Below are 72089 nucleotides of genomic sequence, written 5' to 3'. Positions count from 1 at the left end.
ATAATGCTCCTTCAGATGTTGTAACAGTACTTCTTTGTGGATATCTACAATTTCTACTTGGAAATTATATCTTTGAGAAAAGTTTCAAAAATAGCCATGTAAAAAGTAGTTTCTTAATTTGTTGCAGCGTCTTATTTAAAATGATCTCAACAGTCCTAATTGTCTTTAAATATTACTGTTCTTTATAATAAAACTTCAAAAATGATGACAAACTTGCTTCACTGCACCACATGTAACTCCATTTCTTTTTTAATCGAGAAAAATAACATTTAAGTTCATTTCATTTGCAGTGATATTTTTCTTGAACAAATCTCAAACAGAACAGGAAGTAAGCAAAATAACTTTGTCCATACCTTTCTTATTAATACAGACACCGAATCAGATGAGACCAAATGCTAGCCTTTCAGAGGGAAATGTACCATTAGCAAATTGCTATAGTATTTTATCAGCTCACACTAAAAGATACGTATGAGTTATTACCTATTAAAATACTCAAACCACATGCCAATGCCAAGGGTGTTTTGATGGGGCTGTGTGTTGGTGTATGCTTAGTACGTCCAACTAAACACTTTCCCTGGGATTCATTTTTTAGATATTTATTTTTAGAAGACTTGAAATCGAGCTCAGATTTGATACATTAACTGGTAAGTAGATGTTTCCAGAGAATAGCCTAAGTCACACTTAGTCACAAAAGGGTTTTACACAGAATATAACACAGTTAGTCTATCGCATGGTTAAATTTCAAATGCAAAGTGGAAGCAGTATCATGCTCTTATTAAAGAAATAAAAAGAGCATTTTATTGTTACCTGTACCATTCCAAAAACACTTTACTCAAAACTGTAAGCAGAGTCTGCATTGATGAATTTTGCACTTACATTTTGGAACGCAATGCACTCTCAGTGCTCATAAGCTTAAATGGTTGGTCTGAAGACATGAAAATAGTGATTTAAATAAACTGTTAAACTAATTTTTACGATGATTAAAGCTGATGGGGGAAGCACTGCTGCACCATAATTAATTAATTAAAAAAAATTAATTTTTTAATTTTCTGTGTTCTTTGATGTTGGGCCTCAGTGTATACAAGAAAAGTACTACTTATCCCACTACAACTCAGAAACTACTATTCAAAGACTCTGGTTCTCAAATTTGAATAAATTATTTCAAAGACAATGAGAGCTATATGTATTACTTTGTAACATTAGATTATTGCATTGAACTTGAAAACAAGGTCTGCTTACATGTGTGTAACATTGAAACAATTTATAATATTAATTTGCAAGAACATTCATTGGTGTATCAAAATGATAGGTGGCATTAATGAGAACCGTGTTCTCTGAAAATGCCGCTACACAAAGAGCAGTGTCAGTACCAGAAATATAACTCCTCTTAAAAAAATTTTACGTTGCAGTTCGCTTAAGTGTAATTACTTCTTGCTACACCTGTACAAATACATGACACAATGAAAACAGTGAAACTGTATATGCAGGTGTCTCAATGAAACGGGTTGGACAGACCTATAAGGTTTGCAAGGTCATTTATTCAGATTAACTTAAGATCTACTGTTTCACATTCTGACATAATTGCATATGACTTCTTGAAATGATTGTGATGCTCACTGTTGAAATCCATATGTTTTAGAGTAGCCTTTGGAATCAGTTATTTTTTGCTGATGATTACTGATGTGTTATCTCCTGGGTGCTCATACACGTAACTCAGTATGATCCTTAGATATGCAGTTGAAGAACCCAGTAAGTGGATCAAGTGATGGTTTAAATAAGAGCATCTTCTCTATAACCTTTGCTGTGCAGGCAGAATCATCCACTTTAATTGATTGTAGATAAATATTTTTCCTTTTTATATTATCATTGTGCTGAGTGGACTGTCATGAACCGTTTTTCACTGGAGCTTTTTTTGCCTTTGCAGTAACCACAGTGGGGGCTTACTGGAAAAAGGAATATTGTTAAATTGTTTATTTTTTATTCTCCCCATGCTGAAAGCAGGGAAAAAGTCCAGACCTTGTCTGTGCAAATATCTCCAGGGAGGATATATTTAAACTGTATATCCTGGTTGCAGGGCAGAAAAGATCACTGAAAAAAATGATTAAAAGGCACTCTACAGTTACATCTCGAGCTCACGAAACAGAAATGTTTGAATGCTGTGCATTTGTTAATATGTTGAACAAAATTATATTTATTAATGTAATATAGATAATGTTTGGACGTGCAAGTACTTTGATTATACATTTACTGTACATTCAAATTACATAGTGGCTTTTGATGTTCACATCTTTGGGCATGGGTACAGTGACACAAAGTATGACCCAAATCACATTAAGGCAACATGATTCAACACAGTTCCAGAAATGCCTCAGGTTTTTGTTCTACCCAGCTACTTAATCACCTGATTGTACTCATCAGTGCCATGATTGATTCAATACAACTTCCTTCCTCAGGTTTGGAGAGCGTTAGTGTTTCAAGGCGTGCTGGAAAACCCTGCTAGTAATTTGCAAATTAATTTCCATGTGGGTTTGTGTTATGTAACCGCTAAAAATCTGAGGCAGAAACATGAGAGCAGAACTCCTGATATTGTCTCCAAACGCAGCCCTTAATGTGGGTGTATTGCCATGGTGAAGGCCAGCTTTCCTTCCCACAGGACAAGTCCTTTGGGTTTTTCAGTGGGAGGATCTTGAAAGTGTGTTTCCTGGCCCAGGGCCTATGTGCCTTTCCTGTGAAAGATCCACTGCTCCCTCTCTTGTGAATAACACCTCCATCGTGGTTAGGGGATCCCCTCACTGCAGTAGTGTTCCATGGCCTTCCATCCTCGAACATCCCCACCGGCTGCTTCCATGGAAATTATTATTCCTTGCTTTATACCAGAACCCAGCTGTAGCAACGCATAACACTCATCTCCTTTGCTATCCATAAACTTCTCTTGTTAATTACTTTTTATTACTTGGGATTATAAATCATTACCACTCAAGATGATTGGCTGTGGTTGACCTAGGGCACTGCTGTTCCTGGGCCGGAAGTTCAAAGTGAGGATATTAAAACATAACATGCTTGATGCAATGGAGAGATGAAGAACCCTGTTCCTCACCACCAACACCTGTTAAAATTTAATCAGCTCAGTAAAAGTTTGAACAATTCTGCTTGTCAGAATTTCCATATCTACGTCAGAAATGTCAAAAAGGTTTTTTATAATGGATGAAAAGTTCTCTGCTTGTTTATAATGGTGCAACAGTAACATCATCTGTTGCACCATCTTTTTGGCCTACACAGCTTTACTGTGTAGAGAGAGCAAGTTTTACATGCATGGGGAGGTGCTGTCACACCGCAAAACAGCTCCTGTGATGTGGAACTTCAGGTTAAAAAATTAGCACAACGACCATGTAGTCATGGCCATGGGTTCATGTCCCTGGCGAGACTCCACTGCATTTTGCAAGGTATTTCACCTGCTCTGCTGTGTGGCAAAGGAGACTGAAATGGAGACTTGCTTAGAGAGTAACCACCAAAAATCTAAAATATATAAAATATATATAAAATATATCTAATTTTCTCATTTTTATTGTAATGTTGATATTTCTTAAAATTGTCATTGTAATTGAGTGCAGGTCTTCTCATATCATCCAATCCCTATATTGTGTTGTGAAGCTGACTGCAATCATTTTTTCGCAAGACAAGGTGTGGGCCAAAAGCTTACACACAGAAAAATCTGCCAAGGCATGCAACGAGTTCACTAATGTGTTGGTCTCCCTCTACTGCTGGGAGAACGATGGAGCAGTCGCAAGGTATATTGTGCTGCCTCTGAAAATTTTTATGCTTTATCAAAATAAGCCAATGTATATATTATGTAATATTAATTTCAATATAATAATGCAATAGTGAATGAAATCAAGCAAACAAAGCTGTATATTTCATTCCACCAATGACGGAAACTTGGACTGATACTTTTAATTTGTATGCATCTTACAGCTAGCTATCTCCTTCAATGCACACACATTCAAAGTTGGCACAGTAAGACACAAACCACTGTACACAAAGGGTAGACTATATCTCAGCCATAGCTAGTCTGTGTTTATGCATTTTCTTTTTTTTTTTTTAAGAGTTTTAAAGAGTAACAACAGGACAGAAGGAGAACTACAGCAATATAGTCTGGGCTTCAAATGAGGATTAGATTACATAAAATAAGTTAGGATACCAAAATTAGATTATTCCCACAAGTTCAGGCACTTTGATGGGCATTCGCTATAGTAAAGGTGATGAAAATATACTGCATGTAAATCTGAGATTTTCGATTAAGTTATCTTTAAACTTTGGTTACATTTGGCACTTCTGAGATGTATTATATCCATATACTTGCATGTGTGTGTGTTTCCTAGCTAAGGAAAGGTGGCCAAAAGCTTATACAGAGATGAATCTGTCAAGGTCTGTAAGGAATCAAGTGAGCCAAAGGGTTGGTCTCCCTCTACAGATGGGAAAAAGATGGACCCGCCGCAGGATATTTTGTGCTGCCTCCGCAAATGTTTATGCTCTATCAAAAATAATTCCATATAAGACATTGATATAAAAATATAAGAAACTGATACAAAAGATTACTTTTTATATAATAATGCAATAATTTATGCAAGCAAACAAGCAAAGGTGTCTGACCCCTTCAGCCAATGCCCCCTCCTTCTCCCTACCTCCAGCAACACTGTTACTGTAATTTATAAACATGGACTCTGGAGCGTATCCCTGCCAACATCCCTCAGCTCCAGGGTCCTTGTTTACTCTAAACAAAGAGGAGCTTAATATCACGTGTCTGTGGCTCTCCTCGCTGTCCTCTCTGCTTCCTGGCCTTCAGGCTCCATGGAATATTCCCTCTGTTGAGTCCAGCTGTACATCTCAGATGTTGGAAATGTAGCGAGAGGACTCCCTCTCTGACTGCGATTTTCCAAGATGGGGTTTCGCTAAAGACTGTATTAGCAACAAGGACGCAAACCTCCGATTAACAATTCGTCAAGTTGGGGCCTTGGCTGCCAGACTCTTGTCAGCCGTTGTGCCTGTACCACAGGGGCCAGTGGAGACATGAGGTCCTGACAGTCCTGACAGGGCTCTGGCTCGCAGATCCACTGTTGCTGGGCTTGTGATGAACACCAAAAGCAGTAAATTACTAAGAGAGGGATGCTACCCCCCCCCCCCCCCCCCCCCACACACACACACACACACACAGGAAAATAGACCTTCCCCAAAGTCACAGAGATAGGCTTTGCTTTTTATTTGAGTATTTACCACAGCCTAGCATCATTTTTTAAATCTCCCCCAATCTGATGTGGAAAAACTCAATCCACTTCCCCGATGAGGCCGGCAGCTGATATCCTAGGAATGGCAGTGATGATGGAGCTTTCCGTGGGCGGATAAATGATTACCATCTCTAAGGTTCTGGTGAATCCACCAGCTACACCTGCCTATTTAATCAAGTTGTTTTCAGCAGTGAAATGCTGCTGTGCAAGGGAGATGACAGGGTGCATTCAACAGGCAAAATGTAACGTGGGGACAGACCCTCTGGATATAATGTTTCATTTTGTTCCTTCCATAGCTGCATCTGGGGGATTTCAGAGGGCATTAGGCTCCTGGTCAAGGGTACATAGTAACCCATTAACCCTAAACACACTAATTAAACCCTCTCTGCTGTCCAGACAGATGTACCAAATCCATCTCCCAGCTTCTAGTCTCTAGTCTTCACTTCCCATCAGCACCCAGTGTAATTCTACATGTCTTTCCAGGTGTGGAGTGCACCAAGCAGGTGTGAGTCTCATTTGGATGATAAAGATGCCATAAATCTACAACTACTCAAGTGCAGATGCAAGCCAGAGCTAGACAAAAGATATCTTGAATGGGAGAGACCGTTGTAGGCAGCTCTGTACGCATTTTCTGATGATAAATGCATGTCAGATTTTACATTATAAAACGTGAAAAGTGAAAATGTGACTGTGATTGCAATAACTTATAAAACAACAGATTATTTCCAACAGAACAGATTTTTTTGTGTGTATATTCACTGTACTCTGTAACAATCCCATTGTGAGGGGTATGAATAAAATAGTTTTTTGTTATTAATTGATTGATTAGTTATTTGATTAAATAATCAATGGATTGAATTACAACATAGGCAAACTATAGCAGTAAACACTGTAGAATGTACGTAATGGTACATTGTGCTTTGGATATTACTCCTCATTTCAGGCTTCCATTAGTTGTTAGTAATGACAGGGTAAACAGTTGCAAGGATGTATGGTAAATTACATCAGCTTGGTGTACTTCACACCTGGGAATTACAGAGGGAGCAGGACAGCACAACTGCTCCTCTGTCACAACAGAGGCACAGCTGCCTTTTTCCAAAATAATTTCCAATGGTGAAAGGGTATTGTATGATGTTACTTAAATTAGTCTCAATGATAGAACATTTTACACAGTCATTCAGATTGTGTAGTGGCTACATGATTATAATACCTTCATAATGCTTTTTATGGTTTGTAGTAACAATCCATGAATGTTCAGGACAGCTTACAAACCCACATCAGTGTAAAGTCAAATGGAAATAAAAGTTTTCAAGGATCATGTTGGAAATTTTGGAAGATGGTTTGGGATAATACTGCAGATCTGGGAGAAGCCAGTGGTGTCCTGAAAAGACATGACATGATGTATGATGATGATGTTTATGAGTATTTGGTTGTACTGATTGACATTATATTAGCCATGGTTTAGAACCATGAACATTCCACACTGCTCAATTTAACATGATAAATACAAACTTTAGTAGTAAGAAATGTCTAGAGGATTTTATACAAATGAACTTTTTATGCTTTTTCCCTTTATGCAGCCCTGTTTAGAAGGGCCAATTGCTCGTTAGGCTTGTCTCACCATGACGACCTCTGCATTCATGTAAGACCACTGAAGCGAGACGAATGCAAGTCTTCCAATACAGCCGCATGCAGCCAACAGCTCTACAAATCACAAGTACACCATAGTGAAGTGGGCGCCAAATGGAGGATAGGCTCTACTCCACCAACATCATCCAAGAAAGAGGCTAATGGTGAGACGGGGAAACCCTGGCCGACCTACTCATCCCCCATCCCCTGCGGAACAAAGCCAATTCGTTCCACTGCTGTGGGCTCCCGGTCATTCGCCTGGCAGACGACATGGCCAGTTTCGAACCCATGGGGCTCAAATACAAAAAAATATAAAACTTTTAAAACTTTATAAAACAGCTTTTTCGAGCAAACTTTTTTCTTTGATATGTAGTTAGTATGTAGTTAAATGAAAGTTTGGGTGACAGGCAATTTTTAACCATGCTCACTAATGCTTAGTTTCCCCCACTGTGCTTCTTCCCCTGATACTTTCCCCCATTGAGATCACCCTCCCCTCTAAGCATATTTCTCAGTATACCATGTCACATTCACATAATATATATGATATATGCATTTTTAATTTTGAATGTGAATACTTTAGTACTGCCTTTGGTAACAAAATTTATTTATTTTATTTATTTTACATTTATTTATTTGTTTTTATAGTTGACAGTTTTTCACATCAGTTGGTCAATCCTTAGTATCTAAATTGGTTCCTTCTTGTTGAAGAATGTCAATGAATGAGATGTCCATCCCTATCTTATACCAAATGTCAAAAACTGCATTCTAATAACAACTGAGTATAACACAAAATGTTACCCAGAAAACGTTGACACAAGTAGATTTTTTTCTGGCAGGAAGGGACAGTTTCCCTGTTAGAGGGCTATAGAATATGCTGGTTTGATCTACAGTACCTCTGCTGCTCTGTCTACCCCAGTTATAAAAACGTTATTGAACAGGAATGAAATCTCTCCATAAGCAATAAGATTTTCAAAATAAAAGCTAACTCTTGAACAACACAGGACATTGGCCTTCAAGTGTCTAAGGTGCCCACCTTGAAATGAATACAGTTACATAACCTGAATGGAATTTAAGGGAATAGTCATGTGTAGTACACAACACATATTTTATCTAGTTTGTGCAGAACATTTTTGAATGGAGTAGCCCAGAGGCTGAATGTAGGTGACTAGGATTACCCCCATGCCACACCCCAACCTAACCTGTCACACACTTAGATTTATTTTAGTGTAAACCATATTTCATGAAATTATTGGAAATGCACCATGAAGATCATTCAATTACATCTGACAAATGATCTTTTCTATGTTCTGGATGAAATCTGGATCCTTTCACTTTCACTGCACCTTTAACAAACCAGATTTTAATCAGCATTCAGCAAATTTGCAGCACTAATGAAAAAAAGCGTAGATGAAACTTATTACCATGAATTATTAACAGCGGCTCAACACTTTTGTTCCCACTTCAAGGTATAGGCAGTACAGAAACTTGCATCTGGGGGGATAATTGTTTGGACGTAATTCTAATTTTCCTCTGGGGTCTGCCAACCCATGCAACCTCTGGAAATCAGCCCTGCCTCAACAAAATTTTCATACTCCATTTATTACCATCTTCATCAAGGTTCTTTCCAGATTTAGACAGCCACCAACTGTTTAACACCCCCCCCCCCCCCCAAAAAAAAAAAACAGACAGACACACACACACACACACACCATCACCGCCTCCACTGGAGTTGCTGACAACCTTTCTCCAAGCAGACAGGGTTCAAATTTAAGACGATGGCGATGATGAACTTAAGGCGATGATGAACCATGAAATAGATGTCACGAACAAGATAACAACACAAATTGTACATAATTTGCATTCAGATGGGAAATCTCACAGCACCACTTCTGCAACTTCATGTACTTCACAAGCACAAGAACAGTGTCATTTGGATACAGTCACATGGGATTACTGCTGTTCTGCCTTTCTGGCTTTTGAGTTCTATTTCTAACAAAAGGGAAATGAATCCAGTAAATAGTTCAGAGCGAAACTGGGGCCAACACAAATGATAATGATTAGCTCTGTGTGTGCAGCATGGACACAATATGAAGCAAATCTGCAAGTTTGGGGAGGCTAAGCCAGGGCACAATTTTCCACAAATGTCTGTTCTGTGGCAACACTGATTGGTTGAGCAAAGCAAAAATGTAACATCAGTGTTGCTCAGTGCTCACTTTCTGTTCCAGACAAAGACGCTGATGTGTCTTCAGTCACCTTAGCCTGAAGCGTCACACACATGAAAAGGTTCATTTTCCAATGACCATGCAGTTTATTCCACTGCTGGCACAGAGTCTGTGTGAAATGACCTTTCATATCAACAACAAAAGGTAAGCAAATAAACACTGTGACCGTCCAGTGATGCTGCATGGAAAGGGTGCTTTTTTGGCTTTCTCCATGTAGACACCCTCTGTTCATTTCCAGGAACCCCCACACTGTCTCTATACCCTGGGAGTACAAAAACACAAACTCCACAAAACTTGGACACCACAGATGAATGTCATTGCTACTATTTTCCTTCAGCTCTAAAAAAAGGGTTGTCTCTCTTTGTTTTTTTTTTTAATTTTATGAACGCTCCTTATCTGCGTCTCTTTTCCACCCCGTGGTAATTGAGAGTGGCGGCCGGCCAGTAAACGTCTGAGGGATCTGGGAATGGGACGGAGAGAGGGCAGGCTCTCGCACGCTGGAGAAACATCTGCAGAACTCAGCCTTCACAGACTCAGCTTCTCTCTGCCTGCTTCGCTCAGTCATGCCCAACAAGCTCCAATGAAAGGGGGAAGAGGTTCCTGCTCCACGTACTCTGCTTCAGGTGAGTGTGGAGAAAGCAATTATTTTACTGCTCTGATCTTCTTTTGGGGAAAAAAATGATGTTTTGCACTATTTTAGTGTTGCAGAATTTGATTTGGGCTTTGGTCAGGCAGGCTCCACATATGTTGCATACTTGAGCATTTGATGCATGTTTTGCATAATAAGCCAATGCATCTGGTCTCATCCTTCATGAGAATGTGGTAAAGCATTGTTGAATGTTACTTATAAAGCTGTTGTTGGGTGATACTTGTTGCCTGGCTGAATTTATGAACTCTCCAAAAACACAGTAATGGTACAGATCTGAATCCTAGTGTGAGCAGGTCATGGATGTATTGTTGCAATGTTTTTGGCACACATTATATCCTTTATCTCTGTATTTTTATTGCACTAAGCCACGTTTAGAAAAACCGAGCTGTTCGCTGTAACGTGCTACTCCGTTTAGATCACTGACCCTGCATATCATACAGCTTGTAGATTCCCAGAAGCCATGCATAGGCAGCAGCACACTGAAGACATTAGGAGCAGTTATCAGTCCCCTGTCTGTGCCGCTGTCACATGCATGGAATGAATGGAATTACCGCACTGTGCTCTGTCAAAGGCTCTGCGCTGGTCATAAAAGGACATCCACTTCTTAAACTGTCTGGAGGTGAAACGATCAGTGCAGAGCACGAGACCCCCATTCAGGGGACCTCCAGAAACGCTGGGTCTACGTTTGCGCAGATGTGACGGATGTTTTAGCTGACGTTGCTTGGAGGAAAAAAAAAAAAAACCTTGAGAGTTTGTGATCTAAATGAAACAAAAAAAATCTGTGTTTTGAATTAAGAATGGGGATATGTAGACAATACAGCAGAACACTTTCTGCTAAAGCTCTTCTCATGCAGCCATTCCTCTCCCTGAAAGTGCTGCAGTGGGCAGTGATATCGTCAATTCATGGTTTTGATTATTTGAACCCAAGTCAATGGGGGGACTGATATAATGTTTTGGCCTTTCCTATGATGCCTGAGGAACTTGGCTGTAATTAATTTTCCCCTCGTCTTGGCAAACTAATTGAACATGCTTACCAGCAGTTGTTGATTTAGGAATGGAATAACCTCTTTCATTGCAACTGAAGATTTAAAGCAGCAAAGAGTAACGGTGGACTAACATGGTGGTGCCTGGAATATGAGCAAGGGTGCTAATTAGGAAAGAATAGGGTCCATTGCCTGTTCTGATGAATAATACAGCACTGCTGCGTGTAGATAAACATTATTTGCATGATATATGTGCTTCAATGTTACAATAACATACACTCGTCTTTCTCCAGAATTGGCCTAATTCAGGGTATGCAATTTGTGTTTGGCTGGCATGCATCTGAAGCATAAACTATAACTAACCTTCCTTATAAAAGTTAACTGATGTGAATCTCATTCATTGTTTCCTCCTGATTCATGCACAAATTGCATAAGGAGGAGTTACGCTCTGCTTTGTTATGTTAGATTTCATTCTCAAAATTGTTTGACAGTTGATGTTTTACAAGAACAATGATGTAATATTTCTGGCAAAATGAGCCAGTTGAGCAAATCTTTGCTCGGGGGATATTATTCATAAGACCATTTCTGACAAGTTTATTTATCCCTTTTTGTTTTTAAGAATGGTGGACCACAGAAATGAGACTGAAACCATGATGTGACATCGTTGACATGCTTGGTGGATCATAATGAATATATGAAGTGATCAAATATGACAAAACTTATTTGAAAATGACTACTGCATTCAAGTCAAGAGCACAACAAACAGAAATAATCTATGCTTAAAAACAACTCAAAATCAAGGCCAATAAAAGAAACATTTAAACAGAAAAATCCCTTTAAGGTACTATTGGAACTTTATCAATATGATCTCCATTCAAGCTGCTTTATAAGGATATGACTAGTCGTTAAACCTTTTTCTGGAAAACTATGATAAATCAGATATTCAACAATGGCTTCCTGACTCCCACTTGCAGCTGGATGACATCCACAAAGTCTGAAAATAAATCTTAAATAACTATGGCTACAAACAAGATGAATAACCCCCAGTGAAATTCCAAAGGGATTTTATTGTCATGTTTTAGATAAACATTTAGGTGATGCATTTTGCTAAATTTTGGCATGATATTCTTTCCAGAGAATGTTTTAAGGCAGTGCATACCAGCCACGTTACCATCCTTTCCCTCCCTTCATCTTGACCTGTAGGTGGAGGCCTATAAAATGTCTGCGGTGCCCTAATAATTTCAGAGGTCAGCAATAGGGTCACCGTGCGAAGAGATGCCATATGTCCAGAAAGGCGCTGCAATGCAAATGTGTTCTGTGTAAATGGTTGCGTTGAGGCGTGGTTCTGTTCATCTGAAGTCCATACATAGAGAGAATCACCTTCTCATGGTCTTCTAAGGCTAAAGGACAGTGCTGCTTTCGAATGTTGAGAATTGTCGGATCGGATTCAGGTCTTATGGGCTTTTTTTTGGACCAGTGTTGCAGCGCTTCGTCATGAGTACATGTGTTTGGTTGCCGTCCAGGGCCTGGAATTTCACTGTCTGACGGCGCAAATGGATTCCATGTGCGATGGGCCGGGATGTAGAAATATCCAATTTGGGGAAGACGAGAGAGAGAGAGAGAGGGGAAGCCGCGCCGACTGGCCTGAGCAGATGGGGGTGTTTTCCAGCTACCTCCTCCAGCCCTCCGGGCCAAGTGTGAGAGTGCTGGAGCGAGTAGCCAGCTCTACCATGGCAGATTGGCGCCTCTTAGCTCTAGGCCGCAGACCTGGGGTCGGCAAGTGGAAAAACACGGTCATGTTATGGCCAAGACAAGGCTCACAGAAGTGAGGGGAGTGAGAGGGTTGAATGTACATGCATGTACACGTTTATCCGGATTGGGTTATTCTTTGAGGGATCCCCACCACTCGACACTATCAGATGGCCAGAGAGGTCCAAAACACCCCCTCCCCCCTTCCCTCTTCCACAGCACATATTTGTTCCCGTTTATTACGCCGCGTCTTTTTACAACGTCTGCGCTCCCTCGGTTTCACTTGCTGGAAAACTGCAATAAAATACACTGTTTCCTACGGCAGCAAGACTTAAACAAAGTAGGTATTTGAAAATAAATGCTGAATTCTTGATGGGGAGGGTTTAGACAGAAGAATTTGGTCAAAGTGGACGCTCTTCAGATGATAGGGGTACTAAGATGTCTACATAGATCACATAGTGGAAATCGGAGGCACAGACTGGATCTGATGACTTTGGGGTCCTCACTGAATGCATTGTTCTGTTGTTCTTCAGCTTAATTTCTGCAAGAGTGAAGCAATTTAACTGTGTACAACTGCATAATGAATTTAGCTTAACTCCATGTTTACTGAGGCATAAAAGGCATTTTGGCTCCAAAATTGCCCCCAGAATAACATATTCGCCAATCATCAATGGAAACCATTTCAATCACTTAATTTGCTGAAAATGAATTACCCAAACTTCAAACACCCATCTCAGTCACTTGTATTTTTGTGCCACATCATAAATGACAGATTAGATTGCAGATGGATTGCATAAATTCTAAATGAAAAAAGGCTTCACCACCACACAATAGAAGGGAATGCTGAGGATAGCAATTTTAATGCCAAGTGCACCAGATGCTTTGGTGTACACCGGTCAGGTTTATCAATTATGCTGGTGTGACATGTTCAGATGGGTTCAACTCTGAGTGGCCAAAGGCTCTAGGCCAGCCGTGCAGCATTAGTATAATTGAAGGAGACATCTCTATGGTTGGTTTATGGTTGGGCATCACTGTGACAGTTTTTGTGCAGTGAGGCAACAGCGCCATGATGTTGTCATCAGAGTCAAACACACACATTCTGCCTTGGTCTTTAGACAGATATTCCAACAGCTACACCCATGAGCTACCTTCATTGGTGTGCCACAGTTCAATCTATTCTAGCACAATGTGGAGAGTGTACCATCCATATGCACTGTGCAAGTGGACTGGTTGGAGGTGTGACAGTATTGGTTACAATGTAGTATGGATAATCACAGTTAGTCATTAATGGCTCTTTGACTTTACAATGCAATGAAGAGAAGGTTCCCACCATGCACATTGCACCCTACTTTGTGTCAAATAATGCCCTATTGCACAGTCACATATAGCAGAAATTTGTGAGAATTTTCTGGCCCATAATGCGTTTGTAATGGGCTGATCCTTATCCACATCCATATGAGATGTATATGTATACATATATCTACATCAACAGAGCACCAATTGGGTTGGAACATGTGGAGCTGACACCTGATTGTGATCATGACTATACTTATGACTATGCTTACCGAGCTGCATGCAGAGGCGTAAAAGCACATTTTCATGCAAATGGAATGCACACAACTGATTGAACTCATTCAATAAAAAAAGCCCAACGTGTCCCACAAGTATGTGCAATCCCTTTTTTCCACACATGCAAAATCTGCATGGGATGCAGCCATGTGACTTGCACGTGTCTCATTTGTATTTTTTTATTTCCAGGTGGAACTGGACCTTGGCGGTGCGGCATCATGGGCCACAGGAGGAGGTCCTTGCGTCTAGCCTTGCAGTCCTTATCCCTCATGCTCCTGCATGCGTTCTGCACAGCACAAGAGGAGGACACCAGAGTAAGTAAGTAAGAATGCTGCCCTCATAACCACAGTGTAACATGTGTTACCTGTCTTCACACCCAGACATGTTGTGTCTGCCGTTTTATAGCCTTTTTATAGCCAAACATTAGTCTTCAGGTAAGCTGCGATGATTTATGAAGTTACCCCACCTGAAATGTGACACAAATTCTTACTGTTCTTTCAGTACTACTGTATATATTTCAGAAAGCATAAGTACATTACATTCTATTAGTGTCATTTAGCAGATGCTCTTATCCAGAGCAACTTACATATGTTACAATTTTTACATATTACCCATTTATACAGCTGGATATTTACTGAGGCAATTGTGGGTTATGTACCTTGCCCAAGGGTACAGCAGCAGTACCCCAGAAGGGAATCAAACCAGCAACCTTTTGGTCACAAGCACTGTACCTTATCACAATGCTACACTGTGAGCAAAATTTTTAGTAACCAAAAGGGAATCACAGGACTTATTTCAGAATAAAAGGCATCTATGAAATATATGTTACAAAAACAAATTGGTTATACAGTGAATATTCAGCTATGTCTGAATGTTCCTTTGAAGCTCTTCATTGTTCGAAATCTGGCACCCTTTAACCTTGCAAGCTGCACAGTTATAAAGTACAAATTGCACTTTCACTGAAAGCAGTAAAATAAGACTTTTTTCTTTTCCTCCCCTGCAGGCTGCAGAACTGCTCCAAGTGATTTAGTTTTCATTCTAGATGGTTCTTGGAGTGTGGCAGACACAAACTTTGAAATAGTAAAACGGTGGCTGGTGAACATCACCACGAGCTTCAACATCGGTCAGAAGTTCACCCAGGTGGGTGTGGTGCAGTACAGCGATGACCCCATCCTGCATATTCCACTGGGGACATACTACTCAAGCACAGAACTAATTGAGGCCATGGAGGCCATCGAGTACATGGGAGGAAACACCAGGACTGGGAAGGCTATTCAGTTCGCCAGCGAAAGGCTTTTTGCCACCTCTGAGCGTGCCCGGAATGGCGTGTCGAAAATCGCTGTGGTCGTTACAGATGGGAAGTCGCAGGACGAGGTGGCAGCAGCAGCCGAGGAAGCGCGGAAAAGGGGCATCATTTTCTTTGCCATTGGGGTGGGGGCTGAAACGGAGGAGGCAGAGCTGAGAGCCATTGCCAACAAGCCCTATTCCACTTACGTATTCTATGTGGAGGACTACAAAGCCATCACCAAAATCCGTGAGGTTATTCGGCAGAAGCTGTGTGAAGGTAAATCCCTTCTTATGAGGATGGATTGTTAGAGGGGTGTTCATGTCTGATTTTTTTTTCTTTCCTGGAGCATATACTTATGCCTCCCATTCCTATATTGTGCAGCAATAAATTACAGTATTTCACACCTTTTAGGCTTCTAACTGGGAACAGGTGCTACGACTGGCTCACCTCTTTTTACCTTTATGCTCTGGGACAGGCAGATTCATGTAGGCTCTTCGGTTTGAACTGCACACATAATTTGGTGATGATCACATGACAGCAGGTATCAGTGGTTGATTTATTTCCCATAACATTAAAGCACTGCCCGCTCTTTGCACACTCACATGGTCAGCAGTATATAACATCAATCACATCCCAGTTTCAAAAATGCTTGAGTCATCCCCCTCTCTTTTTCTTTTTTTGAACCTCAATTCTATGCATAAATGTGAACCTGAGGACACTCTAAGATTACTTAAAAATGTCTTCAGTTGTTGCTAGGAATACCCAGTTTTTTCAAGAGATGTCATAATTACATTGTCATAATATAATCCTTATAACCTTCCTTTCATTCATGAAAAGTCCCAAGAGTGTGTGAACTTTAGTGTTTATTGACCTACATAGAACATTACAAGTGTATTACTAGTGTAATTCAAAACTACTCTAGGTTAATCATTACATTATTAATTCAGGAAAAATATTTGAATGAACCAAAGCAGAGGCTTAGTCAGCACATTTGTCACCAAACTCATTTATTTGTCACCCCCTGTTACATAAACATATGTGTTGAACTTATATCTTACCCATAGTGCTTCACCCTTTATGTGTTACACAGAGTTACTGTGCCTCGCCCATCTTCTCCTGTCTCCCACTGGCAGCTTTATTAGCCCTAGTTGGCATTGGTTGCCCCCCTATTCTTAGATTATGTCTGGTAGATATACAAACAGGACACAGACTGCTAGATTTAATGCCCCACAAGCTTGTACAACTAAAATGTTCACGATAATATTTGAGTATGTTTTACTATAGTGCTTTTCTGAATGATGTGTTTCTGCAAGATGTATTCAGTTAAGGAGGGTCATGCTATAAATACAGATCATGAAGATTCAGTATATTTTGCTCAAATTTCTATCTCTGTAATTCTGTAGGTCCTTTTTAGTCCACTGCTAGAATTTTGTAATTCAGGTGTTAGGCTGTTAGATTGTATGTTAATGGCTGAGCTGAAAGGAGGCATATAAAGTATTTCCCAAATCAATTTTGTATTGCACCACTATAATTATCAACAAACTCTTAGAGGACCAGTAAAAACAAAATAAGAAACTGTTGGAACACAGTCTTCAGGTTGGACAATCTGATTTCCAGTGTAGGCTGTTGGGGCTCGGTAGGAGTACGTAAACAATTCAAAATAAGATCTCTTTTAATTAGTTCTGCCTGTGCAGGAGGAAGAGGATACGTGTCATAGGGGCAAAGGTTACATTTTGTCAGATTTTCGCAATGGGAGGGATGTTCCTAAAAACAGACGGCATACTTGTGAAATGTCCAGTGTTCCATGCCAAGGTTTTTTACTACAGATTCTTTACTTCAGTTTTGCAGCCAGCAGAAATAAATACTTGAGTTCTTGAAATATTTAACCCTAAGTAACCCTACCTAGTGACCATAAACCATACATTGAAAACAAAAAAGGTATCATTTTTAAGATAAAAGATTTTATTTTTGAAAAAATAATAAAAGACAGGCACAGTGAGACACAGCTATGATTATTGCAGGCATAAAGATACTGTATGTCTTAAAGGTGCTACAAACCACTTATTTCAAGAAACTGCAAATCAACAACAGAAACAACATATTACAATTTGTGGGATAAAACCCACCCCTTCAACAGAAAAAACTATACTATAATGATTGCACACTTACACAAACTTGTACAATGATAAAATAAACACATGGAGAAGAACTCCATGTCTACATGGTGTAATGTGGAAGCATGATATGTTTTCCTATGCATTTCACACTGCAAAACCCTTAAAAAGTCCTTTCTCTCTCTTTCTTTCCCCCTCTCTTTCTATCACTATAGAAACTGTTTGCCCAACAAAAATCACGGTGGATGCTCGTGATGAGAAAGGCTTTGATATTCTGGCGCATTTGGACTTTGCCAAAAAAGCCAAAAAAACACATGGGACATTTTATGGTACCAGAGCTTATCAGGTGACATCACGTGTTGACTTAAGTGAAAGTACAAGGTAAGACCCACGAAAACCCAGACCCTGACAGACTGGCCTGGTCACAGGGTGCATGTGTCAGCTCTACCACGTAACCATGCTTGTGAATTCAGTGACTGAATGTGGTTTTGTAGGTACTTGTTCCCTGACGGGCTTCCCCCCTCTTACGTATTTGTGGCTACCCTGAAGTACAAAGGGTCAGTAACAATGGAGAAGTGGGACCTGTGGAGGATACAGACCAAAGATGGGAATCCTCAAATGGCTGTCACATTGAATGGAATTGACCGAACAGTCATGTTTACAACGACCAGCAGGGAGCCCAGTGGCACCCAGACAGTTGTCTTTACTAAGCCTCCAGCGAAGGTAACTGCTGAATATTATCCATATATTTATAAGTTCAGGGGTCACAAAAACTAATTATTGAATGTACTGCTACTGAAAATTTTCATTTTTTCATTCATTTATAAATCACAGTTCAAATGCAGACTGAAGCCTGGGAAGTGCCTGACAATGAGCTAGATCACAACATCAAACCTCACGAAGGATATGGGGTGATAAGATACCAGAAGCTAGGACACACCTGGGTTGTAGGACCCAGTATATAGTCTGTAAATGCATGCAAGATACCCTGGGATTTAAAAGGATTAAACACTAATCCTCAACAACCTGAGCCAGTATTCCTCATTCATCCAAAATCTTTCCAATAGCATAATGTAATAAAATTCGTTTGTATAGAAGACTCCAGCTGCTGCAAGAACTGAGAGTCAAATACAGGTTATTATTTTCTGCTTTCCCTGCACTTCAAAGTTTAATCCACTATCTTTTCCAGGCACATTATTTTTCATCTCACATAAATCTCAGAAATCACATCTCTGTGCGCAGGACAAACATCTTTCACCTGGTGAACTCATCTCCGCATTGTTGTCCTAACTGGCCAGGAGCTTTGAAAATGGAAACTGGAGAGTGTTTGAGACCTCATACTGCTGCATTTCATAGACAGGAAAACACATGGGAGATTTAACTTTGATTAATGTTCATAGCATTATACTGACACACCAATCACAGGATAGCACTCCTCATGTTCCCCATAATTCATCAGTACAGTAAGACTTCCATTCACATGATTCAAGTAAATGAAGAGGCAAATATTTGCATGAGGAAAAAAAACACATAAACTGGACTCTTTTGTAAAAAATACTTTCAAAGTGAGTGAAAAAGGGACCTTTTATTCATTCACATATATCTAGGCACTTTAATATGGCCATTCTGGGAATATAAACTCCACTAAAAGCCCAGGGTGGGTGAGGTGTGATTTAAATTTGATCACTCTTGTTACAGTTGGCCACTTAGTACGCAGTGTGACTAGGGTATGGTTGCACCATGTTTGGTAGGAGTGTTTATGGATTTATTCATTTATGGCTTAATGAAAACAACCTAACTGATTCAGGAAGAAGGGGGAGGGGTGCACAGTTGGCAAATGTATTCCAAGTCCTACTGTACTCCCCCATCACCTCATCTGAGCAAAAAAAACATACTCATACAAGGCACTGAGGAAGGTATACTTGAATTCTCCCAATGGCTTCCTGACATACCATGCACCAACACACCAGATTCCTTACATTTTATCCACCATATGGATAAAAAATTGGTCAAATATGAAAAAATGAAAACTGACCTTTATAGACGGTTACTCGGGTGTTCTCAGTCGCTCATAAATTCTTCCAGATAGTCTCCATGCATGGTTCTCTGTTGAAACACAATAGTATCGAGAGAAGGGAAATGTTTGTATGCATGTCTGAAATGAGGAAAAAAGAGGGCATTAATCACTGTGATTTTATGAGCAACAACATCATAATCTCCATACAACAACTAAAAAAGCGCATTGAAAACATAGCTTGCATTAGTATTGTGGCTTTTTAATTTGTTGAATGCATGGGGATGAAATGTTTGGCATTGGCATCCAGGAGACATTTCTGAAAGTTACATATGTAATGTAACGTAATATAATGTAATGTAAAAACCTGGAAGGTGTTATTTGTGACCTTACCAATGTAGGTTATATCAAAGCATGTGTCATGCACTCTTGTCACATACTCATGACTCTTAATTTATGTTTTTTTGTTCATCAAAGAAACTCTTTGATGAGCAATGGCACCAGCTGCGCCTTCTGGTCACAGAGGAAGATGTCACGCTTTATGTTGATGATCTTGAGATTGAAACTTTGGGTTTGGAACCTCCAATCGGCATCTTCATTAATGGAAAGACACAAGTTGGAAAGTATGTCAGCAAAGAAACAACTGTACCAGTAAGTCTGTGATGTTGGAGAGGAAAAATTCTATTTGATCCATTACCCCTGCACATATTTTTGTTATGCATTGAAAAATATGCTATTGACAAAAGCTCATAGTGCCTGTATGCATGCTGTCAGAGAAAGGTGAACCTTTAAACTACTGCTGATATACTGTAAGTTATACACAAACTGATATTCTCAATCCTTCCTGCTGTGTTTCGGTTTTCTGTGACCTTTCTTTCATTCCCTAGACTTACAAAGAGTGTTTCTCTACCCACCCATCTCATTTAGTTTTAATTTAGTTTCACTGTGCCAAAAAATAGGACACTAAACATGCTCCACTGTAGAGCGGGCCAAGGGCCTGAACATGTTAGACTAGAACTCAGACCTGAAACTATTGTTGCCATTTCAGTGATGTACTATTCAGTGATGTACTATGCAACAAATAAATGGGAATTTGTGACAGAATAAAAACTGGAGAACAGATGGTTAGTTGGGATGCTTTTATCAGGAAGTTACAGGATATATCAATAACTATTTCAAGATGACATTTTTGACTTTACAAGGAACAAAGAATGCAACTAACAAAGTTATGGTGGTATATAAAGAGTTTTAACACTGGAAAATCAAGTTGACAGAATAACATGAAAATGCAGATGATATAAACTGAGCTTTTTTCAAGCATGTCAAATCATTAGCCTATAAAACATATAAAGGACATTATTTGTTGCCGTGATCTAAACATCTGTGCAACAGAAATATTCACAAAGATCACAGTGTATTTACAAGGCACAAAAAGCACTGGAATGTGGAGCAAGGAGTGAGCCAGCAAGGTTAATTTTCCAGCTGCTTACTGTAGAAAGTTTAGTAATATGCACATAGCCCAGCTAATAAAGAACAGATTTGTGGTGCTTATGGGTAATAATAACTATCGTTATTTAGCTGTATATTATCCTGATGTTTAATAATTGCCCTACTCATGCATTGTAACTATGAAAGTGTATAGGACACTTACATTCATATATAATGGACCTAATCATTCATTCTTGTCAAAACATAAACACAGCCCATGTGAACTGAGATTTGGTTCACAATGAGGGATTTTTTTTTTTTTTTAGCAATTAATCATTTAGACAGGATGTAACAAGTTCAAGTCTTGCATGGTTATTACTGTTACACTCTAGTGAATTTGATGCTTCACCCAAATTGCTTAATTTTATATCACTGCAGGTAGTAATTGCTTTGAGATGCAAAGGCATGAAGTGATTAGTGTTTGTTGAAAACAAAACCAATAACCAATAAAATCATTTTCCAAGAAACAGAACAACTTAGTACAAAATTCATGCAACCCACATTATACATTAACGACTGAATGGTGTACTCTCTCAGTAATAATCTGTAATCTTGACACATTACAACAACAACAGGATGCTAAACCAGAACAGTTACAAAGTAACAGGTTAACTAATAGTTTTTATCTTTTTCAATTATATGCAAGTAAGAAGGAATTAACTGTGATATTCTTATATGTTGTCACAAAGGTGATGTTACCTGGGAGAAACATAAAAATATACTCTGGAGTCCCTTGTCCTTTATACACATTTCAATGTGAATATATCACTCTATTTAAGTTTCTAGTTACATCACAGTTTCACAGTGAATAATGTTTATTTGCAGCCTTATAATTTGTTCATGTCTTGGATGCAAATATGCTTTTAATAAAATGAATATGATTGAACAATTGTATTTTCTCACCACGTACATACTTCCAGACCAATACTTCCAAATTTCGTCTGACAGGTCACAATTTAACCCTTAATCATTCTATTTTCACTGGTCAATGACTGCATGTTCAAAACTTTGGATATACCACTACCATCATGCCTAAAACTGCAATCTCTCTCACAGTTTGAGATCCAGAAACTCAGGATCTACTGTGATCCCGAACAGAATAACCGTGAAACTGCCTGTGAAATCCCTGGAGCTGTGAGTACCGAAAGCCATCAGGTTCATTCAGATTCATGTCAAATTGTAATAAAGCCTGCCTTTCTCTCTGTTGACAACATATTCCTTTTTTATCAATCTCTAACCAAGATTCTATGCTGTAATGCCACGGTTCCCAATAGTATGTGGGCACTTTAATCATACCTTCATTTTGGGATCTGCTAAAATAGGTAAAATAGTTCCCTTTCTATGTCTTTTTGTTCTTTTTTGTTATGCATTTGAGCATATGATCCAGGGCAAAAAAAAACAAACAAACAACCTTCCATTCTGCTAATGTGGCTTAAGACATTCTTGTCACTTGTGCCTGTGTGAGTCCTGCCATGCCTTGTGAAGGTGGAGCAGAGGAATGCTTTCACCTTCACTTCACGCACACTGCCGTTTATGTTGATTTTCCAGCCGGACAATAACTTCAAGAGGACACTGTGAAACGGGGGCCAGACGCTGACTTGGCTTGCGGTTGCATTTCACTACTAATGCACACAGCCAGACAGACAGCTTTGAATCCAGGGTTTCTGGTTGTCCCTTTAGTGGAGGGAAGGGGGGAGGGGAGAAGGGGGGCTGCTAGAGAGTGGCCTTGACACTCATGGCTGAGGTGTCCAGAGCTTTCTTTGCATGTCATGTAGCACTTCATTAAGATTTTTTCCTGTGTAATACTCTTCACGCAATGGTTTGTGCTTGGTGCTTGCCAAGCTTGTGTATGACATAATTCCACTCCTTTTGTTTCCAGGATGGGGAGGTATGTATTTTGGCAGATGGCTATGCTCATTCTCAAAGCAACCTCTCATTTCTTTTGCATTTTGCAAGGTAAGACTGCATTTCATTTTAAGGTTTCTGAAAACACCCAGCAAGAAGCTGTTGATCAAGTCAGCTGGTTTTAAATAACACAGCCTGATTATACAGGCATATGACATGAAACCTTCACAGTACAAGGAGGACTAAACATACAAATATGCTTAGAAAGCTGATGTTACCAAAAACAGCAACAGTACTATCAAAATACATTGTAATCGAAACCTTTACACAAAAGACATTTTTTTTTATTTAAAAGCTACTTAAAATTGAGATCCTCCTCAATTTTTTAGTTGTTTAATATCTTCTTCAACTGCTCTTCCCTCCATCAAGTGGCAATTCACAACACCTGTGCAAATTCTGCAGCTAGCTAGCTCCCCCTGTACCCAATGGGCTGGCTGCTGTTCTCCTGTGTGCGTCTGCTCTTTCAGCACTACTTCAGTGTGCGCGCTGCCAAATGAGTGAATGATAAAGGCTGTCAGGAGACAAGAGAGGAATGCATTCTCTTGGCTTTGTGTATCTCTGAGCTGCTCAGGCCATTTCCAGCACATAAGCTGAAAAGAGTAGGGGTTCTTTAAGGGTTCAAGGTGAAGGGGAATGCCTCTGCAGTACTGTTGAGACATAGTGTAAGTGGTGTCTGTCTGCTACAGTGCTCCAATGGACCTGGCGATTTTGACCCCACTCCTGAGCCCTGTGCATGTCCCCCCGGGCCACCAGGCACGCCGGGCGTAAAGGTAAGCCAATGAGGCTGTTTATTATAAACAGTGGGTGGGGCCTTGGCTATAAGTGGAAAAAACGGAAGCTGTGACAGGCACTTTTCCAGTGACTGAATGCTTAGGTGGACAAACATCTCAATGTTCTTAAAACTTGGTTACTACAGAATGAATAATGACTACAAGTGTACAGTAGTAGACACATTATTCTCATCTGCTAATAAAATAGGTGCTGTATTACCGGATTAAGTTTTGGCTCTTGTCAAAGGTCAGAAAAGTCAGTCTTGAATAACTTGAAGGAAATCTGATGTGGAGTTGGAAAACATCTCACAAATACAGACAACTTCACCATGGGCAAAAAACTCATTAATGCATTAAATGGTGCTGTCAGTTTATGTTTATAAGGTCAAACGTACGCATGAGAATAAACTGCTGTTTTCAAACAGCCAACTGCAGTGAATACATTCTGTCACTATTCCAAAAAACACTGCAAGCATGGCTGCTGCCCAGATGTATGTTTTTTTTGAACTGATACACTTCTGGAAAGCTCCAGAATGTTTTGTATTAAGCACAGATTTAACCTAACTTGGTGAGCTAGATTGTTTTATAAGTCTTCAAATGTTGCCTTGAAGTCTAATGATTAAAAAAAAAAAAAACAGAAGAAAAATAGTCGCCACTGAAATGACTTCCACACACAGTTCAACTATAAAAAAACTTGAAGGGTTCTGTGGTGGCTGATCCAATCACTTTCCTGGAGAGTAAATCGACTAACCCTCAAACGGCTGTCCAGAAAGCTTGTCTCTACAGCCAGCCCATAATACTTCACCCTTACTGCCAAGAATTTGTAAAAATAAATAAATAATAAAAAAGGTGGCTCACATGAGATGAAGCACTGCACTCTGCAAGAAGAAAAAAACATTTTATGAAATGAACTTTTTGTGAACTTTTTTGCTATATCACCTGCACCTTTTAACACAACCTTGCACTGGCATGTTTCCTTCAGTGGGTACAAGTAAAGTATGACCTTGTAAAATGCATATTATAGTTTTTCTTACTATATGTGAATCTTTTTTTTCATATGAACATTTTTTATGCTTTGATTTACACACTTGCACTACACAAAGGACTGGAATGTTGTCAAGGCGCAAATCAATTTTGACTAAAAAAGAGGTGCAGCTCAAATTCAAATCAATATGCACTCTGGGTTAGATGTTACAAATTTTCCTTCAGGATTGCTCCAGCTTGGAAAAACTATTTCCAAACTGAAAAGGAAAAGTTTTGCTTCCAATTTAGCGATATGTGAATTTAACTTCCATTAATAGTAAGTATTATCTATCCTGATCCTGAAGATGATTACTTGCTAAAAATGACATAGAAATGTATTTTTACACAAAGATATATAAATAATATGCAAATACATGAGGTAATACATGAATCAAATTGGCCTTCATAAGTATTTAGAGCAAAAAATAATGAACCATTCATATGTTGCAATGAATTTATTCACTAAATGTTTCTAACTTTGCATGTACCTGTCCTTGCGCATTGCTTAACTACAAAGGTATATCCTCTCATGAAATATACTGTCATGTACCTTGTTTTATATCTTTTCTCTAGCAGGCCTGACCTTAGTTGTTTAGAAAAGTGGCATGCCAAATAGTGAGCTCAGACTGGGAGACAGTGAAGGTGGACTTGTGGAGAGCAGCATTTAACAGTGTTCTGTTTAATGTTCAAAGGGGGAGCAGGGAAAAGCTGGAGACCCAGGTCTATCTGGTCCTGCTGGTGCTGAGGGTAAGCCTGTGAGTACTACATAGTTTAATATACAAACATCCACACACACACACACACACACACACACACACACAGATAAAGCATTTCATTTTTGCGCCTTGAGAGAGGCTAAACACCCACACTGCTGTCAGTGGCATCTATGACAAAGCACTGTACATGACAACCGCCACAAAATCAGTGTGCATCCTTTACGCCAAAAGAATTTAGCGTTCCTACTACCCCATGACAGCCATGTCATAAAATATGCCCCCAATATGTCATAAATGGACACAAGACACGCATTAAACACTAGAGAATGCTAAAAATCTTAGCCCATCCAAAAATGATGGGTCTTTTTTGTAAGATTTCAAAATATTCCTATACTCTCTAAGCCAAAGGAACAATTTATCTGTTCAAATGTTGAGCAACTGGCACCAGACTGTTTAAAATAATGGCTGTGGTTCCCTAAAGAGCATCAATAGGAAGGGTTTATTGTTCCTAGTAGTGTGATAACATATGCCTTTACTCTGCTGGAGTTCAGCTGGAGATCATTTGACTTTTTACTATTAGCTAGAGCAGAGTCAAATATGATATATGACATGCAGATCTGTCTCAACCCTATTGACAAATTACATCAACTTAGGTGACAACTCTTGTATCAATGAAATGATTAAACTTAACATTCAACATTCTCATATATATCAAACAGCAGCTATAAAACACATGCCCAATCTTAATGAAGTACACTAAGGATACATAACCGGTCAAGGGAGTAAGGCAATTAATCTGCTGCTCAATTTGTTCATTGGACTTGATTCACTAGTCATTTAGCATAATGCATGTCTATGAATGAATTATCAGAATATTAACATCAGAATATTAAAATGACATGGGGAGGCTAAAAATATTCTCCTTCAGGGAGCATGTGATTCCACTGTGGCTTGAAAAACACCCAGTTGGGCAAGTTTAAAGGAGTCACATCTGTACTGTACAACAATCTGCCAAACTGTAGTCAGAAGTCTTTATGTACCATAGAAAATAGTTTGTGAACTGTGAAATCGCTCAGACTTTGACATACCAAATGTTCGCGTCCCATGTGTTATTTGGGCTTATTAGTCTGGTGGCTAGACTGGAACACTACAGCAATGAACACTGCAAGCCATTTGGGCATTATGCCAACTTACAAGGCTTTGACACCAGTCATCTGTGACAGTGCAGCTCATCCTCGGGACAGAGGGGTAGAAATAATTCTGATTTTTAATGGATTAAAAATCCTATTTGATCATTTTTTTAGGTCAAAATGTCAAAACTTTTTGCTTCAACATAAACCAATTTTTGACCAATTTTACTGTGATATATTAACAGAGAGCAGAATGTTTCCTTTTTGATGATGATAAAACACACCACTTGTAGGGAAAGGATCTTTAACTAGGGGTGTCGAGACTTTGCGCTGTAAAGAATAAATTATTTGGAAATCTCTTAAATGTGGTATGGGGACAGATGGCCATTGTTTTCATTCAAGTACTATATGTCTTCTCTAGAGGACTATAACAAGATGAAGCATGAAGGAATAATAAACTGATTTTGTAGACATTAGTAGACTCAGAGTTTGGCATTCTTTGTCCTTTTTTAAAAAATGAGTCACCTTTCACAGAGAGAAACTGCTGAGTGTGCAAGTGGAAAAGGACTTTTGTAAATACACACAAAGGAGCACTGAAATTCTATAAATGTGCACACAGAGAAACCACCTGGATACCAGATCTGCTAATTGGGACTGCTTTTCAACCTTACTGATTGATGATGATGAGATGATTTTCCTGAATAAATTTTGTCTTATAAATAAAACAGTATTCGCTGACAACTGAAGATATGTAGATCTGTTCCAATCAGGCCACTGAATAATAACATATTTCTCCTTCTCAGGTTTTGTACAGGCAGGAATGATTGAACCATCAAACGGCTTTTAATGTTGATTTAGTGAAATAAATATTAAAAATTTTCATTTTTGTAAATTTGATGGTTGGATAGGTTTAAAGTAACTAATCTAGCTTACATTTTTCACATGCTTTCCATTTACACAGTTGGATATTTACTGAAGCAAAAAAGTTAATTGCTTTGCTCCAAGATCACAACAGCAGTGCCCCACATCAGATTTGAAACTGAAATCTGATTAAAGTATCTACATAAATACATCTACATTTGGTCACTTAGCAGATGCTCTTGGCCAGAGACAGGGCAAATGATATTGTCACATGAACAACAGCACATGCAGAAAATGTCAGAGCATATCTGAACGTGTCATTCTGTGACACAGTTTGCTACAATAATAAAACATTTCAACAACTTGTGTCAATGTGTAATAATATCATAATAGTAAAAACTTGGAATATATAGGAAAAGGCTAGAAGTGCTATAAGTAGGTGTTGGCACCAAGATGCAGTCTTGAAGAGGTATGAGTACAAGCCCACTTCCCTCACCACCTTACCATACTGCTTCCCATACTCAGATGTGGATTTAAACAAAATCAGCGTGGGGACTTTCATTAACAAGCTGGCATTGGACCTCACACTTATTCAACTATATTAAATGGAAGGATTGTCGTTTCGACTTAATAGATTGTTACTTCTTGTTTTCTGTTATGCTCAGAAAAAGTTGTTCAGTTGATTCTTGCATTCTGTGTCCATGGTCACAAAACAAAAACTGTCCTTTTCAAATTTATTGTTATTATTTCTGACGCAAAAATAAGAGATGTCCATACAGAACGCTCATTGTTGGGTTTACTGCAACCTCAAATGTAGTCCATACAAAGAGCAACCATTGTTTGTGACACCCAGTCCTTTTTTGTCTTTGATTCAGTTTTTATATTCATGCCAAATGCCTCAATGTCTGACCTGACGTCCACTTTTGAACCCTGGGTGTCCTTGCATTTTCCACATTTAGGCTAGGGAATTGGGAACGCGCTTGGTAGTAATGCAGAGCTTGTAGGCGTCACAGTCAGAGCTTGTTAAGCATCTCACATTAATTTCTAAGGTCAAGACTTTCTGAGACAGCCTTTTGTATATACAGAGAAGTATTCTTCACACAAATTGTGTGGCCTTTAAACTTTGGCAAATGGATGTGGAGACTGCCCTCTCTCCCCTGTGTGATAAACTAAACACGACAGTGTGCCGTTCAGAAACGTCAAGTGTACTATTGTTTTAAAAGATCAGAGATATAAAAAGCAGAGGGTTAAGATTACTGCAATTTATAAATATGAATAAAAAAAGAAAAAAAAATCATCTTCCTCCACAAGACTGGGCAGCTGTGGATTGCACAAATCTTCTGTCCTGTTCTAAAGAAAGTGGGCATTTCTATTGCATCTGGCTTTTTCTTTTATAGCACAAACACATTTATGTCACAGCAAATTATGTGGCAAGTAAATATCATAACTTTCCCACTAAAAAGCTCTAGTGGTTTCATTTTATGGTGTCATAAAATGTCATAATTATATTGAAGATAATTATCTTAATGCAGAGTTAACAATCTTAGCACCACACCCCTCTCTTTTTGCACAGTGAATTTGTTGGCATTCTGGTGCTCAATATAAACATCTGTTTTTTGCATGCTTATCACTTAACATTATGTATGAGAAAAAGTGTGTTGCATGGGAAATGTTGCCAGTGGCTTAAGCAGTATGTATATTTTTCTTAGCAACACACTTTAATAAACTTGATAGAGTTCTGGTATCATATAAAACATCTTCATGCACAGGTAGATCTGTGTGTATTTCTGTTTTACAACATATAATCCTAAAAATTACCTTAAACAAGCTATCCCAACAAACATTACAAACTGTGGATCACATTCTATGGAAATTAATCAGAAGGAAACACAGATGGGACAATGCATAACCTTGATGCACTGCATGGCCACACATCCATGATAAAAATAGATTTCAATGTATTTTCAGACAAATGCTCGATTGATTATTAGCTAGGGCTAACTCTGAGGACATATAACGGTCCTTATCTGGGGCTTGTGCTTAAGTTTTCCATCACAGCTGCAAAGCAGGAGCACTAGGACTAATTGATTAATACATTTCATATGTTCTCTTGACATACTAAATCATGAAGTGGACAGTACTTGGCAATGCTGGCTCTGCAACTTATGAACATAAAAGTACAGTCTTTAAATGAGATCTGAAAGCAATGGAAAAATGGCTTCACTATGTCTACTGTTGCATGGGAATTTAAGAATAAAATAAGTTGTCTGTGGTTTAAGTAACTTGATTTTCTGCAAGAGGATAAACGACAAGAAATAAGATTATAAATGAAACTATGGTAGTAGCAATGCAGGTGAGATCTGGTATGGGTCACGGTTACAGATTTGTAATCTACTCTTCATTTTGGGTATTCACAAAAGATTTGCTTTCAACACTACTTCTTAAAAAAGTAAAACATATGTGGACAATATGACTTAAGCATACAAGTAATGCCCCAATTCTAAACATTCTTCTAGAGACAAAAACTGTGGTCAGGTGTTTTTTTACGTGGCTGTCTGTGTATTAAAAATTGGATTTATTCCAGAGATTCCTTATTAGGAACAACTGTAAATCAAACTGTCAGCTGACTGTGACTTCACCCTGTGGGTAATTGTGTGATAGTTCAGCATTTTCAAGGGCATAGAAGTACATGTCCATACTATTGGAGTTACAGTCAAGGTATCACCTCTGTGACCTTTAATAGGACAACATTTATACTTCTTTGCTAAGTAAGCTTTGAAGCAGTCATTTCGCTTTCACTTACAAAGTAATGAAAATACCTTTGTCGTACCAATATATATCTTTTAGAGAATAAATAGGATTTTCTAAAAATATTAACAGCCACTTAAAAGAACCTGCTCTGTCTCTTGCCTTAGTATCTTTACCTATGGATAAATTGGTTTACTTGTTTGTTTATGTATTCCACTTTAGGGTCTCCAAGGTATGAGAGGGAATCCAGGACTCCCAGGCCCACCTGGCCCACAGGTAATGCAGCCAGATTGAATACAGCCCTGAATTTTCATTTTAGTAATTGGCTGTTACCTGCAATTACTATTTACTTTGTCTCTCTGTCCTACAAGGGCCCGCGCGGGGAAATCGGGTACCCAGGAGAAAAAGGAGGGACTGGTGATTCGGTAGGAAGGCTGAAAAGTAAATTAATTTGAGGTGTAATAAATATGTAACACATTTATTACGCCTGCAAATGCTCACAAAAATGTAAATTGCCAAAATGTAATCAAATACTCGGTAGCTAATAACATTTCACATTCAGTTAGCATATACTGTTATTAACACCACTGTACTGCATTTTTCAGTACTGCATTATACACTACATGTACCATACAATACCATCCATTATTCTGGATTTTGACTTACTGCCAATTTTTTTATTCATTCACACAGTTTAAAGATTCTATACAGATACAGATTCTATGCAGGGCAAGTTTAAACCAGTCAGTATTTTTGAATGCAAGTAACACTGTAGCTGTGTGTGGACAGCAGGTTGATCTGTTTCATAGTATTTGCACTCCATTGTAACTACAGTTTTAACATTAACATCGAACAGCCAAACACAGTCTTCACAGTTACTACATAATACAGTATATTGATGAAAGACAATGAAAATATGCTAAATTTTATTATTAAACAACACAGTATGAAATATCTCAGTTTTTCAATAAATAATTATGCACAATTCACTACCGCTGCAAATGAATACATTCAATGGCAGTGGCTGTTTGAGTGATAAAATTCATTTCCTCCCTTCTCAGGGTGAGAGGGGTCTTCCAGGATTGCCCGGGCCTTCAGGGCAGCCAGGTGAAAAGGTATGGCCAGGATCAACATCTTTTGGTCTTTGTAACTTAATTTGACTGGATCAGTTAACACTTCCTCATTTATGTCTCCAAATGACATTTTTTCTCATGAAGAGTCTCATCAATGAAACAATTTATGTAAACTTCTAATCACACGGGGGGACCTTAACTGTGGGTAAATTGGCAAGTCGTTTTCACATCATGAAATGACAATTGACTAAATATTTTTCATTTCCTGTTGTTGCACTAATATGTGTCTTTTTCAGTATCTCTGCAAAAATAAATCAAACTTGAGGTAGGGAGTGTGTAATAAAAGCTTAAGGCTGTTGATGTTGAAAATCCAAGGCAGATTTGGACTGTCATGCCACTGCATGCTTGTGGCTTGCTTTTGAACAGAGAAAAGCAACAGAGCTCATCCAGGGGTAATCCAGTAAGATTGGTGCACTGTGGGCAGTAAATCGAAGGGAATTATCTGATTTCCTTTGAAAAGCGAGCAGAAACAGTGCTGATCTTGCTTTTGTATCTTCAACATGAGTGTATTCTAATCCTAATTATCATGGGCCTGGCAAAGAAAATGACAAAATCATAAAATCATCATGTGGAAATACAGTCTACAGTCTTCATTTGATGAGCAGACGGTATTCAGTAACTGAAGTATACATGATGAAATATGATCATGATAAAAACTTATTAATGCTATAAATTTATTAAACTCTTGTTGTTGTACTTCTCATTGTTATTGATGTTGTGATTCCACCTCCAGCCATTTTACAGCAAACAAAAGTAAAGGCACTGTGCAGCATGTAAATTGGCACTCTGGTAGGCCCAGAGCACTTTCAAGTGCAGTACTGGATTCTCTCATCAGCATCAAAACAATTACAAAAACAAGTACTTTTCAAATAGTTGGTATGATGCAAGTCTGTCCAGTGGAAGTAACCCTATTCCTAATATCATTTTCTGGATTCTTATTGAGAGGAACAATCGGTTGTACCTGGCATTTTGTAATTGTATATCCTGAATGAGACTGGACATTATTATCAACATGACTTAAAGCACCCTAAGAAGACAGAGACATTCATGAGATGAGCCATGCACTTCCTTAAATATTTTGCAGGTTTTATGGATGTCATGTCAGTAACTGAAGGAGCTATACTGATTATATATTCAGTATACTAAGCTAATTTAAAACTTTGTGTAAACTATGATGTAATAATTGTTGTAAATAATTCAGGGTTCCACTGGTCCACGAGGGGAGCAAGGATTACGTGGTGAAGATGGACATGTGGTAAGACATTAATGCAAAACCATTGTGAGTAGAGTATAACATGTAACATGTATTGTGTAACATAGGCAGTGTGTCAGACAGTTACTTACAAAAATGGACTTTCAACAGTTAACTCCATTATTAATTCTGAATGCAAGTATGGAAATGAGTGAAACGTCCCTTGTCTTCTAGAGTGCAGCAAGTTCAATTATTGATTGTACACACACACACATATACACACATATATATACATAATATAACTATAATGCAGCTTATGAACATCTACAGCTTATGAGCAGACTGGAGATGAGTATATGAAGTGTTGTTTTAGGCTAGCGAATGTGATTCCTGAAATATGATGCTTTGCTTTCAGGGAGAAAAAGGAAGCAGAGGACCTGCTGGGACACCTGGCTATCCAGGAGCCCCTGTACGTATGGCACTCCCACAAGTTTCCTGGGGATCGCTGGTGATGCGGATGGAAAACCTCTCTTACGCTCCCTCTTTTTTCCACTCAGGGACAACCTGGCATGGATGGGAAGGATGGAGTGCCAGGAAGAAACGGCCAAAAGGTTTGTACGGAGCTTGATCAATGTTTCAGAGCGTATGAGCCAATGTGTTAAGTAACACAGAGCTAGACGTCTGTTGAAAACGTAGGCCTTGAGGATGACTTGACAAATACCAGGTTGAAAAGGCGACCCGAGGATGAGCTGCAGGAATGTATTCCCTCTTTCTGGCAGTCTCCCAGCAGTGGAAATATATTCCTGCAGCTAACCCACATGGCGCTCCGTTAGTAGGCTAGCACCATTGTTTCCTCTTCTTCCTTTTCATTTCAGCTACAATGTCTGTTTCCAGACCTTCTCTGACAGCTGGTCCTCATTATTCAATGGACCGTTCATCACCATCAAGGTGGTTGCCTGCATTATAAATCCTGGATTATACGCTCCGTTTTGTATCTCCTTACTAATGTTCACATTTGTTTCCCCTCTCCTCTCTGAGAAACGTTTGGAGCTTAGGTGAGGAAAAAGTAGAGTTCCAGTGCCTGCACCCAACCTCTTGAATCGGCCAGTTGTTAATCATGCTGGCAGGCCGATATGAATGCAGAGCTTATATTAAACACAGATAACATATGTATCCATGTAATTCCATATGCTCTGTCTTCAGCAATAGAGTTAAGAGGTCACAAAACAATCATGTCTTGTTGTATGCTGTATACAAATATGTATGCATAATATATGCACATGCACACACACACACGTTGTGTGTATTCTAAAGGGTACAGCTGATGAACATAGCAAGTCATCTTCAAACTGGAATTGGCTGTATCATGAAATGGAGGTTACATATACTTCACTGCAACACTTCATGGACCAACTTTGCATAGATCTAACCTTCATTCTGACCTAGGCATGGACTTAATCACATTAAAAATGAAATAAAATTATCCCTGTAATTATCAAAAGAGGAAGATAAGACACTCTAATTTGAATATATACAGATCTATGAAATGGATCATTAATTATGTCATCATTAATCCATATTTTTTTAATCTCTCATACTTTCCCCCCTCATCAGAGATATGTGTTGTATCCAAACTCTGCATTAAGCCTTTAAACAAAATTTCACATTTTGGTATGAGTGGGAGAGGGCACTGAAAACATCTTCTTGTTGTTTTTTATCTAAACAGTTTTCAAGGTTTGAGCATTTTTTAGGAAATATAAAACAGAAGTTTAAAATTTAAAAAGACAACAGAATCAAAATTACCTCAATGTCTATTTGTTGGTCAGAACTGTCCACCACTCATTGTTATCCTACTTTCAACCTCACTATTGCTCCAACACTCATGATATTACACATATGCCTGTGATGCCATTTTTTAAAAAAATGATCTTTCATAACTGAAAACAGACCACATTATACAGTATGTGCAAGGTTGTTTTCTGAGTGGATTATTTATTGCTAATATTGACTTATCCTCTATACCTTACATCAATAGTCTGACCATTTGAAAATAATCTTGCATTTCCTTTGCAGAAACATTTCTGCAAACATTTTCATGTGATTTCAGATCTTGGGCTGTGACAAGAAGTGAAGAATTGGCTTGGCCAAGCACGCCATGCTTAAATTCATGAAGATATGGTGCAGAGTAGACTATCCATCGATTGTACACCTGTATTAATATTTCTTGTCTGCATTCTCCACCACATGTGTCTCTGCAGGGAGAAGCTGGAAAGCCCGGTATCCCTGGCTCAGATGGCCGAGAGGGACATCCTGTGAGTGATGAACATTTCCACATTTCTGTAAAATTAAGGGTGATTTAGAAAATCCAAATTGTCCTCATACTCACAGTTAGAGACCTCTCTTCAATTCAATGTAGACTGTGGAACATTTTAAACTTATGAACACGCTTAATCCTGTAAAAGGTACCAGGTGTCGGTAAAATGTTTGATATGGTGAGGATGGTTGGTCTAATACTAGGCTTGCTTCACCACAACTGCACTCACACAAGAGTGAAAAGGATGAAGTGAGCCAAATGCAATCTTCAGCCACTATCACATGCAGCCAACAGCTATTTTTTTGCACTACAAATCACACAGCACACTCAAGTGATGTGGGAGTTCTAAGCAACTGAGCAACTTGGAGGCACCTGATGCATTGCAGTGTATCTGAGAGCAGTGAGATCAGAATGCTTTGGCTGATCTACGCCAGAGAATGTAGCTAGTTTGTTCTGCTGCTGTGGGATCCTGGTCATTGTTAGCTAATGACACAGCTTGACACTCTGTATAGTCCAATTTGTGTTCAAAGTGAATGACTTGCTGACTGGGTAGATAACATGCTGGAATTGTGAAACTTACTGTTCTTATCAGGCAAGGGAGTTCCTAGCCTGCTCAAAACTAATCAAGGAATTTTGGGAGAGGCACTGGGAGCAGAAAACCATGCAGCTGGGTCTAAAAGCTGCTCTACATGGAGGGAGGGAGGGGAGAGTTTAAGCACTGCATCATTGCCATGGAAGCATTTCATGGGTGCTTCCTCACTCAAAGGCACACTATCAGCTCACTGTAAGTAAGGTCAGACAACTGCATGAATCACACTCTTGTTTCTGACAGATTAAATATTTTGGGGGGGGGGGGGAGGAGGGTGGATCTCCCTGGCTCATCACATAATTACCCCATTTTGCATAATTATCATTCATGAGGTTTCTGAAGTAAAACAGACAATTGCTGAGATGATATGTTGATTTTGTGATATCGGGGCCAGGAACTGAACTGAAAGAAAGAAATGACAGCAGCAGATATCAGCAGATGTTCTCTCTATTTACTCTCAGCTGAAAACAAAAGCCAACTGACGGAACTGTAATTTAGACACTTGGCAAGATGTCTTCACTTTGAGGACTACCTCAGAACAATTCTATCAGTGAAATATTACACAAGTGACGCCTTTGTTTCATTTGAGTTCACACAGAATCAGAACATTTAGTTTCTACAACATTGTGAAGTGAAAATATATGTAGTAGAACTAGAGATCTAAAGCTATAACTGGAAAGCTGCTTTATGTCTAGTGGTCTGTGTCATCTCTAGATTCAAGAAACAGAGTAGTCCTTAAGTAAAATCAAGTAGCTTTTCTCTGATTTGCCACTTCCTAATTACTCTCATATGCTTCTGCAGATGGAACAAGTCTCCGTGTATCAAATGTCTTGCTTCTCAAAAAGTTAATATTGATTCCAAGTTGTTTTTTGAGCAGCGAAACCAAATTTTAAATTAGCTGACTACCACTAGGAATTAATTCCAGCGGACCTCAGAGTCCAAGTGAAAGTGTTACCTTGCTGTTTTTATTACAAAGGGTGCCTTTCACAAAAAAACAAAAAACAAAAACAAAACAAAAAAAACATCAAGCTTATATTTTTCTTATATTTAATATTCCTGTGGCATATGTGAAAATGAATTGATCCGACAAATCCACTGATGTGGCAAGACTATTTTATTACTAAAGATTGTTAATAATGATGTGATTCTGGTTCTTTGATCATGGTTGTTTTCGGTAGAACAGCTTTCAGTCTACTCCAAGCATATGAAGGTCTATAAAACTGTATTAGGAGTTATTTTGCAACATGTTTCCATGCTCCTTTACTATCCCCTCAAGACAGAAACCATGCGATTTGCCAAACATCTGTACCCAATTATCATGAAAAAAGTGACAGAGTACCTACAGTATCTCCAGGTAGTTAAGCTAAATATGCTTAACAAATTACGCAGTGTTTATTTACTCAAATGTTTTGCAAAGAAATGGATTTTCAATGTTGTTTGATTTGCATGTCCAAGAGAGATGTGGAATTGTAACAACTTTTCCCATTGGTCCATATAAACAACAAACAGTCATACCTCAATGATGCACGGTGCAAAATTATAGTTTTTTAGGGACCTACAATCAATTTTGGGGTAGGTAAGTTTATGATGAAGGTAAAATTTGATTAAGTCTTTTATTTCCTATGTACAGTTACGTTGACAAATGTGTAAATTCCTTACAGAGCAAAATACCTGATAAGACATTTCTGTCCGCAATATTGTGCTAGTAGTATGCAAATTACATAAACATAATAACATGTAAACAGCAGGACCCTAAATTACTTGTTCAATATTGGAAAAAACATCCACAGGGAGTTCAGGATTCTGCTGTTCTCTTGAGCCAGTGAATGTAATCTCAACACAAAATAGAAAAATACATGGCGCACTTGTCCCACTACTTCTCGCCAGTTATCTGAGTATTCTTATCAGGTTTTTTTTTATACATTTGGGAAAGAAAATATGCCCTTATTTGATGCTTCCCTTTAATATCTGAATGTTTCATTTAGAAGGCGTGTGGTGTACATATGGTCCAGGGTGAACGGGAACCCAATAATGATCGTGCAATGATCCTGACAGGCGCTGTTTATCAATCTTTCTGTGTGTCTAAACCCACATATTTTTCCATTCTTTTTTCTTCTGGGATTACCGAAAAACTATATTATTCACAGCTATCCCATTTCATTGTGAACTCTGCACTTATGAGACAACAGGGGGCAGTCATTTTGTATGTAGGTTGCAGTTCATTCCCTGCTCATGAAGCTGTAAGAAATACAGAAAAATAATGTAGTCAGCTGGATTTGATGGTTTTTTTGTAAGATGGCGCTTGCCAAGAATGCTCCCATTTACCAGAGAGAGTCGTCTTTGATTTCATCACTGCGCATCGTAATTCACATTTCCCACGGGAATGCTGCTTCCATCCTCTCTCCTTTGGTTCCTGTGCATTGCATGATTTAAATCTGCCTTTCATTTTATGCTGTCATCTCTTTGAAATGGGGAGAGTGGAAATATTTTAGCATCATTTACAGTTATTTTGGTGTCAGGCTCAAACACATAAAAAACACACTTGTTGCACCTTTTCTGTCAAGGTGTCATGCAAAGGAATTTGATCAAAGATCAAGATGTTGCTCAAAAATAAAACATAACGGATGGCTATATCAATTTCATGGCATATATCGACACATGCACAGTAATGATATCTCTATAACAGTAGAGACTGTAGCCCTGATTCTGAATGAAAACACCCATTCAGTCTAATCGTAGATATAATTTCATGAGCATATTTCAAAACTTCATTTTGTGCGCTATGACTACAGCTTCATGGTGCAACTTCAGAAATGTTCACAATAGCCAAATAAAAGCCTACTGTGAGGCAAAGTAAGATTGGGGGATTTAGGGAATCTTTTATTAAGTTTAATCAGACAAACTAAGGTTGCGGTAAACTTGAATTCTATCTAATACTGAAACCTACAGTGGACGTTTCTAACATTTGTTCTGCAATAGTAGCTGTTACCTGAGGGATCCAGAGTTCTGGGAATTTTACTGATGGCAACTTACTTTATTGGCAATTATATTTTAGCTAGCTAGTTAGGTTTTCAACACTTTGGCAGGACTTATCCAATCAGTTCATATATTTTAGTTTTACACTGCACATTCTGGGTGTACTGTGTTAAAAAATAATGTTCTAACATTGTTGCCATCTGTTGTACATCCTAAGCAAAATACAAAACAAAAAACATACCATTGTATTGTAGTAACAGGAAAGGTCAAGTTAATGTGGGCATCTGGGGACCTTTAACAAACAAAACATCAATATACATCTTTCATCATGAAAATGACTCAAGGTGGCGCATTCTCACCGCACTAAAAATTAGCAATAGGTCAGGAAAAATGACTTGTCTGAGCAACCAAGTCCAGGGAATTCAGGTAATTTAATCCAGTGTGAACAATGCTCCAGTTTTTGTTTAACAAGTCCAGGACAAGCCCCACCCTCAGTTAATTTAAACCATTTGTGGGAGACAGTAGGGGGTGATAATAACAGGGTTAGTCTATGTGTTGTGGTTTGGATGCAGGTCCTGCCACTTGGGGGCGGGAGTAGGGCAGGAGAACACCTGGGGGTTGGGGGAGGGTGGGAGTGGTGGAAGAAGAGTTAAGAGAAAGTATTTCCCAACCCTGGTCCTGGGAACACACTGTCTATACTGGTTTTTGTTCCAGGTCAACTCACATTTAATTGGATTTGATTAGGCTGCTAATCTGGATTTTACGACACATAACAAGTATCTGGTGTTAGTTTTTTTGCTACAGATATGGGTCAGAATTGTGTTTTGTAATAGAGGGACAAAATACCTCAGTCAGTTTATATTCATCTGAGCCTCTTAAGCAATTAGTGATCCACACTGATATTCATCTTCATTGATGTTTGTTTGACAGCCATGGAGGCTAGAAGAGTTGATTAAACAACTAATTAAGCTTAATAGAATGATCAACAGAAAAAGATGTTGAACAGACAACCACCTCCTTATCAGAACAAATACACCTCCAACCGCAATTTTTTTTCACAAATAAATTATAGCTAAGATACACCAAGATAAAATGGAAAAACATTATAAAGGGCATTGATAGGGAAAGCACTTGAGGACAATCAATACAATGAGAGACACTGTGCTGTTTAATTACTGGATCAATGAAAACCAGGCAGACATAATAACTAATTAGCTAACTGGCATATTAGGTTTTGCATATAAAAAGTAACCTCAAGGTCCGCCACTTTGTAATATTTTTAAGAGGCAAACAAAAAACACACTTGCTAACATCACTTGCTGATTTAAGAGCACAGCACATTGCAGTTGTATTGAAAAGTTCCCTTATACAGGTACATTTAGATTTCACTTCTTTGCTAAGAGAAAGATGCCTCCTGAATATGTTTTCTATCATGACCTCTTAGAATAGAAGAAGAATAGGCTTCCTTCATGACTTGGCATGTTCTCTGACTTCACTTGGAGGCACCACTGACTGCTCCGATTACAATGCTGGAAAACTGTTCTGTACTTCTGCAGATTTGTTTAAACTGCACTGTAGAGATTGTATTATCCTTTTAAACATTTTGCCGACCAACTATTTTGAGACTGACTTTTAAACAAATTGATCTAAGTAAGGCAACAGATGCCAGGAAAGGAATACCAATATAATAGTGTGAATTATTTAGATGTATCTTGGTACTTTAGAAATATTTGGACAAAGTAAGGGAACTTTAAACGTGTTAAGAAGAAGAGTACCAATGTAATGTGTATCTTTGATTCAAGAAAATATTTTCAACAGATTGTCAAATATGCATACAAATATAAACCAAAGTGCAAAAAGGAAACACACATTGCTTTGGGACTCCTTATAAGCATTTAAAAATGACAGACTTTGGCAAGTGCACAGTAATTTACAGCTAGCCTTAACTTAGACAGAAAAAACAGATGTTACACCATCATAAATTATCAAAGACATTTTTTATAGATATTCAGCATTACGAATTGCAGTAGTCTTTGAGTCTTTCCACTGTTTTTTTTTCTGTATTCCTGACAAGGCCTGAAAACATTCATAAATTTGACACATGCTGCCTACCACAATGTCCTCCCTTTGTGACAGACAGGAACTGCTTTTATGAATGTGTTCATGGAGCAAGTCCCAAAGTTTCTGAAACATCGGTTAATGTTCCTGTTAGCATTAACACGTCTAGCTTTTTTGTCTCAGTGCTCTGTGGTCTATTGCACAGCTTTCTATTTTTCCAAGGAGACTTTGGAGTTTGTACATATGTGAAACTGTTATTTCACTGCTGGGAAACATTGTACTGATTTCCCATCAAGATACAAAATTTTTCCAGGTGTAAACTGATACGCAAGTCTAAATCAATGCCACAACCACATAGTACTGAAGTGAATTTATGATGTGTGCATTTTGTGATTGCTTTTGTGTTCAGCAGTACTGAATCCACAATAGTGGTCCACCTTCACAGCCATCGTTTTTTTAATCTGTATTGTTACAAATGATATCATAATTAATACAAACCTCTGTCAAATCCAGTATCTTATTTGGGCAGACTGATCCAGCTTCATATGAATGTCACTAATTACACAGCGACATATTTAAGGGTTTATCAGAATGTTGTGTCTGTAGACCCCAAAATCAGAAATGTTTGTTTCTACTTTAATGTGTGGTCACAAACAATACTGCCAATATTATACAATAGTGTTATACATCATTGGTATCATGATAATGATACTTGGTGAAAACCTAGCTCTGACTGTGTAACTTTGCAGAAATCAGGTTAACATTTCCCGGGGACTTTCTAAAAAAATGACATCACTTTGAATTCAAAGCCAATAGACTATTAATTATTCCATAGCATCTTTTGTTGTCATTCAACTTGGTGGAAACTGGCAAGTGATCTTCATTGTGATGAGGAACAGAGATTTCAGCCACCCCCGTGGTGAAGACAAAACAGAGTTTTAGGTCTGGTTTAGATTAGGTCCAGTAGATGTATTAAAGTACAACATGCCAAGGGTTTCTGGGGTGGCGTTCCTTAAAGGAAGAAGACACAACCAGTTATTGGAGAGCCTGTTGTTTTAACTCAATATAACCTTTCTTCAGCTCTTTTGCAGAATTACTTTCGCTTAAGACAAAGATACGGTTTTAATATGTTTCTGATTACTTATATGAATGCAGCACCCTCTATCTCTAGCTGATATTGGTGTTGAAAAAAAGGAAAGTAAATGTTTTCCTCAGAACACATTGCATGTGCGCTCATTTTGTATCTCGTATGGCTGGTAGCTGGTAGCAGCATAATGTATTTAAATTAGCACTGTCATCAGAACTAAGGATACATACAGGAACATGGAGAAGATGTAGATAATAAGGCATTGATGTGATTGTTTGACTGACTGATAGCAATAGTCACAGAGGCCCAGAGACTATAGTGTTTATTACATGAATTGGTTTTGTGGATATTGGTTTTTTGCCATTTCAATCACAGAATACAGAAATTGGGAATGCATATATAGTGGCATTGCTGTAATTTAACTGTTGGTTATTTATGCAATATTGTGGACTTATTGTAGGTTGTTTGGCATCTGACAGATGTGACAGTCCTCTAAACAGGGTGGCACATATGTAAAGGTACTGCAGCAGTTTAAGTGCAGGTATTCAGGTTATGTAACAAGCTCAGTCTTGTGAGGGGACAAGATAAAAAAAATCATGTCTGGAGCATACTTTTTGGTGGTAGGACATTATACAGCATATATCTTATACCTTGACAGTTTTTGGCATTTGACACTTGTAGATGGGGTTTGCTGACAAACTGATTGAACAGCTGTGACAGAAATTCTATAATCTTAAGGAATTTAAGAGACATAAAGATATAGGTCTAGACCAGTTGTGTGTGACCAGAAACAGAACTTTGACAACTAACAGTGCTGTGTTGATTAGTGACAGCATGTACTCTGATTCAGCAGTTAGCTGCTGGAGGTACTGTAATGTTATAATGTGGCAGGGAAATTACAAAAAAAGCAGAGAGGATTGACCATTCCTTGTGTGCTCAAATGACGTTGTCTCTGAGTGCTGTATGTTCAAATAATGTTAAATTGTATAGAAGTCAGTGTTTGTAAGGATTCTGCTCTGAGAGTCATTGTGGTTACCCTGAAAAAGCCCAGATTCGTAGTACTGTACAGGTATGAGGTATTCTCTGCCAACCTCAGTGAAATATTTTTTCCTAGAGTCAGCAGCACTTCAGCACTGGGTGAGACTCTTGAAATGCAAACCGCCTTGTTGGCACACATACAGGTTGAGACATGCCTTTTGTTGCCATGATCACTTCCTCAATATGATTAAGATCTACATAAGTCTAAACTAAAGTCAAACATAATACGGATCATGCTGAAGAACACAGAGTGAAAATATATATTTAAAATGGTTGAATGGCAATCAGGCATTATTTGCAACCTACCAATGAAAACAAAGCCCATAAACTCCCTGGTTGTGGCTGATCAATGCTCTATGCAGTCTGAACAGTATGTGAACCAGAATTAAGCTCCTTTTCCAGTTTGTTGCACAGTAGACAGAACAAGATAATTCTAAAGAAAGACCCTACTCTGCATTGCAGAGGTATGTGGTTTGCATTTAACAACATCCTGTGAAACCGATTAAACTGCTCTGCTGATGAAGCTAACAGAGCTCAGTGGAGAGACATTTCATGTGTGATTAATCCAGATCTCCAAGAGAAAACAGAACTGTACATCTCTGAACCAGGGATGTATGGTCCATGACAGCGGAAGCAAGGCAAGACTAACACAGCTTTCCATCGATGTGAGCCCAGAGCACATATATAACATTGTCCTTCAGGACCGAACAGTTTCCCATACACAGTGGTACCATACACCTTCTGTGCAGAACTGCATTCTCTCTGCAATGATGACATGTGCACTCCAGTTACTGGGGATATAACCACACAGCAGATAGAGCCGCATTTTGATGTTTACATCATTTTAGCAAGGTGGCCATGACATTCAGTGCTGAGATCGCTTCAGCATTTGTGTTTGCGGTCTTTAGCACAAGGCCAAAAGCAGTTTCGCTCCCTTATCCACGTCTAAGCTGCTGAAATTCTTGTGGACTTATGTGTCAAGACTAGTGGTAAAGCTAGGGAATATGTTGCTGAAATGCTTTGGAGTCTTAAAGCAATTTCACACCCAGATTCCTGTCGGGGTTGTTGAAATGCCTGGGGACTTATGCATCTGGGTGATTGCTGGTTCAGTGGCTTCCTTGGCTCTGAGTCTGGGGGACAGGTTTGCACCTGGTCTTGGACCAAAACCCCTAACCCCCCACCCCTAATATTATTAGACTTTAGAGCAGAAGGAGGGAAATGGGAATGAGATGGGTTGCCGAGAACAGCTGAGACATATGATGTAAGCGTCTATTTTTATATTAGTTAATGAAGCTTCTGTGACAATGACTGTCAGACTGACTGGAAATTCTCCTCCCAAAACTTGTGCAAAACTCCTGTAAGCAGCGTTTTATCCCTTTTCCAGGGTATTCCTGGCTTGCCGGGAAATGAAGGCCCAGTGGGACCGAAGGTAAGATCCTGTTTAGCTTAGCTTTGGCACTACTGTGTCCATGCACATTCCCACTCATCATAGAACACATGGGTCATGTGATGTAGCCTCACTTGATCAATCAATGAATGTGTATATGTATTCTGTACAAAGAGAAAGCAGCTTTTCATTCTAATGAAAAAAAAAAAAATTATTTACAGCTATGTGCTAGTTATGTACATTACAGTGGAATTTCATTTTTTCTACACCTTTCTGTACCAGTTAGCATTGACAGCTTTTTGGCATGTTACAATAGCCACATTTATTATATTTTTTGTTTCAATGCACTTTGTATTTTATCATTGGTTAAACACCACGGTTGTAACAATGGCAGAATTAAATTGTTTTAAAAAAGTAACATTTGTATGTAATTGCTATGTTTTTTTCTAATTTCTGATGAATCTACAGCAGTATTTACTGAAAGTGATAACAAACCTCCTGGGCAATTACAAACCACTAAATAAAACATAACACAATTGCATTCATCTACTGATGAATGCATACTGGTTATAAACTGAAGGGCAAATCAGCACAATCCTGCTAAGGGAATGAAAGAGATTATTACATAAATTATGGATGTAACCACAGGAAAGTTTGGTTTTTAAGAAAGTAATGTGGTGACAAAACAAATATCTCCTGGATTATGACGGCAATAAAACTACTTAAAAGGAACCTCATGGTAATGATACCGCAATTTTTCTAGATTTTCCAGTCCAATTGAGACCACATAATCCTAGATTAAAATGCTGAAATAGGTAGAATTACCGTATGTGTTTGCTAACCACGATATTTCCTTTCAAAAGGGTGAAATCGGTTTGCCAGGGGAAAAGGGAGCCAAAGGCTCAGCCGGACCATCTGTAAGTGGTTTGTGTTCCAAGGCTTTGAGGTGTTGACAGGAATTATCTGGATGACAGTGGCAACAGAGTGTAGGCTGGTAATGAATACAAAGGCCCTTTTACCAGGTAGTAGTAGGTTTAAGTCTCAGATAAGACACTAATGTTGTAACTGAGTCTCAGTAAGGTGCCAATGGCCTACATGGGTCTCATTATCAGATTAGTATGGGGGGGAGCAGTGTGGTGTAGTGGTAGGGAGCAGGGCTTGAAACTGATAGGTTACTGGTTTGAATCCCTGCTAGGGCACTGCTGTTGTACCCTTGGGTAAGGTACTTAACCCACAATTGCTTTAGTAAATATTCATCTGTATAAAGAGATAAAACTGTAATGTATTTAAGTTGCTGTGGATAAGAGCGTCTGTTAAGTGAGAGTAATGTAATGTAAAGTGTGTCTGCATCAGTAGGTACCAGTGTAATTCAGAGAGTTCACCACACGCTGCCATTCAGAGTGAAGTGTTATATAACAGTACTCATTTATTTGTGGACAAAGGTGATATACCAGTCAACATCTCTCTCTTACTCTCTTTCACTATATCACCAGTACTTTTGTTTACATTTAACAAAGTGATTTCTTATAGAATTTTATGAGCATATTTAAATCCACTGTAATCCACTGTTATTAGCATGATTTTCTAATTTCTCTAGGGTGAAATGGGTTTACCTGGGATGCCTGGTGCCACAGGACAACCTGGATTGAAGGTCAGGATTAAAAAAAAAAACTTTTTTAACTGTAGTCCAACCAGTTCATTTGGAGAACATGCATTCAGCTGTGCTCTGCTTCTCCTCTAAATGATATGAGATGCCTAAAGCTAATGTAAAAGCTGCATTTTGGCAGATAACTTATTTCAAATTACTGAATTCACTGAGGAATCAAATGAAGGCCCTGCAGCACTTGTGCTTTCGTCAGTGGAAGCTGGGCACAAATCAAAAACTCTCTGGTCTCGACTTTCTGTCTCCTGATCGTTATTTATTAACTGATTCCTTGTTAATGAGAGACAATGTGCTGTTGGTTAGCACCACACCAGCAGACCAGTAGTTTGTGAACATGTGTATAATTTTAACAGTTTTTTTGGCTGAGCGTCAAGTTTTAGTTTTTGGAGCATTTCCATGAAAGAAAAAAGAGAGATAACTTCTGTAATTATTTTTTCAAGATTCAATCCATGCTGCTGAATATGTGGATAAAAAGTCAGCATCAAAACATGCAATGATTAAAGGACAAACCCTGACATTTTCTGTAAGCATTTTAAGTCAACTTAAAAGAAAGGAAACTGCAATCTATCCACAGGGAAGGGAAGCATGCTCGAAGGGCATAATGTGGAACAGAAAACTGTGCATGGTTTGGATCATGATCACTGTCACATGTGTTTACTGATTGCTGCTCTGTAATAATAAACCCTTTTCATCTCCTGTTCTTCTAAATTAAAGGGAAATAAAGGTGAAAGTGGGCAGCCAGGACAACAAGGTCCCCCAGGAATAGCGGTAAAATCATTTAGGCCTCACATCACTGACATACCTTAGAATGCACAGTACTCTATACAGCGGTGCATGTACATTAACATTAACACACTTGGGTTTAAGAATCTAATATTGACACCTAAAGGCTGATACTGTCAAATATTTTACTGAATAAGTACTGAAATAAAATTCTGATCTCAAATAAATAAAAATTGTATTAAAACATAAACTTTCTAGCGTTTCTACATTTTGCTACATCAAGCTCCTAACCAACCTCAGTAAGAATATCAATGTGTGTAAGTAGCCACATTACTATAGTAACCACAATGCACTGTTGGTTGGTTTGGCTCCTTTCAAGGGGAAACCAGGTGACCCAGGAATGGTGGGCCAACCAGGACACTCTGGCAGGCCTGGGTTGAAAGGACACAAGGTATTTATGGCTTGCTACTGGATGATGTACTGCTGCTGCACTATGATATTACTGTTAAATCATTGGTCTGTTGGGACTGGAAACAAAACAGTAACAGAATATCTTCAGTGAAAGAGCAATTACATTTCATAATGTTGGATACTAAGGTTGGATATTGCTGGGAGAGCTTGTAATCTAAAGTTGAATCCAAATTCCGCAATATTTTGGTTTGCTGCTAATGGTTATGGCCAATGTGTCTCTACTACCATCATAGAGGAACTAGAGGATGATATCTCCACAAACAGCAATGTTAGGGAGCAAATGACTGCTGCACTTGAACTTTCTTGAGTCAATAGAACATTTTACAATTTATTAATTTTTGTAATAATGTGTTTGACAAATTTTATTTTGATGTCATACTTGGATAGATCATACTATTTCTGCTTAAACATTTATGATCCAAACATCATGCATAGGCTAACTTTTATGTAAGCTTTCATTAAATGTCCCAATTGGCTCAAATCAGGGGTTCTGCTGTTCTTCCTGTGAGGTATTGTTAGCGATTAAATTGCATACATAAGTCAGTGATGTTTTATTTATTTATTAAATTATTTCAGTCAGAGTTATTGAAATCACAAGAGATTTTAGAAATAAACTGCTTAAAAACAAGCTTCAGCAAAATCTTTCATTCTTTCCATCCCAATTCCATTTGTATATTTTAATGAGAAAAAAAACACAGCCCTTGCATTTTAAATAAAAATTTAAGAGCCAAAATCTACTTTATGGTGAACTGTTTTTCCAAATCTCCCTCTATTAACTTCAATAAAAAATAATAACTTATACCGCCACATACAAGCAACCCATTCATGAAATGAAATAAACAACCATTTGAAGGCTGTAATACACAGGTGAGAGTTTATTCCTTGCAGACACATTAAAAATCCAAATAATTTATTTTTCATCTGTAATTGTTGATGCTGTGGTGCAGCTCATACCTGTCCACCTCAATTTCTCCAACTTCTGTCGAATCAGTGGATGATTGTGTCACGTCAGAGGTGAGATGCTCTTTTAAATGACTTGAAATTACACCACATGTAGGGAAAAAATCAAACAGTATTGTATGACTACAACAAACCTAAGTGCAAACTCTAAATCTTGCAAACTGAGTTTTAAAATTACATTAATATTTTAGGTGTGAAATTACATACTCATAGCACAAGGAAAGTAAGTGTGGAGAAGGTAACTGTCTTAATACAGCTATCTTTTCAGACCCTATCTGCAGGGCACCAAACTAGCAATGTTCCATGAAATTACTTTAAGCAGTTTACCTTACAATTATCATTTAATGTGTACAGGTAATTGGAGCTTGAGGCTAACTTTAAGTGTTCTGGGAAAACTAAATAAGTAATAGCATATAAACCCCCAGGTGAAAGGGTTTAGTGAGATGTTCTTAGCATGCATCACGTCAGTGGCCCTTACAAGGCTAATTAAATCCTTTGTGTGCTTACTGCTGCCCTAAAATGGATTCTGTCCCTCAACCTTTGTCCACTGTCTGCCTTGTACAAGTTTTCAAATGATCTCTGACTAAAGACGCATGCAAGTCATGGTATGGTGTACTGCAGCACAGGCCCAAAAAGCAGCACTGGCTTTGGTCTAAAGAAAATACAGTAAAACTGTCAGGCTGCCTTGGAGATCCCCATGGCCACAAGCCCGGAGCCCGCGCAGCTTAACCCAGCCCAAATTACATGTTCCATGGAACACCCTTTCCTTTCCATTAAGTGCCACATCTCACTCCGTGATTTCAGAGGGGATCTTGATGTGACAGTGTACTTCAGACACACTCTAATTAGAAGACTACACAATTTTTTCAAACACTGTCCCTTTTCACACCCAATCCCAGCGATTTGTCACGGGACAGCTTGACAACGTTGGGGATCAAACCACAGTATGAATTGGTCAGAAATGGGTTATTGTACAATTTTGGCCTGGGAAGCAAAAAAAAAATGGGCTGGGGTGGGGTCTGTGCAGTAAATGTGCTGTAAGCATTTTCCATTTGGATGTGCTCAGAAGTCCTCTCGTTTTCAGCTGCACACTATTTGATGTTCTGTTAACCTTTTCGCAATGCGACATCTGTTGAAAACATAAGAAGACCATGATAAATAATTGCTTTCCTAATTGGGATCATCATGTTTTCTTTTTTCCAGGGTGACAGAGGAGATCAAGGCGAAAGGGGAAGTGAGGTATTTCTTAAAGCACTGAGGCAAAGTGGGGGAGGACGATTAATGATTCCTTATTAAACCTGCACAGTGTTACTGCGCCACTGATGTAAAGTTGTGTATTCAATTAATGCAAGCTGACGTTGCCGTTGTAAAACTAAAGAAACTTTTCCATGGGCGGTCTGCAAAAGAAATGTGGAAAGCATAAGTGGAAAAGGCAGAAAAGTTAATGGTGAATGTAATGAAACAGTTTTGTCACTGACTGCACTTTTGGGTGACTGCTGGTGTCAGGGCTTGTTTTACGTGTCCAGGAATGTCCAAGACCAATTGCAATGTAAAACAAAGCAGCTTTTCAATTTTACTTTTCAAGTAATCAATACAAGTATATAAAATGGCACAATTTCAGGGATGCAACCTCATGTGACTGTGTTGTACCATACAAATAGTTCAGAATGTTAACATACAGGTCAGACTTTATCCTGTAGTGCAGGGCTTGCTCATTTTGAAATCACATAAACTGCGAGGTCAGATTTACTTAAGTTTAAATACCGATCTGGTCTGAACAGATGTATATTCTTTTATTTTTCTTTTATGTGGTTGAAGAGAAGAGAATGCTCTCTTACTGAGAATCCTGGGTGGTTCATGCTAGCTAAGTACATAGTGATAGACTGCTTTCAATGAAAAACAGGATGCAAGCACTCTTGAATCTAACTGAAGTAATTTCTGAATTTCAAAGCAACAAAGAATCATTGAGCAGCCTGTGAACTGAAAACATGTCTCGATTTGCCACGCATGGACGGAGGATCAAAAAAAACAGATTGAGGAAAACTTTCAAAAGAAAAAAATATATGGCTGTTGAAGAGCTATGTTTGTGATGAGTCCTGGTAGGTCAGATGAGTTCTGAACAAATGGTGGTAAATCATGAGCAAATTTGCTCTGATGGTGGCAGGTAGCTCCTTCTACCGCTGGGTGGGGGGCAATGAGGAAAAGAGGCAAATTTGGATGTAGTGGGTAGGAATTGAACTTGATGTGTAGTGAGGGACTATGGCGCTAAAGGGTAGGGGCTCCACACTGGCGGGCACTACAATGAGTGCCACCCCTCATTATAAGTTCCATTAAGATCCGTTAATGTTGCTATAGAAATGCAAAACATTTTTGTTATTATTATTATTATTGCTGTTGTTGTTGTTATTGCTATTATTATTATTAAGGTGTTAAGTCTGGAACTCCCAATGTTCACTGTCTTTTTATTTATGTTAGAAAGAAAAATCTGTCATTTAAGCTACCACTTAATCTCAGAAAAAACATCTTTCTTTCCGGTGCCATGGGAATGGAATGGGTCCTGTGGAGCAGTTTGATGTGGTGTTTCCAACAAGTTGTCCCATGTGACTACTACTGTCAGTGTTGTGGGAAAACACTGGGAAACAGATGGAGGGCATTTAGCTGTTGCCAGCGAACAAACTAGTCTACTCTGAATAAAAAACACCTGCAAAATAATTCCATCCATAACTACTTGAACATGTGCTTCAGGATAACACTATGTACATCATTATACTATAGATTTCAAGTATGCCACATGTGATACAGTAGTATACAGTAGAAAAATGACATTGGTAAAAACAAAAAAAAAAAAAACAAAACATTACATTTAATAAATGTAATTGAATGGACAAGACATATGTGCTTGTAAATGTTGTATAGAAGAATAGAGATATTTTATTATATTAACATATCTACAGTGAGGCATTATCAAATACCTGTCATTCAAAAACTTAAACCGTTACCCTGCTATGCTCATCTTCTTTTGAATGCTCTTCACGCCTCTGGGTTTGTCAGTCATGTACTCTCGTGTTGCTGCCAAATCCTCCTTCCTCAAACTCCCTTACCATATGGGTCAGAGACCATTTAAATTCATGAGTGGCATTTTGAAATTTAACACGTGTGGCATTGCAAAAAATTCTCAAACATAAGCATTCGAGGTGAACATAAGCATTTGGGGTGAAAAAGAGAGTTCTTTTACAGAAAAATTCCAATTCCAGTTGAGATACAGTACTTATGGACTATCCCTCCCTATTAGTGATAGTTGGATGTAGCTGAGTGGCATAAATCACTCTGTAGCTCCACACTTGTGTAATGATCATAATGGAAACAAACATGCCTTCATCAAGGACGACTTGCCCGCTTAAAGCAGACTCTTTAAAACATCTGACATGAGAAATCAAGGTTAATTGACCAAATAATTGAATTACACAACACAACACTGAAAAAATTACCTCAAATGTATGTTGTGATGTGAACTTGTGAAATGTGAAATGCAGTACAGTAATGTTCAATTACACGATTAATAGAAAACTCTACATGTTGTAAGGTTTTGTACAGGTAAAACACAAATGCTTAAACATTTAACAGTAGATGGCTTAAATTTACCCAGCTAAATTCATTAGATAATTGAACATACCATAGAAGTAACAGGATAGTAATAAAATCTGAGAAAATGCATGAGACTATGAGAGCAAGCTGAGAGTATGCATACTAGTATAAAAGAGATACAGTTAATCAATGAAACCCAATAAATACCCAGCAAGGCCAGCTTAGTTTATATACTAGATGATATCCTCAAACAATTGCTGACAGAACAAAGGCAGTTTCCTTACTGCACAGTCTTTGGAAAGGGATATCCTTTACTACTGGCGAGCCATCAATGGAAAAACTAATTTAAACCACATTAAGGTAATTATTCCACCACTGTTGAAATAAACAAAATATATTGCTTGGTAGCAGGGAATATTCCACTTGCTTTCTGTCAACCAAATATTTACACCAGCAGAGAGGCAGTTTTTCTGCTTGGGAACAATTCCAGAAAAAGCCACATCTGCAGGAGAGAGGGTTTCCTAACATTAACATTATTATCAGATAGACTTTCCTCTTGGTTGAATAGAGCTCAGGATCCCTCCATATTTAGAATGTCCATTATACTTAAACAGCTTACTTTCAGCCAAGATCATTATAAACTTGAGTATGGCTACATAGTATTTTATCAAATTAGGGACTCTTCAGTTTTGGCAAACAATAATGTTTTTGAATAAGATCAGATCAGTTACTTCAACTTTCCAAATGCATTTTTTACTGGAATTTGAGATATTCCAAACATTCTGGTTTGTTGCACATGGCCAGGCTCAGTCTAAGCAAGAATAAATAAGATTAACTGTCTTAACATTACAGCAGAACTTGTTAAAACTGCTCACTTGTAAACATCATGAATTGCTTAGGGAATCGTGATTGTGGACTTACATTTTTCCATTTGCTAGAAACTGCTCCATGCATAATTGGAGGCAAGGTTTACTACATCCTTCCAAAAGTGGTTGCTTTAATTCAGCCAAACTGGAATCATGTTGAAGAATTGCCCAATTCAAACCATTGGAAAATGGGGACAGCCATCTCTGGGAAAAAGGAAGGGAACAGCATCAAACTGAATGGCAGTTTCACCACATTACTGCTTTGAGTCAGTCACAGTGAAACAACTTCTGAAGGGCAAACACACATTCAAATTATTACAGTGCTGTTATTGGTTTAACATCCAGATTACACAACAGAAATGACTGAAAACGTTGTTATAAAATGGACATGCAAACAAATGCATGCATATTGTGTGCAGCTGGCACCAATACACCTACTCAGATAGGCACTGGGATTCTCTGAGACAAGCTGGAGCATTTAGTCCTTGTGTCTCCAACATGACTGTGTGGCAAAAAAGTACGACCTTGCAGGGAGGGGAGAACCAGGAAGGCATAATTTATTGCATGCTCTCACAACTCTTTGCCCTGTTATTAATAACACCAATTAAGCCTGACATGATGAGTAAAATCAGCGCCAAGTACATCAAAAGAAATCCACCCTGGCACAGTCCGACTTGGTCTATGACTGATGCATAGGCTTGTTCTTGCACTCTATGCTGCTATAGTTGCCCATGCTGGCCTTCATACATAATCAATAAATACATCATTAAATCAATCAATTATTTCATCAATCATTTCACAAGTCAGTCTATCAGTCAACTGATACTAGCTACTAGTGTTTAAGCTGTCTTAAAGTGCGTGTGCGCGTGTATACATATATATGTGTGTATATATATATATATATATACATGTGTGTGTGTCAGGCTAAAACTTGCTTGGTGTGCTCTGAAGGTTGTGCTTACAAGGTTTTGTATGTTGTCTACAGGGCACTAAAGGTGAAAAAGGAGATCAGGGCAGACCAGGTGTTCACGTAAGTTCCTACTCAAAACTTTCAGTGCATAATGGACATTATCTTCTTACTTGCTTTGCATACAGTGCACATTGAGGGAACTTTCATTTCAGCAATTCATTTCATTGCATTACTGACAGACAATTCAACTATTGAAATGCTTCTATGTTTTCATTTGCAGGGATCTATTGGTCTTCCTGGGCAAAAAGGAGAGGTTTGTGTACCATGTATTCTGTGGAGTGATTGATACCTTAGTCTTCTGGGAAAAGTTTCAGTCTAGGAGTGGACTCAACAGCACAAATGCTTTACATTTACAGCATCATTTAACTACAGACTGATGCTTTTATGTTTACTAATCACATTTCAGTCATCATAGCATAGTTTTCTCAAAATTTCCGGCTAAGGACAAACCTGAATATTGTTTGAAAAATGAAAAACCACAACTAAACAAAGTGATTTGTACTCATTTAGGTCTACTTTGACAAAGGAACTCTCTATCTCAACAGTATGGACAAACATTCTCTATAGGAACAAGACGTTCAACTCAACACACTTTACATTTAAAATTCTGTCACTGACACCAGACATTCCACCCCCGTGTATAGTATTTATGTGTAAGAAGTCAATACCTTCCTCTTCTCATGAAAATGCCTTAGCCTAAAATAAGTTTAGATCTGAACTGGTAATATTATATTTGCAGTAAAGAGGAGTCTATTATATTTGCACTGAACAGCCTTTATATTGTCTTAGGCTATTAAAATGTACTCAAGTACACCCTCCCACACAGAAAGACACTAAATTAACAGACAACCACAAGTCATCTGTACTTCTTTGCTGTTGCTTATTTTGCAAATCTTTAGACTATAAGAATACTCGTAAAAAAAGGAGCACAAATGTAATTCTGAATGAGGGTCTTTACTATGGAAACAGGTTTAAATAGTCTGTGCTATCTGACCTTATACTTGTGTCCCTGCCAGAAAGGGACATCAGGAGATCCAGGGCAGAGGGGACAGACTGGTCACCAAGGGCCACCCGGGCAGCAAGGACAAATGGGTCCACCCGGTCCTCGAGGACAGAGTGGGGACGTTGGCCCGGCTGGACCACCTGGACCAGAGGGGAGACCTGTATGTGGCTTACTAAGCATAATGTGATCACTGTCAACAACCCAGCATGTTAGCGTTCTTAGCCTTTCCTGAAGTCATCCAAACTGAGCTCAGCAAACACTGTAATCGAAAATAATCATGTTATTTTCAAATGCTGTTTAGCAAATATCAACATCAGCGTAGCATAGTGGTTAAGGAGCTGGACTTGTAACCGAAAGGTTGCTGGTTTGATTCCCCACTGGCACTGCTGCTGTACCCTTGGCAAGGTAACCCACAATTGCCTCAGCTGTATCCAAAGTCACTTTGGATAAGAGTGTCTACTAAATGCCAGTAATGTACTATAATACTGTAAATATCATTTCAAAGGTTCTCAAAGTTTCAAAAATATATGTTCAAATTTTGAACTACAGCCTGAACCTACTAGTCAGTACTGCATTTGTCTAATTGTCTAATTTGCCTAATTACAGGGAAGAGAATTGTCAGAGCAGCACATCCGCCAGATTTGTCAGGACGTCCTCAGAAGTGAGTTTCTTTGCTCTTGTGTGTGTGTTCGTCTCACACAATGAGATGAAAAGTCAACAAAGGTCACTTTCACCTGCATTTCACTCTGCCTCCCTCTAGCGGAGATGCCTTCACTTCTACAAAGCAGCCAACACAGAAGTTGTGACCACTGCCACTCCAGGTCTGGGGCCCCAGGCCCTCAAGGCCCTCCAGGGCCTGTCGGACCCCAGGGCTCTAGGGGCTTTCCTGGGATGCCTGGCTCCAGTGGGCTGCAGGGGCATCCTGGTCTACCTGGGCGACCAGGTGTCCCTGGGATGAAAGGTGCTGTGCTGAAAGTCAACACATGGGTTTTTCAGCAGACTAGCTTGCATTTAATGCAACTTTATATTACCTTCCACAGTATAATTTTTCCATCTTACTTCTTTTTTCATTAGTCACAAATAGTCCAGCATACTGACTTCTTTGTAATCAGTTGTCATGCTACTGTATACTACAAGATGGAATCCCAGAAAAGAGCTGTACAGTAAGTTTCTAAGGATATCATTTTCTCACCAAGAACATTATTTCCTGCCTTCCCATTTGTGTCTGCAGGGGATCCAGGGGAGAAAGGTGAGAAGGGAAGTCAAGGACGCACACAAGTTGGAGATCCAGGACTCCCTGGACCTCAAGGTAAGACAGAGATCCTGTTCGGCACCAATGTATACGTTTACAGAATTCATGTTAGTACAATACAGCATACCATCATTTATCATCCAACATTAGCCTGGATTTGGTTTAAGCAATCTGTGGGCCAAACCAATTAGGAAAACCATTCAAACTCAGCTTAATTTCTCCTACCACAATGGTCAGTGGTCAGAATCTCTGTAGTTGTACCAAACCAACATCATGTCCAATTCAAAAAATCACATTCTAAACCAAATAGTTCAGGAAACTGCACAAAAAGCATTATAGACAATTGAATTATTGCTGTTCACATGCAAGAGAGCAGGAGTTTCTAGTTTGCTTTGGATGGCATGTAATAAACCTCTTATCCCCTCTGTGGCTTCACAAACATCAACACATTCTGAAGCTGGCATTTTGTGTTTGTTTTCTCTCAAAGGTCCAATGGGCCCTCCCGGGATCGGCAAGCCCGGTTTCCCCGGCAAGCCTGGCCCACCAGGCATGAACGGTGATGAGGGGAAGAGAGGGAGCCCAGGAGTCCCAGGCGAACCCGGTGTGTGCCACCCGTCCTTGTGCTACGGCTCCATGGTGAGAAGAGACCCTTTCAGGAAAGGTCCAAACTATTGATGGAGCTCGGCGGAGAGATGGCCCGCCAATCTCCACCTGGTGCTTTAACTAATGTGGACAGGACAATCAAATCTTTCCAATCTCAGGAAGATCACCTTTTAAACAGTGTTGCCCACCGTATTGGGGACAGGAAGTACCTCTTGTTGTGTAATTAAAAACAGAACAAAGCTACAAAAAGACAACGCATCCACAGGCGTTATTTGTCTCTGTGAAATTGCTGAGAGTGAATCACCTCTTCCATGGCAGCCACTTGGTTCAGGGCCCCAAAGCTGAGGTGCACTACATTATGCAGTGTGAATGCGGGCTATACCTAGTTAACGGAACCACCTGCCATGTCAGATATCAGAGGCCAGTGGTAAAAGGGATGATACCAAATATTTGAATTTTGATATTTTCAAACATTTTGATAACATTAATGCATATTAATGAATTACTAAAAAAGAAAAATAGTTTTATACTTTTTCATTAATATTCATGAAGGGGGCCTATAAACCCTGCACAAAAACGGAAAATAAATTAATATTTTTTCATTTTCCTCCCCTAAAGTCTTAGTGCACACAGATCTATTTGCAGTTCTTGCGGGGGGTGCGTTTGGGCTGGGGGAAAGCATGGTGTTATTAATTTGAATATTCCATCTTAAAAGCCATGAGATATTCCAAGGTCAAATGATTCAAACTTCTTATATCTAAACATTAATCAGAAAGATCCCTTCTCAGGACTGTTGCACTGCTCAAACATTCCTATAAAGATCTCTCTCATGCATCAGTGTATATACTGCAACACCAGCAACACAGTGCTCCTCCGCTCTGCTGCCCATGGTGTTCACTCTCAGGATTTCTGATCAGATCTGCTAGCTAGCTTACTGAAAGAGAATTGCAAGGAAATGGACACATCTATTGCAGCTTGGGCCTTGTTATGTTCAACGTAAATAGAGCTGACAGAACAATCAACCAGCAAGTGTATGACAATCCTAATTAGTAAGTTGCATCCTTACTGGCAATAATTGCTTAGCACATTACAGTCCATGCTCACTCCTTGTTCAACTGTGATGTATTAAGGAAATCAGTGATCATCTCTGACATTGGGGCCCAATGACATGATATTCCTGATTCAATTCATATTTTCCCAACCAGCCACACTATCACGCAGCAGCCTGTAAATATTTCTGCCCTCTGATATGTCATCACATTAAGATTATACTGAAGGAGAGCATATGACTCAACCAACTTCAAACATCTTCCAGACATAGGTAAGGCATATCCAAGGAGAGTCTTGCTATAAACACTCTAGTCTGCAATCTTCTTACAGGAATTAAAGCTGCTATACTGTAATGTAGCTTATGAATTGAATGGCAAGCATTCATCAAACAGTTGTTTCTTAAATGGACGTGTCGTTTGTTAATACTGTTAGGTCCAACGTCATTGCCGTGTACACAACAGACTGGTTTCCAACAGATTTTTTTTTGCTTATTTTAATGTTAATGAAATGTTATAATCCACTGTGTATTACAACCATCCTTTGAGCTTGCTTCTGTGAATACCATCATACTTGCGTTGAAACTTCCCTCAATTTTGTCAAGTTCTAATGACTCAGAGTAATAAATTAAAAAAAAATAATAAATAAAAAACAAAATAAAAAATCTGCAGACAAGACATTGTTGCAACAGGTTGTATTTTTTGGAGCTTATGCAGAACCTGTTGAACATTAACCTATTTATGATTTATTACTAGAAATAGCTGAGATTTCATGTTTGTATTTGTCAACGCAGGACATTTGTAGGATGTTTTCCCGTATAGCGGTGTATTTAAAAGACATCTTGCCTCCATCTGAGCCTGCTCACGTCTTTATGACATGACATGCTTTAAGTTATCGTGCCTGTGAGACATTGGCCGTGCTGTGTAATTTAGCACCTCTTATCTTATTATTGTTAATGTTATTTATAGAACTGAAATCATTATTGTGTACCAGGGAGCTGTGAGTGTGGTCTCCTTGTTTCAATGTCTAATTTTATTACCATTTTTTGTGTTTACATGACTTTTGTATTGCTATTTGGTATCATTAATAAATACTTTTTTTAATGACTTCTTTTCTCTATCCTTAGGAAGAAATTATTTGAATGTGTGGTTTGGTGACTTAGTGGTTTGGTTTCAAATGGTTTGATTAACATTCAAAAAGAGTCAAAACATGGATAGCTAAAGTGTTGACTATAGGCTGACCACGTACCACACTTAATCGAGATTGCAACCTGAAGAAAAACATTGTGTTTAAAAGTGAAGGAAATACAGATCATGGAAGCATATTATTTCAAGTCCTTGGTCCATTTAGTTTAATTACAGGAAGTGTGTATACAAGTACACTGCAAAGGACAGAATACATTACTAGATAAATTCACTCATTGGGCAAGTAACTGACAAGCACATGTGTTGGATTAAAACTAGTAATTTTATGAAAGGCTGTAGCAAGTGAAAGCTACTACGATGAGATAATTATCCATACTAAATGGTGATGGCAGTCTTGGATGTGTGAATTTTGAAATGTGTGTAATGCTAGTTACACTATCTAATGTAAGTTCTTCTGGTGTTTGGTGGAAGTGTGGAGAAGAGCAACATACTTTTAGTTAAAGCACTTTCCCTCCATCTGTTCATACATCTGCTATCTTCCGAAAACAGCTGACCCAATGTCAAAATACCTAAATGTTTTTAAACAACTGTTATTAGTGGAAAATCAGATACATGTCCGTGACTAACTTATTCTGAAAATAAACTTGGAATGCCTGTCTTCATTATACTCATCTTCTTATGCATCTGGAATATTGCATGCTTGATGCAATGTAGTCACAGTGAACAGCCTGTGCGCAAATAGAAATCAATGGTAAGGGCCTTGAGTCTGGACAGGTTCACAACACAAAGATAAATAGAATCATTGAGACAACTATGCTTACACTGTAATAGTCATGAGATCTTGTGATGATCGTATTCTCTTATTTTCTAATATTAACAGTGGGCTTTCAACATGAAATGGAGGGCAGGTGAGGATTTAGGGTTGGAGTTAAACTTTGGGAAAGGTTTCTGGCTAAGGTTATGGCTGGAATTAGGGTTAGGATAGGTTTATGGCAATGGTGGCATTTGGATCAGAGGTTAGGGTCAGCTTTAGGGTTATAGTTATAGTTAGAGCATAGTTTATAACATTAGCGCTAAGTAATAAAAGTCTATATAATATAAAACTGATTAAAATGGACTGAAAAAAGTCTTTCACAAAGAAGATGGAAGTTACTCTGCTCAAAGTTCAGCCACTTCCAGTTCAGGAAAAAAGAACTATTTCTAACTCTTTGTCCCCCTCCTCTGTTTCAATACTGTAAGTCAGATTTGATCTTTACATGTGAAGTACAAGTAACAAAAATTCTGTATAGACATAACTTCACAGACTTTCCATGATAATAACTACTGATAAGAACTACTCTTAGCATTGTGATGCACTTATTTGGAAGTCACTCTGAGTAAGATCATCTGTTAAATGATATAATTTAATGTATTGTAACTGTAATTTACTTGCAATGCATAATGACATCTGAGTCAGTGTGATTACGCTTGATACTGAGGTTTCAACAACCTAGTGCCAAAAGTGTTGTTGGAAGAGCCCTATCCAATGTGCCTTTATTATTTTTGCCAGGATTATCTTTATTTGTATACTAATAGCAACAGCATAGATAGAAAACAGCAAGAAATACATATGTGATTAAGCATCAAACCTGAATGCAGAGGTAATATAAGAATACAACCAATCAAACACAAATTTACACATATTATGACCCTAAGGAAAACATTTTACATTTTGTAGGAAAGTTAAGAAACCTTCAGAACTGCCTAACACTCATCTATAGTATCAAATCCAATTTCAGCATGGAAAAGATATGTTGGCATGGAACCAAGATGTACTGTAATCTGAGTAGGTGGGTTCTATCTGACAGCAGGAGATTATAAGTGATTCTGCAGTTCTGATGGTTGCAAATAATTTGTTCCACCACTGAGTACTTACACACACCTTCAGTCCTCCCTGTATATTGCATGATGATTACTGTCTCTAATTTCCAGAATGATGTTGATTCATGGTATAAACACATGTACAGTATGTACTACATACAGGCATTTGTGGGCCTCACTTACCTTTAAAATAACGAGTATTTTAAAAGGCTGTTTTGCTGTTTAATAAATAATCTCATTTTGGAAACTTGAGAAGCTCTCCTTTTTACGCTTAGATTCCTATTTGCTATTCACTTGTGGCTACTATTAGACATGTATGACGTATCGCACTGATCTGTCAGCAATGTTGTCCTTTTCCCTTTGACCAATGGGCTGCAGCCTGGCTGTTCACATAGAGATGTCAGCCATGGCAGTGCTTGGGCTATGACTCAGAGCGGAATGTGTGAAAGGAACATGCTCACACTCGGCCCAAGCCAACACATCCCTCTCTCCTGTTGGCTGACTCATGTCTGGATTCAATAAAAAAGCTTCGAGACATCTTAAGTGAACATACTATTCAATTCGATTGCCACTTAAAAAAAGAAAACAGATTAATCTGCTATTTTATTACAGTAAGGTGATGTATTCAGCCAAAATTGAGCCAAAACATCTTCATTGAAAAACTGTTATGTGCAGCTGGTAGTAACTGGGAAGGTTTGATTTTTTAAATGAATAGCACTTTCCCTAGCTATGACTTGACAATTTTGACTGAATCCAGGAGTTAGTTATACTCATATATCTCCTACTACATAAATATATTTTACAGGGCACTACTTTTAAAACATGCCTAATTCTGATCAGACGTATAATTGATTTTAACAATTTTGCAAGTGCCTATTCCAAGAGCCTGGTTCCATTTTAATATCTTAATGGTGTAAATTGTCAGCTATTTTCCACATGGTAGGTTCACTGCAACATTGCTACCCAGATTATTTCCACCTTCACTGACCTGATAAAGATCACATATGGATTTGTTTAAAGGGAAAGATTTAGAAAACTCATCGGAGGCTCTTTTGGTGCCTGTTTATGTAGTATTTTATTTGTCATTGATACCCTCCTTGAAGAGATTTGTGGCTTCTCACAAAGTCAGGTCCATGTGATGAGTTTTTGAATGCCCTGGGGTGTGCCATGTGAATCATAGCTGTATAGAGGGGGACACCCATTTAATTGCTGAGCAACTATGAGAAGGCAGGTTTAGGACATTGCCTCGTTCATATGGACAAGCAAAAACAGCAAGCAGGTGGTTTCTGTCACCTTCGCCATGTTATCTTAAATTAAAAAGAAAATGATTTTAATTGGGAGGTATGAGATATGTTTTAAGATTCAGGTAATGTAAGTGATAAAGGTAGGATAGGTATTTGCCATTACAGGAAATGATAAACACGAACGTACAGATTTTTCAGGCAATGGTTTCCCACAAACGATCAGCGTTCAATATTCCTTGGATACCCCCTAGTGTTGAAAAAAATATATTACATGTTTCACAAGTTTGCTCAAATATGATTATGGTCGTTCAGTCTATGAAAAGGTGACAAACAATTCTTAAAATTGAATAAATAAAATTGAACTTTTTATGCAGTGTTATGGCGAACAAGCCGCTGTAATTGCATAATGCGAATGATCTGACTGCTCTACATGGTTCTCGAACCATAAAGGTAAAGATAAAAGGAAAGCAGACATTAAGGCCTAACAAAGTTGTCTGGGACAAAATGAGGAACCTAAAGTCAGCTATTGATTTTCAGATTTGAAGATTTACTATATTTTCTCAAGAAGACGTGGAGCCTGACTTAATTCATCAGGCAGATTATATATCCACATTATTAATGGCCTCTTTTGTGACAAAATCCTTTCATCCTTTCCGGTTCTTGACTGCATTCTACAGGATTTAGACAAGATTTCAAACAAGACTTTCAGCTGTACTACTTAATATTTTGTAAGGCCTGAAACAAATAAGCAAACAAAACTAGGAAGCAATAACTCCTCACTTTATAAATTTGTGGATTGTGTCTGAGAGTCACACAAAGAAAGAGTGTTATTCAAATTAATAAAAGAAAAATACATATAGATCTAGGCGCAACAGGCTACGTCACAAATATCCACAGTCATTACCGGTGTAGCTGGGAGGATGAGTACATAAGATCGCCGGTCTTGGTCTGTCTGTCGGAGGACTGATTGAAGACGTAACTGGAAGATAATTGAAAACATGAATGGATTTTTGATTAAAGATTCCTGTTTGAGTGGCGGTCGCGAATACGCGCCTTCAGAGTTTAACACTAGTTTTCAAACTTTTCACGCCTTTATGCGCGAGAAACATACACATGGCTTTGTGTGCTATTGAGTAGAGTTTGCCTCCAGATGGCGCTGTGGATCTGTGCCAGGCTGTGTTAAGCATTTTCTAGTCGAAATAAAAGTTTGATATTTATCTATCGACTAAAACAGTGTCCCATATGATATGAATTATAATGTTGAAAGGTTTATCATTTCGTAGTCACAGACCCTTATATTTGTGCCTAAGGTGTGTCAACAAGACAGTCTCTACGCTGACATTGTAATTAGAAAGTCTGCGAAGGGCCGGGTGTGGTGTGTGAATTAAATCAGACTTTGAAGTTGCGATTGCTGTAGGTGGATGCCAATACCATGTAGTGACAAGCATTTACGTTTATTAAATATGTTGTCATTATAGGTAAAGGTATTAGCGTTCATGTGAACTTTTCCCCGAAACATATTGCAAACAACACTGTCGAACTCCAATTATGTGTAATACCAAATTATTTATTGTTAAATTTCGACGCTATACCTAACAACACTGCAATACATGCTCACAGGTTCAATATGCACAGTGGTCATTCCCATTTATAGTTATAAACTACGCAAACATGCGCAACATATTCATCTTATTTGATCTTTACCAACACATAATACCACAAAACCTATCACCAAAATGTAAGTGAGTCGGATAAAGATCAACACGTCTTGTTCTAAGTAATGATTTAATTGTGTAAAACTATGCACATGCCCCCAGGAAAGACAGGTGTTGAGATGGTATTATTCACTGGGTGGAGCGCACAAAAGGTACATCAAACCGCTGTTTTCTTGATTTCAAGTGACCGTATTTCATTACTGACTATTCTTATTAAATGCTTTGACAAACAGCTACGGTAAGCGATTATCAAGGTTTCTGATGAGATCATTTATTATCATTCAATATTTATAAATAAAAAACGTTGAGACCGTGGTTATGTGTAATAATTTTACAATAGTAGGTGTATAGGAATCGTGTTTCAACTGTCAAGTCAAAGATAACTTGAAACAATATTTTCAGTATTGCTGTCTAGAAAACACCATTTCAGTACATTGTTTATATTCAGCGATACTGAAATAAATATATCATTCAAATACATGGAACCTCTACATGCCCTTCAGACAGAAGTAATTAAATGCTCGTGTAGTTTCTCTTTGACTTGTCGAGGGTCGTTTCAGATTACAAGTGTATCCTCTTTCACATCAGAGTTGCGCCATATTCATCTTCATGTCAGTGCAGTTGTGGTGCGGCCGCTAGAGGTGGATGCATTACTCCCGGTTTTGGTGGGATGGACCTCTGAAAACTCCTGGTTTCAACACATTCCTCCGTAATATACTTAAACGCTGTCGCTAAGACCTGGGTTGCTAATACCCAGAGATATTCTGTATACTATCCCATGATATTAAGTTGATTTTTTTTTTTTTTTAATCTTATTTGTATATACCATGTTCAAACGCTGAGGACGTACCTGTTTCTGTATCTCGTTATAACGAGGAGGTGTGAGCTGAGGAAACACTTTTTGCTAGTTTTGTTGCACTTCTTGAGCGGCTTATCTACCCAGCGCGGGATGGGGTCTTGGCTGCAAAGCAGGAGCTAACTTCGACAAGGTGTTGCACTAAACCATGGGAATTTGAGTCGCGGGAAGTCTACATTCTTGCTTGAATTCAAAAAGGAGATGTGAAGCATAACTGAAGAGGAATATTTATCAAATTGAACATTATTATTATTTTTAGAAGAATACAGACACTCAGATCAATCAGTCAAACGTCAGTCGCCACTGCGATGTGACTTACTGTTGACCACTGAGGTAAAAGGTACGGAGAAAACACCGCATGGAAAAGTGAGTTTTGGTACTCCCCCTGGCATGGAAACCTGAAATATTTCTGCATAACTGAATAGCTTTAATGTACTGAGATGAAACCGTTAAAGCCCTTTGGCCCAGCCGTATTAGGACTTTTGTGGAGTTGCTTAGGGTTTCTACAATGCGTTCAGTGTGGTTTGGGGGACAACCATGTGCATTCTAGCTTTATTTACAGGAGGTTGCGTAACCATGAAAGGAGAGAGATTCAGAGAGAAATCCTTTCAATTTTGGGCTTGCCGCACCGTCCCAGGCCATTCTCTCCGGGGAAACAAGCATCGTCAGCGCCTATGTTCATGCTGGACCTGTACAATGCCATGTCCACGGAGGAGGAAGACGGAATGGTGGAGGGCACGGGGAAAGGGTCCCCGGGAAAGACCCAGGGAAGCTCGCGCAAAGGGTACTACGCCTCTCCGCATGGGTACTCCCGCGCGGGACAGTCGTATCGCTTTGCACCGCTGACGAGCCAAAGCCCTCCGCTGGCTACCTCACACGATACAAACTTTCTCAACGACGCCGATATGGTTATGAGCTTTGTCAACTTAGGTATGTATACCTTTAGCAATTTGGTGTCTCTATTCCGCTGAACACATCTCCCGTGCGTTTTCGGTGCACGACAAGCAGGAGCTGCATCCAGCATGCAGATTCCCGGTCGCTGATTGTAACAATGGACTAGACTTTCTAAATATAAAACCCACATACGGGTTGTCTCTGGAAACTCATAGAGTAATATTTTCGTTGCAATTAATTTAAATGCCACATATACGTGTCACATACTGTATGAAAGGTATTGTTTACGGGCCATCGCTAGTTCGTTCAATTATTTGATGTAGTTCGTCTACCTTAAAAATGCAGCATATTTTCGTATTTTATCTCGCACACTTGGAACAGCGTAAGGTTAAACAATATCATAACGATCTCCCTTTAATTATTATGGTTCGTCATGTCGGTCACAGATAACGAATTTCTGTGGCTAAATATATGTGACAATATACGTGGTTAGTCTATGCTTGAATAGTTTACGAGATTTAGTAGGTCCGAATCTCTTGCCCACACCGTTTTCACTTTGTAGGTAACAGGTGTGTTGGCTGGAAGTTTTTAGTTAGCAATATTGTAATCAGAACATTGTTAAAGATGGTGTTATATAAAAACATTAATTGGAAATAAAAAAAACTGATACTCTAAATACTCTAATAAATAATCTCCCTAAACATTTATCCTATATATGTGCACTGACATTTTTCTCAATTCTTTGTTGCTATAAAAGTATCAACAAACATGAAACAAGCAACCACGGGTAATATGTATTTGTGTTTATCACATTTTAAGCGCTCATAAAGCAAAAATCAAAACACTCACCAGCCGTGACTCGGAGTTCAGCTAATAGGTCTCATGGGCTGCTAGCCTAAAAGATAAAATATAAAATTATTTCAGTCATACAGTAGTATGGTGAGGCTAATATGCTGAGTGTTGAATAACACCTGATTTACCATGGCTCAGGTGCCCCTTAACTTTAGAAATTATATTAATATATATCTATAAAAGCATCAGAAATAAAATGCTTTCCCATGGAAACCATCGGCGAGGATGTCGACTCCGCAGAATATTCACATGGAATAAATTCTTTTCATGATTATTAATAAAAACATTTAAGACACCGCTGTTTACTGTAACACGGAAGACGCGTTCATACAGTGATGTGAAGTGAAATTCCGAGTAGTTCGCCCGGGCTGGTGCCGAGGAATTAGCTCCCACATATTGCTTGACTTCTCCATACGACCTTTCCTTGCAGATAGGGTGAAGGCTTCACAGTGCAAGATTTCGATTTTATTGCCTTTCTCCGCTTGGTTCCAGTTGGGCAGCTCAGTGAAATCTCAAAAGCTAGTAAATTAATAAATCCCTGCCTTATCTTGACAAATGGAAAATGGGAAATCCATTTTCTGTCATGCCTAGGCAGAAAGATAACAACAATGACGTTTTTGTATCTTCATTTTTGTATCTTTTGCCCTTATTCAGTGATGGAATGAAAGGCAGATCAAGATAATGACTATATCTACTGCGATGTCAAAATAGAAAACATGTAATTAAAATATGGTGTGCCACGCTTTTGATCCTGTTGATCCTGTGAAACAATCAAATGTAAACTTTAGAAGTAGAAATCCAGATCACACTATGTGTGAGTATACATCTGTCTTGTTGTAATAAAGATCTTATATGTGAAGGTTAGACAATAGGGATGATTAGCACTATATTACTTCAGTAGCCATGACCTTTCACCCTGCTGTTCATACAAACTTATCAGATGACTGTCTGACCTGGGAATAATTGGGTTTAATTACTTCCTGTTGTTAAAGAGAGGAAAGAGGGTGAGTGAGGGCTGTTTTTCTGAATGGATTTTTTCCACTTTTATGGTAACAGCTTTTGAGGGGCAAAGCATATTAAATGCTTCATCATGTTGTTTTTCAGTCCTGCTTACTAAGTATGCTCGGCATGAATCAAGTGCATGTATTACAAGGAGAGTATGTTTCCTCAACACCCCATCCCTTCTTGTGTGGGATCACTGCATACATTTATATGTCATAGATTGCTCAAATCTGAGACTGTTTAAGGAGACAGTGCACTGTGCATCATCAAACCTGTAGTTTACCAAATACAGATGTACAGTTTACTTTACCTGCAAAACCTCAAGGACATCCCAAGCAAAACATGTTTCCAGAAAGGACGTTAAAAAAGGGGTGCTGCTAACAGAAGCATGCCAGGATGGTGTCAGAGAAGGTTCTGCCTACACTGAGGGAGGTGAACTCACAGTCCTTCACCTAGACCCAGTCCCATCTGTTTCCACTTGAGAGCAGTGGCACATGTGTGCTGTCAGCCTGGTAAGCTGAAGCTCTCTAATTTCGGGGACAGTTAGTGGTAAAGTACCCAATGAGCCCATATATTTGTTACTAGCTGTAAACTGCATTCCAACAATTGTGTTTTTTTTTGTGTCTCTTTACAAAGGATCTGTTTTCAGTGAATCAGTCACTATTGTTAAAAAATTGGTTGAAAATGGTCAAATAGGTTCACGAGGACAGCAGTAGTATTGCCATCACATCAGGCAGAGAGGTTAGTTAAGGCTGTTTTCAACTGGTCACTGTTTGCTTGATTTGGGCTGACACGCAGTCGGTTTTGTTTGGGACTACTCCCCCACGTGTTTACCGGTTGTTGGTGTCACAAAGGTCAGTGCAGAGGCTTAGAACGAGATGTTTTTGACGTACCATTTTATTTTCCATGTGCTTTGGAGTGAAGAACGTGGCAGCTTGGCTGTTTGGCACACATTGATTCCGTTTTCCTAAAGGGATTAAGAAAAAACAATGACACCAGCAGAAGCTACACAACTGCTCAAGAAAACAGCCGTGTGACCCTAAAAAAAAATCAGAGGGGTTTTTTTCTTCTCTGAAATCTAGTAATTCACTGTATTCCATCAGACTATCTCCATCATTATCAATCGAGGCCAGTGATAGCGAGAGAGTCTAGAGTAATTAAAAGCACATGAAGTACTATTTGGAGATACATACTTGATTTCTTGTGAAGTAATCAAAGATGGTTTTGAGTGGTATTGTGATGAAGGAAGTCTTAAAAAAATATATTGACAGTTTATGTTTTATAGTAATGATGAAATAGGACAATATCTTTTAAAATCCATGGGTACCCATTTAGTTATTTTCAATTTGCACATAAAAAAATGTAAGATTGAATGCAAATTTGGCCCATACACTCTTTTAGCCCTGCAAATGGTGGTTTTATTCATTGCTTTGAAGGACTTTATTCCTGTAAATAGTTTAAAAAATCAGTCCATTGCACTTAAAAATCATGGGCTAGTATAATTTATGTTTGATTTTGTTTTGTTCTTTTTTTGCCTGATACCAAAGTAGTGTTGTCTGCATGAATGCCAGTCTAAACAGAAGATTTGACTGACAGGGTGTATTGAAGACAAACTAGTAAACACTTTGCCCTTATGTGCCTTAGAGAATAAATCAGCAGTGTTTACACATACCTCGAATTCAGCTTTTTACAATTTTGGGAATTCAGCCATTGATTTCAGGACTGATCACAGGTTCTATAAACCACAGGCTATGTACAAGATCACAGGTTATATAAACTGTCTTTAATTTTCATTTGTAAGTTAACATATAAAAAAGATCAAAGCAGAAATTTAAAAAGTGAAAATCTAATTTGGACCTTGGTATTATCATGCAGGAAATGTACTAAATACAGTCTCAAAATCACACAATGATGTCATCATGATTGCAATGTGCCCTATTTCGATTGAAATCTGAAATAATGTCATGTTACTCCTCTAGATCTCTTTAGGCTCAACCGTATGTGCACATTGGCATGATGTGGGTGTGTTGTTCCAAAGAATATATTTTACTCACTATGTGTACACTAAAACAGTTTAATAAGTGTTGTGTAATTATTATTCAGCATGTGTGTTAAGATTGTTGCTTAATCATTGTGTTATGGGCTGTGCTTTGACTATGTTCTTGTTCTTGTTGCTTGTGTGATATGCATTTAAAACATTTACCATTTAGCACATATTCACCACATATTTTATCATGGCTGTAAGTAAGACAAAAGGATAGATATATGCATCTGGAAGAGAATGTTTGGTCATGGTTGTCAGTTCTCCTCTTCCTCACTTTCCAATTTTTCATCCTTGCTCAGTATTGATTGATGAAAATTAGGGTTGATCTTAATGAGATGTCATTTGCTGGGCAGCAGTGCGTAGGCAATTGCATCCCACCCGTGACCCCAGTGTGTCTTTTGCCTTCCCCCATTAATCTGCTGCTATCTGTCGCCCGACATGTTTGATATTCCTCACCTCTGCTTTCAATTACCAGCCACTGCAGGCTCTGAGCAAGCCCCACTAGTTCAAATCCCATGCGACCTCTGACCCCCCGGTGCTAAGTAACCACAGGCTTTTGCTGTAGATAAACTATCAGCGAAACGGCGCTGTATTATTTCACTGGCCGTGGCGAAAGGCAAACAGGCTTTGAGCCTAACGCTTTTGCCGCGCTTCACAAACTTATAACAGTGTCGTTTGTCATCTGTAATACTGTTATCTTTTTCAGTTTGAAAGAGGAGTTCATTTGTGTGTGTGTGTGTGTGTGTGTGCGTGCGTGCGTGCGTGCGTGCGTGCGTGCGTGTGTGTGTGTGTTGGGGAGGGGTGGATGTAGTGGATATGATAGTGAAACCCTGTTTATCCTCACACTCTATCTTTCAGACCTGCTGTATACTGTTGTTCACACATGTTCCCTGTTTGGACTGTGAAGTGATTAACGTCAAAACAATACTGAGAACAACAGTCATGGTTTTACAACACACTACATTTTTCCAGATGAACAGGCACCAGTTAAGGTTGCATTTCTACACTCTAATCCATTTTTAGAGAAAATTATATGACGTTCCTTTGAGGAAAGAAACAGATAGCTGTTTCACACCCAAACAGATAATTTTTTTAAGATTTTGGGTCCTTGGTTAAAAAAAAATGAGGTCAAAACAGTCTGGGAAATCTTGCAGAAAAATTTTCACCTTTGTTTTTTTTGTCAAATGAAAGAGCCAGAGAAAGTGTCTTTAATTGAAATGGGCCTGTTTTTCTTAACTGACAGGCCATTCATCATGAGAAGAGAATGCTGTAGAGCTCACAGTGCCGGGCCTGTCTTGGAACGGCTACCTGTGCTCACTGGACTCATTTAATGAACTGGAGAGGGTTTCAGTTGGTAGTCAAAATGTTTGGATTGCATTTGGTATGTTAAAGGTTTTGATAAATGACCTTTTTTTTCAGAAAGCAAATGCTGACATGATTCTTTTTCATTTTTGGGACAGCATTTTCTCATGTTACTGTCTGTCAAGTGTTTGATAAACCTAACTCTGACCTTCACATCCTAAACTATTTCCAGACCCCAAAGATAATCCTCCATTTTTTCTTCATTTTTTCTTTCAGTGGAGAGAGATAAGGATTTCTCCCACCAGCGAAGGCACTACAAAGAGTTTCGGTTTGACCTCACTCAAATACCTGATGGGGAGGCAGTGACCGCAGCCGAGTTTCGTGTCTACAAAGACCGCAGCCACTCTCGTTATGAAAACACCACGCTGAAGGTCAGCATATACCAGGTCATCAAGGAGTACCAGAACAAGTAAGTGCTGACACCATTTTTGAAAACAATACATAAAATTCTCAAGATCTAGGCAATGTTATACTCCAATGCATGGGAAGTTGAATAGATGGGTTCAAGGCTTTAGTAGAGGTGTGTACATTCAAATTTCTTCAGCAAAGTCTTCTGCATTAGACGATGGCATTATGTATTAATTCAGTAAGCCTTTGTCTTTTCACAGTTGCTGTTATTGTAAATAACATACCACCTCTCTTTCTCTTATTTCTATACATCGACCTGACAGTATAAACCTCCCCATCATTGCTATAGTACTCCCCTGAAATCAAATTACCATGGGGGATGGGGGGTACGATACAGAGTGGGATATCCTGAGGGAAGGCTCTTTGAAAATGGGAAGGGCCATTGTGGAGATGATTGCAATTTATCACTCAATGGTTTTATGAGTCTCGGATTCTCCTTGGAAAAGAAAATGCTCTCTCATATTCTTTTCAGCTGAGAGGAACCGAGGTTATCAAATGTCCTTTGTTTATTGTTGATCAGGCATACCGAGTCACTGAATACGTGGGGTGCCCTATACTCTGGGATGGAACCTTACACGTTCTGAAAGTTGAACACAGCTTAAATGGGAAATGGGTGTTGAGTTCTGGCTGCATTTTGAACATTTAATCTTTGATGAGGCTGGTTTTTCATAATGTCGACTGGAAGTGAGCATCCGTAAACTCCCCCCCCCGAGTCCCAGACCCCACCCAGGGATTCGCTCATACTGGTCGTTTCCAACAAAACCCCTTTAAACAACTCCTCTTCAGACTTCAGACTTCAGTTCTGCGAAACACTTTAGGCAAGCAGTCAAGCAGAAAATAAAAGCACATCCTGTTTACATTAGCGTGCTTCTGGAATTTTCCGGGATTCTTCTTTTCTTCTTCTCAGGGTGATTACAACATTTGTTTCAGGAAGTTTCAAGTGTGTTTTAGAAATTATTAACATTACAGTGTTCAAAAAGGTCTAAATATATACATTTCTGATATCACGTATAAAAATAGTAGAGAGCTCATTCAGAACTACAAACATTGTGACATTCACAGACATGTATGATATAGTAACATATTCTGCTCCCTGGATATGAACTTATTTCATTTATGGATTCACCAAAGACTTTGCTCCTCTTATCTTGTTTCATATTTTGTAGAAAATAATAAGATGGTAGTAGTAAACCTTGACCTCTTTTTTTTTCTTAAATTTTTTTTTTCTTAAAGTTTTTCTTAAAAACTTTCCCCCCAATTTTCTTGTAAATATGTGTGCAACTTGTTGCTGCCACAAAACCAATGCATTTGAATTTTTAAGGACTTCAATGACCTCTGTATTCTTACTGAATTTGTTCTGTTTTGGGGTTCATTGTAGAAAATCATTGCAGATTTTGATTTTCTACATCAATTCCACACTGTTCATGTCAACAACAGTGATCTGTTGTACATAAAGTACATATTGTGTGCCTATTATTATTATTTTTAGAGTTTTTTAGATTGGGATGCTTGTATGGTAATATTTTTTGCCTTTTTTTGATAATGTGACTTTTGTTAAGTCTACCCATTTAAACTACAAACACTGTCAGGATGCATCTGTTTCCATTACAAGTTTTATTTTTGTTCAGTGTTATTCCTGTCAACCAGATG

At 38.6% G+C, this 72089-nt stretch overlaps 2 protein-coding genes across 2 annotated transcripts in view; both read left to right on the top strand.

The window, feature by feature from the left end:
* Positions 1-14279: 14279 nt before the first annotated feature.
* col21a1 (collagen, type XXI, alpha 1) lies at positions 14280-56426 on the top strand. Its single transcript, XM_036546730.1, has 29 exons — positions 14280-14401; positions 15087-15647; positions 17701-17866; positions 17980-18208; positions 19977-20150; positions 22044-22121; positions 22867-22875; positions 23579-23662; positions 25378-25440; positions 30363-30416; positions 30512-30565; positions 31202-31255; positions 32475-32528; positions 32881-32934; positions 33023-33076; positions 34724-34777; positions 43912-43956; positions 44778-44831; positions 45512-45565; positions 46292-46345; positions 46680-46751; positions 48935-48970; positions 53168-53212; positions 53373-53405; positions 54169-54315; positions 54762-54816; positions 54916-55116; positions 55387-55464; positions 55895-56426. Exons 1-29 carry the CDS (start codon positions 14302-14304, stop codon positions 56080-56082), a joined length of 2904 nt encoding a protein of 967 aa, XP_036402623.1. The 5' UTR covers positions 14280-14301; the 3' UTR covers positions 56083-56426.
* Positions 56427-63665: 7239 nt separating this feature from the next.
* The window catches only part of bmp5 (bone morphogenetic protein 5), an 18983-nt gene continuing 10559 nt past the window's right edge, over positions 63666-72089 (top strand). The window contains exons 1-2 of the mRNA XM_036546539.1: positions 63666-64807; positions 70248-70440. Of these exons, the coding sequence (XP_036402432.1) occupies positions 64318-64807; positions 70248-70440 (683 nt within the window). The 5' untranslated portion in view covers positions 63666-64317. The remainder of the gene's footprint in view (positions 64808-70247; positions 70441-72089) is intronic.

The sequence above is a fragment of the Megalops cyprinoides genome, chromosome 15, assembly GCF_013368585.1.
Source record: "Megalops cyprinoides isolate fMegCyp1 chromosome 15, fMegCyp1.pri, whole genome shotgun sequence".
NCBI lineage: Eukaryota > Metazoa > Chordata > Actinopteri > Elopiformes > Megalopidae > Megalops > Megalops cyprinoides.
This window is presented reverse-complemented; position numbering and strand designations above follow the sequence as displayed.

Coding starts and splice junctions, on each gene's coding strand:
- col21a1 (XM_036546730.1), top strand. CDS start 14,302: ATGGGCCACAGGAGGAGGTCCTTGCGTCTAGCCTTGCAGTCCTTATCC. Junction 30,566..31,201: donor AAGGAGGGACTGGTGATTCG/GTAGGAAGGCTG, acceptor CTCCCTTCTCAG/GGTGAGAGGGGTCTTCCAGG. Junction 54,817..54,915: donor TTGTCAGGACGTCCTCAGAA/GTGAGTTTCTTT, acceptor GCCTCCCTCTAG/CGGAGATGCCTTCACTTCTA.